Consider the following 72,089-nt stretch of genomic DNA (forward strand, 5'->3'; position numbering starts at 1 on the left):
TCAGACATATCATGCAATTTTTCACCACTCTTTCTGCACACTTACTAATTCCATCATTCTTCCAGAATGGAGCCAACATCTTACAAATCCCTTTAGAACTGATGTGCGCTGCTCCATGCGCCATCGTTACCACCGCAAGCACATACGCATCAGGCAACATCCAACGCTGCTGTTCCGACAAATCAATCCAACATCCACTCGAGTCCAATTTACCCATTTTCTCTTTCCATGTAAGCTTTTCCTCTTCAGTCGCTTCTTCCTGAATCGTACTCACACTTTCCACTGTGTCCTCACACATTCCCGAATCAGTAACCCATCTTGCAGACGTTGCAACATACATCCCACTCATCGTATTCCTAGCTGTCTGTTTAGCTGTCTCATCAGCAAAGGCATTTCCACGACCAACATCATCCGTGATTGCTCGATGAGCACTGCACTTCACAATCGCAACTTCCATTGGTAAGGTTAGAGATTCCAACAAGTCATTGACTAGCTGACCATGCTGGATCTTAGTCCCATGGGACGTAATAAAACCTCTTTCCTTCCACAATCGGCCAAAACTATGGGCTACGCCGAACGCGTACTGACTATCTGTGAACACATTCACTCTCTTTCACTTAGCTAAAACACATGCTCTAGTCAATGCAATTAATTCTGCAGCTTGGGCAGAATTCTGACTCACTCTTGCAGTCTCCACAATCGTACTAAAAGTCGTCACTGCATAAGCAGCTGTTACATCACCATTCTCCAATTTAAAACAAGACCCGTCAACATACAACATGCCATCTGGGTCTGATAACGGAGTGTCTTTAAGATCAATCCGTCCTTTTGTCTCCTCCTCAGTTCTGAAACAACAGTCATGTGGTTCAGAATCACTCGACTCCTGACTAGTCGGCAACAATGTTGCTGGATTTAATACATTGCATCTTTTAATCTGAATATGACTTGCTAGCAGTGTCAGCTCATAGCCTGATAATCTAGCACTGGTGAGGTGCTGCGTCTTTGTTCGGTTCATGAGTGTATCCACGGCATGTGGAACCATGACCACTAGCATGTTGTTCATGACCAAACCAGTAGATTGTCGGATTGACGCTGCAGCTGCTGCTGTAGCTCTCAAGCAACTAGGCAACGCTCTGGCTACCGGATCTAATGTTGATGAAAAATACGCACAAGGGCGTTGTTTATCACCAAATTGTTGCGTCAAGACACTCAACGCGCAACCTTCTCTTTCGTGAACATAGAGTGTAAATGGCTTACTGTAGTCAGGTGTACCTAACACCAGAGCTGAACATAGTGCGTTTCGTAACTCAGAAAAGCTCTGCTGACATTCGCCAGACCATGGCACCGGACTCGGAACACCTTTCCCAGTCAAAGCCACCAACGTTTTTGCCAAAAGTGAAAAATTTGGGATCCATTGCCTGCAGTATGAGGTAATGCCCAAAAACGCACGCACTTCTCTCTGTGTGCTAGGAACATTCATCTGTGTAATTGCTTTTATTCTCTCTGGGGTCAACCTTCTTCCCTCCTTTGACAAGAGATGACCTAGGTAGGTCACTTCTTGGCAACAATATTGCATTTTGGAAGGTGACACCTTGTGATTTAAGATTTGTGATTTAACCGAGCGGCGGACGGTAGACGTAGGCTACTTGCCTTCATCCTTCACGACTAACTAATACGTTGGCAAACGTGAAGTGCCTACCCCTAGCTCGATGAAGTCCTCCACGAGCTTTACAAAAGTTTTTTGTTCATCTCCTAAACAGGAGTGAATTCCCAGAGATATAGTTTTATCTTCTGGAAGACCAAGGAATTAGGACAGGGTGAGTCTTTTAGGGGACCCACACCTCCCACTTCCTTGTTTTCGGTCCTGAGGAATACCGGGGATTACCCCATAAGGTAGAAACATGTCGACCAACACATAGTAGAGATACACAGGCCGTAACTCCCCTGCTAGTATCTCACCATACGTTTTAAACCTTGTCCAGTTACCTTTTTATTAAAGTTAATACTGAAGTGTTAACCAGGACAATTTTAACATTCACACTGTTTTTTTTTGCACCCCACACTTCACTACCTGCTCCACTGTAAACCAGGTGTTGAAGCACACCCAAGTGACGCTAGGCCACTTGGGTGGGCCCCGATGATGAAGCAAGTCACCAATAGGTGGTGAGTGAGGGGTTTACTTACAAAGGAACAGTGTTTCCTTGTCAGGAAAAAAGCCTTCTCTTCTCTTCTCTCCTCGGGTGGTACTCCTCCATTTGTTTGTAACAATTCCTTGATCAGGGGATCAGGAGTATTCCCCGTCCAGCTACTTTGGACGAAATTCCTTACTCTCTACCTTTGTTATAGAGAGACCTTGTGATTTAAATCAGACAAATGATGCAATAGGGAAATTGTAGCTGCTTTGCAAGTTTCCTTGTCATCGGCAGCCACTAGAAGATCATCGACATATTGCACTAAGGCAGAACCAGGAGGAAGTACAAAAGAATCTAACTGACTTTTTAATGCCTGACTGTAAATGGACGGGCTCTCACAATAGCCTTGTGGAGCACGTTTAAACCTGAAGCTTCGTCCTCCTAGTGAGAAGCCGAAAATATCTCTGCTTTCTTCGGCTATCGGAATGCTGAAAAAGGCATTCTTCAAATCGATCACAGAGAACCATGTGGCTGTAGCAGGAATCAATGTTAACAATGCAGTAATATCTGGAACCACAGGAAACTGTGGGATCACAATTTTGTTAACCTCTCAAAGGTCAATTACAAATCTATAGACTGGAGGTTGTGATGGATCGGTACGTTTTAGAATTGGCAGTACAGGGCTGTTACAGACATTTCCTCTAGTTTCCTCTATTACGTCTTTCTTGATCAAATCTTGCACTATCAATAAGAGCGCACGCTAACCTTCACTAGAGATCTTGTATTGTGGGATTCGTGGAAGTTTGACATTTGCTTTCAACGTTACTACATAAGGTGGAATTTCCAAAAGACCTACATCGTTAGGACCAGTCGCCCAAAGAGTATCAGGGAGAGAACGCAGCTCCAGTGGGAGCGCATCCATTGACAAATACATCAGGGAGATGATTCTCTTACCTAATGTAAGCTGTACTCCTGACGGAGAACAGTACAAAGTCGCATATAGGCGTTTTAACAAGTCTAAACCAAGCAGATTTTCATTACAACCAGTTGTCAAAATCAGGGGTGCTTTCAATTGACGAGGCCCAACAGAAATAGACAAAGGACCAGAAACAGGGTTGTGAACAGGGGCGCCTGAAAAACCTACTGAAACATTTGTTAAGCCGGACAAAGGTGCGCCAGGGAGTTTTGCATGTATGATAGAACTTTTTGCTGCACCAGTATCCAACAGAAACGGTTCGACTACACCTGATGTGGCTACTGCGACATAAGGCCCACTCTGGTCTACTGGAACTGATACTACTCCCTCTCTTTGTCCATGGCTGTCCTAATACTCATTTTGCTGAAATTCCTCACCAACTTCACAATAATCCTCAACGTGATACTGTTGAGATCTAGCTGGCTGTGTAGATTGTCCATTCCGCTGATCAAAATAATTAGAAGGGCGAGTCCTCTGATATGGCCCTTGCTGTGTGTTCATTTGATTCGTGCGAGGCGGATATGCCTGTTGCAAAAGGACTTTAGTTTTTAAATCTTTTGTTTGCTTATCTGATTTTTCTTTCTCTTCTTTATCCCTATTTTCATAGTACTGAGCAGTTGCAAGTATCTGTGCAGTCGTAGAGACAGCCCACGCACTTTCAGAATTCTTTAATTTATTACTGAGCTCTGGTAACAGATTGTGCACAAATTTGTCAACAAATAATCTCTGACCTCCTTCCGTGCTCATATCCTGACCACTGTGATCTACGAAAGTTTCTTCGAATCTAGTGAAAAAGTCGGAGACGCTTTCGTCCTTCTTCTGCCTGCATGCGTACAATTTGTCCCAGTTAACAAGCAATGCTGGCATCAGGGTTTTCATTAAATCGATTATTCTACCGGGCAAAATAGCAATTAAAGGTTCGGGTTTAGAACCCCCAATTTGTTGACCATCTGACGCAATTATAGCTGCCCAATCACCACCTAGGGCAACTGGGTGATTTTCTCTACGAATTTTAGCCCAAATTGGTTGCGGTACTACATTGCCAAATAGCATATCAATGTCCGCTAGATTCATTACGCAAGCTTCAACTGTCTGAGCCAACTCTTTGTAATATCCAGCGGGATTTTTACGCGGATCTGGCAAGGCCTGTTTTACTGCTAACACTTCAGCTCGTTTCCACGGAATGTGTATCCACACTCTCTGGAATTGGGCCGGAGCGGCTGCAATACCATGGGCCGTATCAGCTTGTATATCTTCGCGCCATATTGGCGGAACTTCCCTCATAGGATATTGACGACCTTTATTTGCGCTACCTTTCTCTAAATCTCTTGGTGAACGGAGGGAAGGATCAACCCTAAAACCTAGAATCAGTTCCATTGCTTCTTTTATCTCCTGACCAACTATCATACCTGCAGCAAATTTTTGTTGAACATGAATTAATTCGTCTGGAATTTGTTCAGAATCATTCTCCTCCCACTCCTCACGTAAAAGGGAACACATAACATCAAACACATAGCGTTGTGTCGGTTCATTCCATTGCATAAATGTATCTAATATATCTCGTACATTATACCTTCCAACTTTCGAGATCCACCTAAGAGTAGTGGAATCTAATATTCCTCGTTCTTCAACACTAGGAAGCTGACTACGTCTCTGAACAGATTCAGAGGCAGGACTTCTAATCAGAGTTTTGTAAAAGGGAGATAGAATATTAGAGACAGATTCAGTAACTCTCCGACGAACAGAAAGCGGAGTCATATAGCTAGAGGAAGTTTGAAGTAGAGTGGTAGTTGGGACAGAAGAAACAGCAACAGTAGAGGTAGCAGGCAAAGTAATTTGCGAAACAACAGGTATCAGTGGTACAGGCATAGGCAGAGGAGCTGGCAACCCTGGAAGAGGGGGTGCCGGAGGAACATTGTTAACCACAGGGAATGCAGGAGCTTGATTCAGGGGAGCAGGGGCGGGTATACCAGGCTGTCCGGCAACCGGTAACACAACATTTGGCAGAGGTGGAGCTGTAGCACCTTGTGCATACGGTGGAGGTGACCTCAACAAGTAAGACAACAGAGGATCGTTTTCAGGGTCCTCCACTGTCTTAGCATTACTCGATGGCAAGGCAGGGTAGCACTTGTATCGCTAAATTACGCTCTCTATTGGCTACCTCTATCGCTTTTTCAGATTCATTGAGTTGCAGCTGCTTAGCAGACTGTTCTAAAGTCAACTCTTGTTCTTTCTGCTCTTTCTTCAACTTTTTAGTCTATCTCTGTTTGGATTCTTTTCGCCAACAACGGAAAGAATCAAACATTGCCGGCCCGGCTTTCTTTTTAAACAACTTTCTTTCTAGATTATCGAGAATTTCAGGTTCGAAACTACCATGTAGTGGCCAACTAAGGACACCATCTTTCTCCGTGTAGCTGATCCATACCTCGTTATAAGATATAGGACTCATACCGAACTTGCAATAAAGATCATAAAGAGGAGTTCCAATCGGAGGAACCGAACACGAGTCCTCCAACCAGGAATCCCTGTTGCAACTAAAACATGAAAACATACAACTTTTCCGACTTACCATTTTATAAACCGGAACACAGAACAAACACAAACAAAGGTGCGCACTCGAACTAAGAACTTAGGCCTACCAAAGTGAACAAATGTATCGATACCCATACCAAACCAAAAGATTATCGTAACTAGAACAACCAGTGATAATCTTACGAAACCAAACCAAACCAAGGAACTAAAAGGATTATCCAAACCCTTACGAAGTAACCAAACAACTAGCAGCCACTTAATACTTAACTGAGGCACTGAAGACGTCACCAAGGAGAAACCCGTCACGTCTCGCCGTACTAAGGTCTGCACCTCGGGTGCAAGACAGGGCGACGGTCAAGGCAACGGACCACTGCAGCCGTCCGAACGGGAACCCTCGTGGAAAAGAACGTCAGGCCACTTTTGCGATATGCCGGGATCGATGAAGTGGGGCGCCTCCCTCCGGAATCTTCACATGAAGCTTCTCGAACTCTTCAGGCTTTTGGACCGGTACCGAAGGACGTCGCCCCACGCTGGGCGCCAATTGGAGTTCTGGACTTTTATTAAGGTCCAGAGGTGTCAGGGACAACATCCGAAGACCCCTGAGTTCTACCTGTCTCGGTGCACAAATGAACAGAAACACGGGCTTCTCGATGGTGGCGTCAAAGACCAAAGGTTTATTACTGCAGGGACACAGAAGTCACAGAAACTACACACAGGCAGATTCTAGGAGCCTGTTCGATTTGCACTAAGTTGGTTGCTCCTTAAATACAAATTATTTAGCTGGGGGCAACATTCTCCACATACTAGTGTGTTTCTTAAACTTTATGTCCTAAACAATAAATATTTGGAGTTACACAGGAATCGTCAACAATATCTGATGTTGAAACATTACGAATGCAAGGTTCCCACTGTTCGATCATAATCCCATGTCATCTTTCCATTCAAGAGCCGGACCGCCTCATCGTAAATTTCGTTACCTCCCCCTAATAAAGGCCCAGAAGGAAAGGAGCAGAGCCAGGTGCAGAAGATAGAAAAACAGGATAAGAGATGTTTGTGGGTCGTAAATGGGCAAGGCTACCAGCTTCGGCCGCCTAATCATGATCAGGCCAACGAACACGAGAACCAGTATAGCAGGACTGGCCTCGGGCAGAGGAGGCAGCTTTTGCTGAGTCATGCAGCCACAGAGTTTCTGTCCTAAGGTGCACGTGTCACTAGCAAGGTGAATCGCCGGCTAAAGCCTACGTGTCCTTAAGTGAAATGAGGTGATCAGAGGTCACTGCGTGTCCATTGACTATGTGAGGGCAAGAATACAAGATGGATGCCATGATCTAAAATGGATGCCATCGGTGTATCGGAAATGTGTTTATAACAGGAGTGCTCTTGCTCGTAGCATAGCGAAAACACCAGGATATACTAAATGGACCATTTGCGGTTCACCTGTACCAAAATTATGGGTTTACGGCAATGTTGAAAACACGGGTTCAAATTGTCACGGAACCTCAGAATGTAGAACAATGTCATACATTCTACCCAGTACAAGGATCTGGGCCTAAATCCATCGTTTTTTTGCACTCCACACCACCCTGGGTTAGACACTGGCTATATGCAAATCAGCTCTGACCCTGTGCCTCATGGATTCAAGCAAGCCGGGGTGAAGACGGCTGGAATGCCAGAACTGGTCCTCAGAAGCTTGTTTCCGGTCCAGGGAGGACATGGCTTGGCAGTTCGGGCTGGACTGTTCCCATGAGGCACAGGGTCAGACTGATTTGCATATAGCCATGTCTGAACTGGGGTGGCAGAGTGGACTAAAGAATGGTGATGGATTAAACCCAGATCTTTTGACTGGGTGTGAGTGTTTGATTGATTCAGATGCTCCGTCCATCACCACCCCCTTTTGTACCACCATGTTATCCAATAGGCGGTTTGGGGGCGCAAGGAGAAAGTGTGTTTGGGATGTTCCAGTTGAGCTAGGGGAACGGGGCTTCTGTGACTGGTATGGAGGGGGAAATGGTGGTTGTGCAGGAAATTTGGGAGGAATCGATTAATGTAAAGGATGTGTTTAGGCTAAGTCGAGGAAGGGAAACCGCTGCCATAGGTGCCCATGTTAATTTTCGATTATTGCGTGTTTTAAGGGTGCGATTGGAGTGTGTTGTAGGTGGTTCTTAGTGGATTTTCTTAGCTGGGATGAGAGTTGGGAATGTCTAGCTTTGATTGCAAGTGGTTTGAAGAAAATCCATGGTGGAAAAGGGGTGTTTTGGGCCAAGTTTCAGAGTGCGTTTTTTGGCACTATTTTTACCTTAGGCCTCTGCAAGGGAGCAGTATTGCATGTTTTTGGGAGGGTACTGTGGGGTGTTCTAGATTTTTGGGAGTGGTTATAGGGGTCTGGGAGCACTGCTGGGAAGGTCTAATTTTGATTGCAAGTGTTTTGAAGAAAATCCATGGTAGAAAAGAGGTGTTTTGGGCCTAGTTTCAGGGTGCGTTTTGGCACGATTTTAACTTAGGCCTCTGAGAGGTAGCAGTATTGCATGTTTTTGGGGCGCTATTTGGGGGTGTTCTAGTATTTTTGGGAGTGGGTTTAGGGGTCTGGGAGCACTGCTGGGAAGGTCTAATTTTGTGTCAAAAGAGCAGTTTGGTGGTAAGTTGAGGGGAAAGGGGAATTAAGCCCTTTTTCTGAGGTGCATTTTTGCCATTGGCTTACATTGGCGGCCTGCAAGGTAGCAGAATTGCATGTTTTTGGGGGGCTATTTGGGGGTGTTCTAGATTTTTGGGAGTGGGTTTAGGTGTTTGGGAGGCACGGTGGGAAGGTCTCGTTTAGGGGAAAAATAGTAGTTTGTATGTAAGTTGAGGGGAGAGGTGATTTGGCCCTGTTTCTAAGGTGCATTTCGGCCCATAGGTTTACTGAAAAATCCGCGAATTTCCGTTTTTTTTTAGTTGCTGCACAAATTCGCGGACGGCAGATCTGCGCAGTTCGCCCATACCTACTAATTACTATCCTTGAAAAGGAGACTCAGAGTATGCACTTTAGAAATGATGCTTGTATGTCATACTGTCCCCTCTGTGTAACTGAAAGTGTTATTTTTGCACTACAAAGCGTACCTTTTATTTTTTTTGCCGTGGTGTTTTAATATCACTTCCTGTTTTTCCATCAACAATTAGAGGCCGGCTATTACCCTGTGCGATTGGAAAAACGATTAACTCAGTCTTACCATTAGCGATCCGCAATACCGCATCCACCAGGCAGGCAGTGGACAGTGTGTCTGGTCACTAAGATTGATCGATGGAGCGTCAGATGGAATGGAGGAGTACCGCGAATAAGAGGAATGGCTGGATGCACGCAACTTCCCAAATTCAACAGAACAACTACAACATACAGTTACAGTATCCTCTACATTTCTCCTTATCTTTTAAATAATGTTATTGTTGTAAACTGCTATGAGTGTGACTCTGTGCATTTGTTTGTATACATTTTTCTTTGCTATTTTTAAAACTAATTTCATGTACTAAGTGTTCTTTATTCTCTCTGAGGGCAGATAGGCAAGTGAAATTGCGTAATTACTGCAGCCCTGTACTGTCACATTGTTTCTTCATAGTTAGTAAGTTTTAGAAAGTACTACTTAGTTGAAGTAACCTAACCATCCATTTAGCAATCAACTTCATGCATGCAGTAGTGCATGCACTTCTTTTATGTCCCTTAAAAGATTTATGGATATCTTCGTATCCAAAGATGTGTTTATCTTCATTTGTTGTTTGTACATGCTGTATTTTTTTTCCTCTCTCCACAAAACTTTCCTAAAAAAAAACATTCCCATCCAATTTTCAAACCCTAACACAGACCCATGACTATTTGCAAATCAAAACTGATTTTCATGGGCGCCATCAATCGGATAGATCATCAAGAACATTCTCCTCCTACACGTGGCGAATGATTACGCTGCTGTGTCCTTCACCTTCAGTACTATTTCTTGTAGTAGCCACTCCACGCAACTAGTAGTTATACTTTGAATACTTTAGCATTTGTTTGGCTAAATTATGGCACTGTTCTTGTATATTGTGCTATCTATCGTACTGTTCTAATGCTCCGCTCTGGCCACTCAAGGTTTTATTTTCTTTTTTTCATATGCTGCTACTGCCACTGTGTACCACCACCACTACCACCACAACAATGCCATTTCATCTGCCCAGGATTGCCAACCTTAATCGCCATTTGCCATGCAGCCAGCCCTGTGCCTAGCCCTATTCTCAAACACGAATCACAGGTAAGATAAGCATTTGGGGGGAGGAAGAATAATGGAGTAGGAGGAGAGAGGAGAGACTGACGGTAGTACTAGTAAAGTAGTAGGACAATTGAATTCACTAACTCTGTGAGTGACACTTACTTTTGTAAACATTTGGGTGATTACTTACACAATTTGAATCAAGCAGCCCGTTAAGTTTCAGGAAAACAAACGTACAGTTAACCCCCGCAAAACAGTAAAAACGCGTAAGCTATGTTTAAGTTGAAAGTAAATAATTATTTTTATCCCTAACAAAAATAAACTATCCAGCAAGACCCGACCCACCCCTCCTCCCTTACCCCAAGGAATGTCTGTGAAATAAAAAGTTCCCAAAGTCCCAAAAACCCAACTCCCAATTCTCACCCCCCCAAAAGTCTTTAAAAAAGGGCCAAGGGACAGTCTCTCCTCCTCTACTGCCACCGGCGGTGTCCTTTGGCCAGGTGGGCCTGTTGTGTCACAGTAGCACTAGCAACTTGCAAGCACAGTACATAACATTTGTGGCCTGTATCTATCTAACCTTCCACTTCGTCGGCCTCTGTTCTAACATTAGTGGGAGTTTCAGGAATCAATTCTACTAGTACTATATGAACTCACTATATTAGACTCAGACAGTACATCAGTCTTCTTCTTCTCTCTTGATTAGCGAAATTGGTACGTAAACTTCTGGAAGCCGGCATAATGCCAGCGCAGTCAACTTGCACCCGAAAAAACAGACGCAAGCCATGATGACACAGACTTGCGTTACTGTACCACTCTAGTGCATGCAGGTGGCGAAGCTCTTACTTTTCTATTATGGGTGGCACTGGCTATACTCTGTTACAAGGCCTACTGCTTCATTAATTAAACTTTCACCCTGCAGTGCCAATGACAACTAGAAAAGAAAAATGAAGAAGATAAATACATTTATGATTATCTATCCCTTCACAGGATATTTGCTTACATATGGGATGACTTTAGGTGCTTTGCTTTTTTATTGAGTGAATACTGATAGGCCACACATGAATGACAGAGTTGTGATAAAATTATTAACAGAGGTAGTGAGTGGCCCCCATAATCGCAGGATATTTGCTGTGCTTGCAAACTACTGTTACTAGTCATGGTAATATTCTGAAAAAATTATAACTTCTTTTCCTCGCCTTTGCTACACTGGAACGGATGTGCAGGTGCGGTGTTACATGCTATTCAAAGTAACACTTACTTCATCCAGTGACCGTCTACTCTGTCTACATACACCTATCCTATCTATGAGTAAGATAGTACCATGATCCAGGCATCCATCCATTCAAAGTAAATGTCAATCATTCTTCTTAATGTCTCAACTGGACAAACCTTAGTTTTTCTCACGAAAAAACAACATTTTTATTTTATTTTGGAAAGCACCAGCCATGCATCCGTGCTTGACTTGCATTTGAATTTGAACCAAGGGATATATTGTGCACACATACAGTTTCTGTTTCACCCACCTAGGCATTCATCTTCCCTTTCTCTTTCCACCCACCCTTGCTTCAGCCTTCAACCGGCCATGCATCATATTCCCAGCTACCTCCGGCAGCATTCAAAAACATGTATCATTCTTTGCCAGTCCTTACTTTTAACTTGCTCGTCCTTCCTTACACCCTTCTTTCCCTTTTCGTTCATCCCATCCATCAAGTTCATCTCTGATCTGACTTGGCTTCTCGATAAAACTTTAACAGCTGAGTTGAAGTTAAAATTAAAGGAGGCCATTGGTTACTCGTCAACTACCGCTGCTAAGGCTATTGCTAATGCGAAGTCAAGGGTGAATGTCTTCTACCCTGTTGAAAAAAACTTAGTTCTACATTTCTAAGTCTTCTTAACAGTAAAGTGTACTTGTACTGTACAACATATACACCCGTGCAGAGAGCACACTCTGCAGTCTGCACTCTCAATAAGTAAGGAATATAGCTTCCCACTGCCCGCCACTCCCGTGGCATCCCCCACAGCAGTTCCCGATGGCTGTTGCACCGCTTCCGCCCCAGGAGTGCCCACCTCTGCGCTGGCCCCGGCACTGGTGGATGGCTGTGCCGATGTTCCGCCTAGAAAATACATTTCATATTCTTAGATGCCATATACACCACTCCCTATTTTGTCTAGGAATGAAAAAATGTTACTAGTACTACATAAACAAATTTAGTAATTTGTGACTCTCTAGTCTCTAAACTACAAATTTCCCTTTCTTCAGGGAAGGGTGTTTTTTTTATCCTTAGCCGTAACATGTCTTGCTACACTTTTTGGCAAAACTGATGAATGCTTGCTTTTTAACATGCACCCTTTTTCTCATAACAAACAGAAGCGTCCCTTCTAAGAACAAGTGCAAGATCAGATCATCATCACTTGGACGGAGTCAGCAACGATTCATCCCCACAAAGAAGACTTGAAATTCCAACCAGGTGAAGGCTCTCCCACAATTAATTTGTGAAATCAGCCACTTTTCAGTTTTGAATCCTTCACCGTTTATCTTATATGATGAAGTTGATTTTGATACATGTTTTTACTTTTAATAAAGTTTGCAAACTTATATAGACTCTGTCCCCTAATCTCCTTACTGACTAGTCAGTAAGGAGATTAGGGGTTCAACTTCTGTTATGACTGAGGTATGATGAAAGTCTAACAGCTCCTATTATAATTTTTAACCAATGCCCTATTTCTTGTCCATAGTTCTGTTTGTGCAGAATAATCCCTGCAAGAGTAGTAGTATGGATTGTCCTCCTATCCAATCAAAAAGTAAACTAGTATCTTATTCTTGGTGGCCATTGACATTTTATTGTTGGGAATTGTCAAAGCATAAACATTTAGAAGACTTCGATAGACATTATGGACAACCCAGATGACTGCACTCAGTGCGTAGAGCTATTGCTGAATAGAATAGGAGTTTTTTGTTTAAAAACTTTTTGCCAACTGTGCAAGCTTAGTTAGCTACACAGATAGACTAATAATAATCTAGTAGTACCACAGGGAGTCATACTAGAGGCAGGATAAGAATTTAGAAACAGTCTACAAGAAGACAACTTAGGAAAAAATAGAATGAGGAACATTTGGAAAAAATACAGGTGCTGTAAAAGATAGCGAAGTATAATTATTAATATAACAGGAAAACTTACTGGGGCCAGCAGAGGAGCCCTCGCCAGATCGATCCTGGCCTTCCTGCTCTTGTCCCTGCTCCGCCGGCACCGCTACCTCCTCCTGTGTCCCCTTGCCCCTGGGCAGAGCTGATGTACAACATAAAAGAAAGACACAAACATGGATGATTGTTGTCAACCACATCAAACATTTCAAAAAAACAATAACAAATTATTTCGGGAAAATAGACAACAATTGCAATTTATTGACCCATATCTGATGTGGTCTACTGGGATATAGTATTGCTGGATGCGCGGACCCTCTACTTGGAAAGTTATGTAACTCACTAAACCAACTACAAAAAGGATCTACTAGGACTGGCAGGCAGCACTACGCAGCACGCGAAGTGACAGACACAGTCCGTCATGATCACCACCACTATCTCTTCTTAGTGGCAGGAGTACAAAGGAAGGACTGGACTTGAGTCTCTAATGTCTAGCATTACGCATTTCTGTAAAGTACACTGATACATAATCGTCACCCACGCCAAATAAGCACAAAATTGAAAACAAGTAAGCATAGTAGCACCGCCAGCGAGCAGGCGAGCATCTGCAATGTCAGAAGCTTTTTGTAGGAAGGTGGCTACCTGACTATGGTTACCCCAGATTTTTTGCCCTGTGTTTAGCTGGTTTTCGACTTAGTTGGCCTGGTTCCCTGCTAATCAGGGCCCCAGGCTATCTGCTCTCTCTGTAAAATGGATTCCATGTACCCTAGGTGCATAACTAGATTGGCTTGGGTCACCTTATCAGCCCCTGTACAGAGCACTATAGGTGCCCAGGGCATAGGTGCATCCAAGGCCTACCAGGGGCTGCAGCATATCTTTTGCCACCCCTGGCTGGCTATCTAAATTGACACAACTGGCTGATCACTCAGCTGGGGCAAGTGGGTGTAATCACCCCTTGCTTAGATATAGTATACCTATATCTAAACCTATATCTGGACACATATATAGCCTGTAAGCCACTCCTATGGAAGGCCTCATCAATCCTGGAGGCAGAGTGCGTGGTTTTATGTGAGATGGTGCTCTGGCATGAGCTGAGCCTGTCTGCAGCTGTCGGGAACAACTCCCTAAGCTGATCCGGGATAATGCCATACCATATACTCTTAAGCGCATTATAATCCTCGCGGTTATATAGCAACTTTGGTTTGGCTTTATCAAAACATGTCGTGTAAGGTGTCATACGAATTGGAATACTATCCCCTCGCCAGTTCTGGCGACGGGGATAGCATTCCACCCTTCTAGAGGGAGAAGACATGTTACTTTACTGAAACGCGGTTGATTTAAAATGAGCCTCAGATCCACAAAATGGATGCCCCTGCCACAGACACGGGTCTGACCTCCTGCTGCTGACCGAAACCCGGCAGAGGAGGCCTGGACAAAGAGTTTCCTGTCACAGGGCGGTGTCAAACCACCCCAGACAGGAGATAGTGGATTGGAGTAGGGAGGTTTCAATGAAACCAGACACTGCCTGGGGAGCACAAGGCTGCCCCTTGCAGGATCCGGCCAAACCGGTTCTGGGGCCTCCCAGCCCCTGTCCCAGCGCGGCCAGGATCAAAGGAGAGGGGTGTAACCACCCCCTTCCTGGGTCCCACCCATAGGAGGGGACCTAGCAGGATGTCCAACCCCCGAGATTCGAATAAGAGGGGGAGCAGTCCCAACGGACCTCAGATCATCCTGAAGAAACATAAGAAACGAAATCTGGACCCTTCGACTTTCTACACGACGTGAGAAGACTGAAGAATCTCCCTTGTGGTCAAGGAGTGACCACCCTGTGCAAACAGGCACCATCCAGCCCTCGACCCTTGCTTTGTTGCAGTTCCCGCCGGAACTCGAGCGACAGAGATCGACGAGATCAAGCTTGCCTGCCTTCTACCTGCCCGATCCACAGTCCCTGCAGAGCTGAGACCCGTGGAGGCGACCGGAAGCGTGGGGCACGCCATCTTGAAAAGGCCACGAGACGCTGACCGTGCAGCCCACGAGTGACCCTCGAAGCTGTACACCGGGGTTTGAGAAGCCCCAGCCCCGAGCTCCACTTGCACCAAAGCTCACCCCTCCACACTCGCTGAGTGCTGCGTGGGGCCCTTCTGCTTGTGTGCGCTCGACGCGTTGGCCCGGTCACTTGCCAGCTGGCTTGTGGCCCCTGTGCCGACGAACTTTGAAATCCGACTTGCTTTTCTGGTTGCTCCAGATCTGCACCAGCTCCTGTGAAAAGGAGCACCCACTCTGACCCTCCTGGTTCGAGTGATAAGCAATCTCCCGGTTCCGCGTGGATTGCTTTTGCCAAGTGCTGTTTGCTACAATCTTCAAGCCGACGGTGCTGACGGCGAGAGCCTACGTGGGACAGATCGTGACCTGCTCCTGGACGTCGCAGATGCCCCAGAGCCCACGTGACAGCGGAGAGAAGCCTATCGACAACCGCCTGATTGCGCCCGACATTGCCTGGTTCCGTCCTGGTTCCACCCTGGTCACTGCTGAGTGACCCAGACTCTGTCCCCTCTGCTTTCAGGTACTTTTCTACATCGATCCACTCTTGGATCGCACCGGACACTTCTGCTTCACAGCGCCTGCAGCTGCAACAGCTCCAAGCACCCAGAACCTGCGTGACAGAACCCGACGCCACTTCGACCCTGTGCACCCACGGCCTGTGGGTGAGGTAACTTTGCAACGCCGGTGTCTTTACACTGGTACACACCTCTAGGGTCTGTGTCTAAAGTTTTGTGTTCCTAGGTTCAGCGGAAGTATCTTTTTATTCACTTTAACTGACTTTTACGCACCATTGACAGTGCATTGGTGCGCGCCGCACTTTCCGTGCTGCACCCGTCTCCTGTGGGCTACTCCCGACTTCTTCATTGCTTGTCCTGACTGCTCCCAGCGAATCTCTAGGCCCTAGGCCTAACCATTGTTCGTAAAGTGTTACTTATACCACTTTTTTGATATATGGTCTGAGTGGCCACCCGCCCTCATCCATAAACGTGCAACTTTATATGTGTAACAGTGCTTTTGATTTAACGCTTGTGCCCCTTTCCTCATAAAGAGTACTGGGGAGTAATTTAGAAATAAATACATATATTTTTATAATATATACTTGTGTGGTGTCCTTTCATTTGATTACAGGATTGTATGTGGTAAAACAGCTCGCTTAACACGACCTCTTAAGTTAAGCCTTTAAGGCTGCTTAGTCCATGCTACCACTAGGATAGCTTGTCTACAAGGTTGACTTACAACCTGACATCTTTGGGGTTTGTTTGGACTGATAACCAGTGGTTCCAGAATTGGAAACACTACCTATCAGGCCAACTTCTCACATTGGTGTGCAGCGGTGCGGATTTGAGCTTGCTGTTTGTTTTACCATTGCAATCTTTATCAAATTGAAAGATCACATCAAGTACCTCTAGGTACATATAAATCAAAAGCTTAGCATATTAAGTTCTACTGAACTTAGTAGTTGTAGATTAAAGGGATTAGCACACCCTGACTACAACTCACTAGCAAGGTACAGTAGGAAACCACTTAGTGTAGGTAAGTGCATCACTTACACCTCACTAGCAGTCATGTCTGATACAGGTAGAGCCTCAGGCTCTGCTCCTGTAATAGTTGATCCTATAGGGACAACATCCAGATATGACAACCTTAGCCACAAAGACCTGAGTGCCTTGTGCACAGCCAGGGGGCTAAAAAAGGGCAGAGGCCCTACCATTCCTTCCCTAATAGCTATCCTAGAAAAGGATGACTTAGATAAGGTGAGTCAGGCTCCCTTAGATTCAGGTGAAGGGATACACTCCCCTGAGAATGAGAATCTTCCAGAAGAAGAAGAGGAAGAAGAAGGCTCTGATTTAGAAGAGCCTGAAGATCAGGATCAGAGGGGAAACCAGGTACAGGTTGCCAGGCTTAACCAGGCCAACCTGGACCTACATGAGAATGGAGAGGGCCAGCACCACTCTAGATCTCATAACCACATTCTCCCAGGTAACAGGAGGGTGAGATCTCAATCAAGGGACTCTCATCTTTCTAGTGCCTCAAGAGAGTCTCAAAGAGGGATGACTCCCTCCCAGAGAAAAGAGCATAGGGCCAGGATGAGGGCTGTCCAACTCCAAATAGAAAGGGAAGAGGTAGCCTTGGCTCAAGCTAAACTTGCTTTAGCAAGAGAAAGAAAATTGTGTGGCTTAGATGCCACTGGTGGCAGCAAAATTCCTAAAGACAGGTCCTATGATAGTAGAAACCTGACAAAGATTGTGCCCCCCTACCAGGAAGGGGATGACATCCACAAATGGATGACTGCTCTGGAGAGAGCCTGCATGGTACAGCAGGTTCCTGAGGAACAGTGGGCAGCAATCTTATGGTACTCCTTTTCAGAGAAAGGGAGAGATAGGCTCCTCGCTGTCAGACAGGAGGATGCCAGCAATTACAAAGTCCTGAAGAGTGTTCTAATAGATGGGTTTGGCTTAACCACTGAACAGTACAGGTTAAAGTTCAGAGACACCCAGAAGGCACAGACTCAGGACTGGACTGATTTTGTTGATTGTGCAACGAAGGCTCTGGAGGGTTGGCTAAATGGCAGCAAAGTACATGACTTCACAGGATTGTATAATTTGATTATGAGGGAGCAGATCCTAAGTAATTGTCAGAACCAGCTCTTACACCAGCACCTGGTGGACTCAGATTTGACCTCTCCCCAAGAATTGGGAAAGAGGGCAGATAAGTGGGTCAGAACCAGGATTAGGCCTAAGAATCAGGACAATAACCAGAAGAAGGAGTCTACCAAGCCTCAAGATAAGGGTGGGGATAAAAGTAGAGAAAACACTTCCCCAGGGCCCCAAAACTCCAAGAAGGGGGGTGGGTCCCAAGACACTTCATCAACTGACAAAAAGCCTTATTGTCATGCCTGTAAACAGGTTGGGCATTACAAAACAGACAGCTGTTGTCCCAAGAATGGCATTAAAGAAAACATACCTCCAAAGCCAGCTCCAACACCTCCTGTTACTGTCAGCAGTAATCCCCCAGGAAGTGGGAGCACACCCAGGAATCTGGGTGGGTTTACTTTTGGAGCCCAAGGGGACCCTGGCCTATCCAGGTCCCCATCCCCAAATGCTCTTGTTTATGAGACTGGCATGGGGTTTGCCAACTTCTCTGTTTGCCCAAATACCTTGAGCAAATATAGACAAGAACCCATCATCAATGGTTTGAAAGTTGAAGCCTTTAGAGACACAGGGGCTAGCATCACCATGGTGGCTGACTGTATAGTCCCCTCTAAGCAACTTTTACCTGGTGCCACATATCAGGTAACAAACATTGATGGCATCCAAACAAATCATCCCATGGCAGTAGTAAGTCTCAGCTGGGGAGGTGTCATTGGCCCAAAGAGAGTGGCAGTGTCACCAAACTTGCCTGTAGACTGTCTACTGGGTAATGATTTGGAAATCTCAGCCTGGGCTGAGGTTGAACAGGAAATCCATTCTAGAATGGTAAATTCCAATGGAAAGGTTAGTGGGGCTATACTGGCTATAGCCCCAATTCAAGATGTCCTTCCTGAAAAGGTTGGTAGGGCTGAGCAACTCTCTGCCCCATCTTTACCAGAAGCTCTTCCAAACCAGAATAGCAAAGCTGTTATGATAACAGCAGAAACCCAAACTGAGTCTCCTCCTGAAAAGGTTGGTGGGGCTGTGATGGCCACAGCCCAAACTCAAACAGATATGTGTGTTGTGAAGCCTGAAATGATGGATCACTCCACCCAAACTGAGAGCATGGAGGAGGAAGAGAAATCTCCCCCTCACCAGACAGTAGGACAGGATCAGCCTCCTCAGGGAACTGATCTTACCCCTGATGAAGGAACTGCCCCAGAGGTTGTTAGGCCTGGCCTGACAGAGCCTCTGATGGCAGTGGACCCTTCTCAGGTGGGATCCAGTCTGGAGCAGGTAACCTGCCCCTCTCTACCTTGCCTCAGTCAGCCCAGGGCTGCAGAGGACAAGAAGGACAGTGAGACCCAGAGGGCCCCCTGTCAAATAAAGCACCCCCATCAACAGATTAGGGGCACCAAAACTAGTAGGCCTAGTAAGGTGAAAACTTTAAAAACTCCTGAGGGAGCCCCCTTAAAAACAGTTAGGGACCTCCCACAGATGGATTCTGTTGGGCACAGCCAAACCTGGGACCCAAAGGGCCCAAACCTGAACTGTCCCTCCAGCAAGCCAAACAGAGGGACCCAGCCTCCAGCTTTAGGTAGCCAGAGGTTGACCCTGAGAGCTCAGTGCAACTCAGTTGAAGAAAGAAAGGTACACATGGTGGAAGATAATTGGAGGAAGTTGAGCCCAAAACTAGTGGAGCCTCACTTCAATACTCCATATCCAAACCAGCCTTTAACTTTGCATAAACACACCCAAGGTAGTGATTCCCTATGGTGGAGACCCTCTAATACCCCTAGGGTGAGGGACTGCTTAGTGGACCATGAGACAGGGGGTACCCATGCTAGTGCAGGTACTTCCTTATATGGCCACTCAGGCAATAAAGGCTTACCTGGCCAAGGATAGCCTTATCTCCTTTCGTTTGGGGGGGGGGTTATGTAGGAAGGTGGCTACCTGACTATGGTTACCCCAGATTTTTTGCCCTGTGTTTAGCTGGTTTTCGACTTAGTTGGCCTGGTTCCCTGCTAATCAGGGCCCCAGGCTATCTGCTCTCTCTGTAAAATGGATTCCATGTACCCTAGGTGCATAACTAGATTGGCTTGGGTCACCTTATCAGCCCCTGTACAGAGCACTATAGGTGCCCAGGGCATAGGTGCATCCAAGGCCTACCAGGGGCTGCAGCATATCTTTTGCCACCCCTGGCTGGCTATCTAAATTGACACAACTGGCTGATCACTCAGCTGGGGCAAGTGCTTGCTTAGATATAGTATACCTATATCTAAACCTATATCTGGACACATATATAGCCTGTAAGCCACTCCTATGGAAGGCCTCATCAATCCTGGAGGCAGAGTGCGTGGTTTTATGTGAGATGGTGCTCTGGCATGAGCTGAGCCTGTCTGCAGCTGTCGGGAACAACTCCCTAAGCTGATCCGGGATAATGCCATACCATATACTCTTAAGCGCATTATAATCCTCGCGGTTATATAGCAACTTTGGTTTGGCTTTATCAAAACATGTCGTGTAAGGTGTCATACGAATTGGAATACTATCCCCTCGCCAGTTCTGGCGACGGGGATAGCATTCCACCCTTCTAGAGGGAGAAGACATGTTACTTTACTGAAACGCGGTTGATTTAAAATGAGCCTCAGATCCACAAAATGGATGCCCCTGCCACAGACACGGGTCTGACCTCCTGCTGCTGACCGAAACCCGGCAGAGGAGGCCTGGACAAAGAGTTTCCTGTCACAGGGCGGTGTCAAACCACCCCAGACAGGAGATAGTGGATTGGAGTAGGGAGGTTTCAATGAAACCAGACACTGCCTGGGGAGCACAAGGCTGCCCCTTGCAGGATCCGGCCAAACCGGTTCTGGGGCCTCCCAGCCCCTGTCCCAGCGCGGCCAGGATCAAAGGAGAGGGGTGTAACCACCCCCTTCCTGGGTCCCACCCATAGGAGGGGACCTAGCAGGATGTCCAACCCCCGAGATTCGAATAAGAGGGGGAGCAGTCCCAACGGACCTCAGATCATCCTGAAGAAACATAAGAAACGAAATCTGGACCCTTCGACTTTCTACACGACGTGAGAAGACTGAAGAATCTCCCTTGTGGTCAAGGAGTGACCACCCTGTGCAAACAGGCACCATCCAGCCCTCGACCCTTGCTTTGTTGCAGTTCCCGCCGGAACTCGAGCGACAGAGATCGACGAGATCAAGCTTGCCTGCCTTCTACCTGCCCGATCCACAGTCCCTGCAGAGCTGAGACCCGTGGAGGCGACCGGAAGCGTGGGGCACGCCATCTTGAAAAGGCCACGAGACGCTGACCGTGCAGCCCACGAGTGACCCTCGAAGCTGTACACCGGGGTTTGAGAAGCCCCAGCCCCGAGCTCCACTTGCACCAAAGCTCACCCCTCCACACTCGCTGAGTGCTGCGTGGGGCCCTTCTGCTTGTGTGCGCTCGACGCGTTGGCCCGGTCACTTGCCAGCTGGCTTGTGGCCCCTGTGCCGACGAACTTTGAAATCCGACTTGCTTTTCTGGTTGCTCCAGATCTGCACCAGCTCCTGTGAAAAGGAGCACCCACTCTGACCCTCCTGGTTCGAGTGATAAGCAATCTCCCGGTTCCGCGTGGATTGCTTTTGCCAAGTGCTGTTTGCTACAATCTTCAAGCCGACGGTGCTGACGGCGAGAGCCTACGTGGGACAGATCGTGACCTGCTCCTGGACGTCGCAGATGCCCCAGAGCCCACGTGACAGCGGAGAGAAGCCTATCGACAACCGCCTGATTGCGCCCGACATTGCCTGGTTCCGTCCTGGTTCCACCCTGGTCACTGCTGAGTGACCCAGACTCTGTCCCCTCTGCTTTCAGGTACTTTTCTACATCGATCCACTCTTGGATCGCACCGGACACTTCTGCTTCACAGCGCCTGCAGCTGCAACAGCTCCAAGCACCCAGAACCTGCGTGACAGAACCCGACGCCACTTCGACCCTGTGCACCCACGGCCTGTGGGTGAGGTAACTTTGCAACGCCGGTGTCTTTACACTGGTACACACCTCTAGGGTCTGTGTCTAAAGTTTTGTGTTCCTAGGTTCAGCGGAAGTATCTTTTTATTCACTTTAACTGACTTTTACGCACCATTGACAGTGCATTGGTGCGCGCCGCACTTTCCGTGCTGCACCCGTCTCCTGTGGGCTACTCCCGACTTCTTCATTGCTTGTCCTGACTGCTCCCAGCGAATCTCTAGGCCCTAGGCCTAACCATTGTTCGTAAAGTGTTACTTATACCACTTTTTTGATATATGGTCTGAGTGGCCACCCGCCCTCATCCATAAACGTGCAACTTTATATGTGTAACAGTGCTTTTGATTTAACGCTTGTGCCCCTTTCCTCATAAAGAGTACTGGGGAGTAATTTAGAAATAAATACATATATTTTTATAATATATACTTGTGTGGTGTCCTTTCATTTGATTACAGGATTGTATGTGGTAAAACAGCTCGCTTAACACGACCTCTTAAGTTAAGCCTTTAAGGCTGCTTAGTCCATGCTACCACTAGGATAGCTTGTCTACAAGGTTGACTTACAACCTGACATCTTTGGGGTTTGTTTGGACTGATAACCAGTGGTTCCAGAATTGGAAACACTACCTATCAGGCCAACTTCTCACACTTTTGTAACATAATTTACCTGCAATGTAATCGGCAGCATTCTTGCTCTTCGGAAAAAACAAATATTTACAATATCATAACACAGAGCAGGAGAAAACAAAGTAGTGATTAAATAAAATAGTTACTAGTACTCACGAAGCCCAGGGATCTCGATGCCAAGCAGTTCGAGCAGGTCTTGTTCCCGGTCCAGGATGTCGGACCACCGGTGCGTCGCCTGGTTGTAGGTGCGCTGGACCCCACACTCCCAATACATACACCTTCTCCCATAGGTTGCGATGCTCCCGGAGCCTGTACCTGGCACCGAGCCTGCCGCCTGCCGCTATGGTCTTCGGGAGGTGGCGCAGGATTAAAAAAAACAGTGGGGCCACCTCCACCGTGCTGAAAATCTCCTGGGCTATTGCTGCCTCCCCCCTTAAGCGCCCACATGGGAGCCGGGTACGGGGTGTGGGACCCTTCCCCTTGAGGTTCTTCCCGGCTCCCTTTGCCATGGTCCTGGACAGGAAAGTTAAATAAAAAATAGGAAATAATAGGGAAAAAGTAAACAAAAGTAGTTTAAAGTAACCAAAAGTAGAAAAAAACACAACATATAGATGTAGAAAAGAGAAGGATAGATAATCAGTAAAAAAGATCCCAAAAAAGTTCTAAGAAACAAAGGATTGCAAAGATTAGGGGAGGATTGAACAAGCATGCCCAGAACGATAGCAATGAGTGAAAAACAAGATGGCCGCGCCCATTGAGGACCGCATGGGTAAGTTTGCACAATATTTCCCCCGTGAGCACGCAAAAGCGCATGCGACCATGTAATCGTGCCCCGCGCACAACGCGAGCATGCAACTTTCGCCCGGAAACGGAAATACGCAATGCGAACAAGATGGCTGCGCCCATTTTGCGGTCGGTGCGCTGCAAGAGGCCCGTGAACACACAAAGCGCTCAACGAACACGCAAAAATAATGCACAAATTCACAGATTTTGCGTAAAAGAAATTCACGCATTTCGCCCATACCTAGTTTTAACCCTTTTCATGCCCTTGCTGCTGAAAATTAAAAACTTAAGCTGAAGTTTTAGCATGTTAAGGCCATCTCAAGTAATACCAGCCGGATCTTGGATAACAGCTCACACCTAGTTTGTAGCTTGTGTGTGAGGGACCCTAACTCAAGTTTTAAGACCAACTTTCATTCTAATCTAAACATATTGCAGATTATTTCTTAAATCCAACCATACAATTTTCAGCTAATGGGGGCTTCTAAATGATAAATGAACAACTTCAGACAAGGGATCCACACTAGTGCATAAAATTTCATGATGGTTTTGGTACATCCTGACCACTGGGTTCATAGCCTACTCTCCGTATTTGTAACTGAAGCTTCCTTTTTCATTATTTATATCCACCTGTGAGTTGAATGAATGAATGAATAGAGGATTTATAAAGTGCACGGCTAGTCTGAGAGTGTCGGGGGCTAGGCAGGTGGCACATATCTGGGGGTTTGACCTATTAGTCTTTGAACAGGTGGGTTTTCATTTGCTTGGGAATGCTTTCATGTGGGAAAGGTATCTGAGGGACAATGGAAGATCAATACAAAGTTTGGCCTCCAGTCATGAACAGGCTGAGCTGCCCCATCTTTTCTTGTTTATGCGTGGAACAGCTAGGAGGTGAGCATATCATATTGAGAGCCTTATGTTCTATGAGGGCAATAGTTGGTTAATCTTTCTAGCAGGAAACCCAGCCTTTTTTTGTAATTAGCTGAGTGTGCCACTGTAAGCACTTTAAAAATGGTCCTTTTCTTTCCCAGCAGCCAATGTAGCTGTTTAAAGTAGTGAGTGATCGAGGCATGCTTGGGGAGCTTTAACAGTAGGCAGATGGCCATATTCTGGATTTTTTGTAGTCTGTGTGTCGAGTACTCTAGTAGTCCTATGTAAAGCACATTCGCGTAGTCCAGTCTAGATAAAATCAGGGCGTGGACAACTGTTTTTTGGGCTTCCCAGGGAAGCAGTTCAATATATTTCATCAGCATTCGAAGGATGCAGCAAGAATATTTTACCACCACTGTGATCTGAGACTTGAGAGATAAATGATTATCACTTTGTTGTATGGGTAGGGAGCCAGGCAGGCAGTGTGGCAGTGTGAAGGCCAGGCCCCCAGCCAGCTGTGAATGGGCTCAGATACAAACAATAGGACCTCTGTCTTGCCAGGGTTGCATTGTAGAGTGTTGCATTTAATGCCAGCTTAGTACTGCCATCACACAGCCTGCACATTTTCCTTGGGGTTGTGATCATTTTTAATATATGTAAGCAGCAGTTAGATAGATGGTGTCCGGAACAGGTCCTAGTGGGCCACCGTCAATTCGCAATGCACTTTAGTGCATGTTACAAAGAACAATATTTGTGTGGTCATAATTAATCTCAATAGTATTTATACATGCATGCTCAAAGAGCTTCTCAAGATTCCTCTGAACTCTTGTTGGTTTTTAATCGGCAAGCAGAAGATCCTCTGGTTAGTACAATCCCTCGGGAAACTTGTCCAAGAGCGATGGAAGAGACTGCACCCTATATAAGCTGCCAATCAAAGTGCTCTTCTACATATTAAGCATGGTTGGAGCTGTGATGGCAGCTGTGATGGTAGGACAGTTCTTCAAACCACTCTTAAGCAAAATAGAATTTGATTTGGAGATCTGCAACCAAGCCTCTGAGTGAAGAGCTGCAGGACTAGTAAACAAGTCACTGGTAACCCCAGATCAAACACCATCCTCCAGCGCAGTGATCCAAATGAGGGAATGCTTTAGGGCAGTCAATGAATGTGTAGGACACCTGCCCTGCACCATTAACCCTAGACTGGCTTGCATATCTACCAGAGATGCTGTACTGTGCATCATTGGAATTCTCCTGAGAAACTAGGGTGGCTTCCTGGCAAAACCCTAGCACTTTCCATTCAAACACGAAGGTCAACCAGCATTATCCTAGAGAAGAGGAACAGAGCAGACAGAGCCACCTACAGTGACCTGGGTTCTTGGTTTTGTGCTTCTTACACAAAGGCACGAGGAAGCCCCTCTGAAATCTTCTGGGTTCAACTGAATCTGGTGAACTGAACATTTGGGGCACTTGGTTCGGGTTTTTACTGTCTACCCGACCAAGGTCTCTAGAATTTACACACTTACATTGCTTCATTATGTTACGATTTTATGGCTAAATATCTCAAGATTGTTTACTTCATCTGTAGATCATATTATGTTTGTTTTTTCTTCATACTGGTGAGAAGAATCCCATTTAGAATCCCCTTGACCAGTACTTCTCAAACCTTTTAGAACCACTACCCATTTTTTAGACTGTCAAATGTTTGCGACCCACCACGCTATAATGGCTATGAGGCGGGCAATTCTTTAATGTATTTCAAATATTGTGTAGTAGCACACTGTGATTCACAGGTAGCACATTTTCCATTGAAATGGCCACATAATTTGTAAGGACATACATTTTTGCTGATAAAACTATGTTGCACACAAATGATAATGTGTGGACATGGGGTTTTGGTGAATATATATCATTTGTGCATCACCAAGAAAGGTGTCTTGATTTTTTTGATCCTATTAAAATCTTTTCTTCCATCACATTTCAGAATTACAATGCTCTTGGTTTTTGCAATAATAACTGCTGAATGTGTACAGTTCATTTACAGGTATTTACAATTTGTTGTTGGTTACAGAAAATGACACCCTACAACCTTTCCTTTAACACTCTCTGTACCCCAGCAGGATTGTCACTTAGTTCACTTTACTTTTCTTTCTCAGACTGCAAAGTTAACAAGAGTTTGTAAACCCCAATACCCATGTTGAAAAAATAAGCAGCAATTTGTCAGAAGGCAGCATGACATTTGACCTCTGTCTTTAAAGGGCAGTGATTGTGACATGATAAAAACAGAGTTTAATAGCTTCCTTATTTATTGCTTGGACTTTCTCGACCCACCTAGTGGATCACAACTCCCAGTTTGGGAAACACTGACCTAGTCTACTTTTTGATTTTGAAACACGCACTTTGTTGTTTTTTTTATTAAAAAACATAGTGATTAGTACATATGATGAGGCATGGATTGCCTCATATGGTATCATGTGTCATGTGGTATCATGTGTCATGTGTCATGTGGTGTCATGTGTCATCATGTGTCATGTGACATCATGTGGTGTCATGTGTCATCATGTGATGCCATGTGATGTCATGTGATGTGATTTAGTGTCATGTGGTGTCGTGTGGTGTCATGTGGTATCATGTGGTGTCATGTGTCATGTGGTGTCACGTGGCATCATGTATCATCATGTGTCATAAGGTGTCATGTGTCATCATGTGGTGTCATGTGTCATGTGGTGTCACATGGCATCATGTATCATCATCTGTCATAAGGTGTCATGTGTCATCAAGTGTTGTCATGTGTCAAGTGACATCATGTGTCATGTGGTGTCATGTGTCATCATGTGTCATTTAGGGTCATGTGGTGTCATGTGTTGCCGTGTCGTCATGTGTCATCATGTGTCATGTGGTGTCATGTGGTGTCATGTGTCATTATGTGTCATGTGGTGTCATGTTGTGTCATGTGTCATGTGGTGTCATGTGTCATGTGGTGTCGTGTCAACATGTGTTGTCATGGTCATCATGCATCAAGTGGTGTCATGTGATGTCATGTGTCAAGTGTCATGTTTCATGTGTCATGAGGTGTCGTGTCATGTGGTGATGTATCATTTGGTGTCATGTGTTGTGTGTCATTTGTTGTCATGTGTTGCCATATGTCATGTGTGGTCATATGCCATGTGGTGTCATGTGGTGTCATGTGGTGTCATGTGTCATCATGTTCATGTGGTGTCATGTGTACTCATGTATCATGTGGTGTCACGTGGTGGCATGTATCATGTGGTGTCACGTGGTGTCATGTGTTATGTGCCACATGTTGTCATGTGTCATGTGTTGTCATGTGGTGTCATGTGTTGTCATGTAGTGGCATGGGTCATCTGTCATGTGGTGTCATGTGCCATGTGGTGTCATGTTATGTGGTGTCATGTGGTGTCATGTTGTGTCATATGTCAAGTGGTGTCATGCGTCATGTTTTGTCATGTGATGTCATGTTTCACGTCATGTAATGTGGTGTCTTGTGTCATGTTTTGACATGTGTCATGTGGTGTCATCATGTGTTATCAAGTGCCATGTGGTGTCATGTGTCATCATGTGTCATGTGGTGTCATGTGTCATGTTTTATGTGGTGTGATGTGTCATCATGTGTATTCATGTATCATGTGTTGTCAGTCATGTGTTATCTTGTGTCATGTGTCATGAGTAAGGTGGTGTCCTGTGGTGTCATGTGCTATCATGTGTTTTGTTGTATCATGTGTCATTATGTGTCATGGACTGCCATGTTGTGTCATGTGTCATGTGGTGTCATGTGTTGTCTTATGTTGTCATGTGTCATGTGGTGTCATGTGCCAGCATGTGGTGTCATGTGTCATGTGGTGTCATGTGGTAATTTGTGACATGTGGTGCCATGTGGTGTCATGTGTCAATTGGTGTCATGTGGTGTCATGTGTCATGAGGTGTCATGTGGTGTAATGTGGTGTCATGTGCCATGTGTCATCATGTGGCATATGTCATCATGTGTCATCATGTGTCGTCATGTGTCATGTGGTGTCATGTGTCATGTGGTGTCATGTGTCATGTGGTGTTGTGTGCCATGTGTCATCATGTGTCATGTGTCATCATGTGTTGTCATGTGAAGTCATGTGTGATGTGGTGTCATGTGGGGTCATGTGTCATCATATGTCATGTGTCATGTGGTGTCATGTGCCATGTGGTATCATGTCGTGTCATGTCATGTGGTGTCATGTGGTGTCACATGCCATGTGTCTTGTGGTTTCATGTCTCATGTGTCATGTGGTGTCATGTGTCATGTGTCATGTGGTGTCATGTGGTGTCATGTCAGGTGGTGTCATGTGGTGTCACGTGTCATGTGTCTTGTGGTGTCATGTCTCATGTGTCAAGTGGTGTCATGTGGTGTCATGTGGTGCCATGTGTCATGTGGTGTCATGTGTTGTCATGTTTCATGTGGTGTCATGTGTCATCATGTTTCATGTGGTGCCTTGTGTTGTCATGTTTCTATATGTGTCATCTTGTGTCATGTGTTGTCAGTCATGTGGTATCATCTGTCATCATGTGTCATGTGTCATCATTTTGTGTCACGTGTCATGTATTGTCATGTGGTGTCATGTATGATCATGTGTCATGTGGCACGTGGTGTCATGTTGTGTCATGTGTCTATTGGTGTAATGTGGTGTCATTTGGTGTCATGTGGAGTTATGTGTTGTCATGTCTCATCATGTGTCATGTGTTGTCATGTGGTGTCATGTATCATCATGTGTCATGTGTTGTCATGTCGTAATTGGTGTCATGTGGTGTCATGTGTCATGTGTTGTCATGTGGTGTCAAGTGTCATGTGCCCTGTGGTGTCATTTGTCATGTGGGGTCTTGTGTCATGTGTCATGTGGTGTCATGTCTTGTTTCCTGTTTCATGTGGTGTCATGTGGTGTCATGTGTCATGTGTTGTCATGTGGTGTCATGAGTCATCCTGTTTCATATGTTGTCATGTGGTGTCTTGTGTCATGTGTTTTTATGTCGTAATTTGGTGTCATGTGTCAGAATGTGGTGCCATTCTCATCATGTGTAGACATGGGGTGTCCTGTGTCATGTGGTGTCATGTGTCAATTGATGTCATATGGTGTCATGTGTCATGTGGTGTCTTGTGTCATGTGTCATGTGGTGTCATGTGTCATGTGTCATGTGGTGTCATGTGGTTTCATGTTGTGTCATGTGGTGTCAAGTGTCTTTGTGGTGTCATTTGTCATGTGGAGTCTTGTGTCATGTGTCATGTGTTGTCATGTGTCATGTGTCATGTGGTGTCATGTGGTTTCATGTTGTGTCATGTGGTGTCATGTGTCATGTAGTGTCATGTGGTGTCATGTGGTATCATGTGTTGTCATGTGTTGTCATGTGTTATGTGGTGTCATGTGCCATCATTTGTCATGTGGTGTCATGTGTCATGTGGTGTCATGTGGTAACTTGTGACATGTTTTGCCATGTGGTGTCATGTGTCAATTGGTGTCATGTGTCATGTGTCAAGTGGTGTCATGTGGTGTCATGTGGTGCCATGTGGTGTCATGTGCCATGTGTCATGATGTGGCATATGTCATCATAGGTCATCATGTTTCGTCATGTGTCATGTGGTGTCATGTGGTGTCATGTGGTGTCATGTGTCATGTGGTGTTGTGTGCTATGTGTCATTTTAAGAAAACAAGGAAACCCGGAAGGGGCCTTCGGACCATGAGTCATATACTTATTAAAAGGAATAAGGGTCCTAAGGAGTTGCAATATAAAAGGAAATGGCAATATAGACCACAATAAGTACTATATTTTTCTCCAAACCCAGCCGGGCTAGGAGTATTTTATTTTCAGAAATATCAAAAGATTATTTGACCTGGAGGGGGTCAAATACGGACATTTAGATAGGGCACAATCCTGTACCTATCCCAGGAACATAGAAAAACCATAGATTAAGAGAAGGGGTAAGTGGAAAGGAAAAGGTTTTACAGGCAAGAAGAAGTTTCTTTGGAGCCAAAGAGTGGCTTGCTAATTAATTGAACAATTCCGCAAATCCCAATCAACAGTGTATACAAATTAATATGTACAATGAGTTACATGTCACACTGTTTTTAAAGCGTCAACGTTTCGATCCCTATTGCTCCTAAAAAAACGGGATCATGATCAGGACTGTTTTAAATCACTGCCTGTTTACAATACGAATGCCTGTGAGAGTAAAAAGGGGGAAAAAATAGAGAGACAACATAAGGCATCCGCCTGAAATCATAAAGTTAAAAAGCATTCCGCAAGGTTCATGTCTAAGATATACTATACAGGCCACTTTTAGCTGTATCTCATGGTGAATCATCTGAGATAGCGGTGAATCGTGATATCATATCGTGGTTTTTTATATACACGCGTGCATTTTCATTTAACACAGTAAAAAACGGCGCAGTGACTTGGTGATTAGGTGGTCATTTATTTCTTGGTTTTGGTCACTGGTGCGTAATAAAGTGGGTGGTGACAACTCTGGTTCGAGGTACGCAAAGACTTAACTTTGGAGTGCTCGTGACGGTGATAAAACAGTAATAATAATAATAATAATACTGGATTTTGTAAAGCGCGAACAGCTACCTCGCTAGGAGGTGTCCCGGCGCTAGTAGAACACAGATGACCTGGGGCTAAAGATAGGAAAGCTAACGGGGTTGGGTGAAAAGCCAAGTTTTCAGCAGTTTCTTGAAGCAGGGTTCAGAAGGAGCCTGTTGAATTTCTTGTGGCAGGGTGTTCCACAGAGCGGAGACGTTTGCCGAAAAAGTCCGACCGCCTAGTCGAGCCTTTTTCGTGCGTGGGACTGCCAATTGAACACAGCAATTGGACCGCAATGCGCGGGTTTGGGAGTATCTCGGGAGGCGGTTTTTCAGGTATTCTGGACAGGAGCCATACAGAGATCTAAACGCCAGCGTCAGTGCTTTAAATTTTATTCTGCTGGCAACTGGCAGCCAGTGCAGGGATCGAAGATGCAGAGAGACTGACTGCTTGAGTGGGATTCGCAGTAACAGTCTTTCAGCCGCATTTTGAACTACCTGAAGCTTTTGTGTCAGGTATTTTGGTAGGCCTAGGTAGAGTCCGTTGGCATAATCCAGCCGTGAGGTAACAGTAGCATGGATAACCGTTTTTCGGCAGCTCTCCAAGAGGAGTCTCAGGATTTTTCGGAGATTTCTCAGCTTGCTCAGGCAGCAGCCGGCAACTTGTTGGATATGGGAGGTAAAGGACATGCTATCATCCCATCTCACTCCAAGATTTTTTGCCGTGTGACTGGGTGAAGGGGCAGGGCCCATCTCCGTCGGCCACCAAAGTTCTGCGGCGGGGGTGGGACCCTTGCCAAAAAAGATAACTTTGGTCTTATTGGCATTTAGTTTTAATTTATTTGTGTTCATCCAATGTGCTATATCTTGGAGACAGCCTTTGAAGTTTGAAAGGGACTCTTGCGTCATCTCAGAGTACGGAAATACCAACTGGGTGTAGTCGGCATACGAGATTGCCTTGACACCCCAGTTGGCAATTAGTGTAAAGAGAGGAGCAAGGTAGATGTTGAAAAAAAGGGGGCTGAGGGCCGACCCTTGCGGAACTCCACAGCTGAGGGTCTTGGGTGCCGAAGAGATCGTCCCAAGTGCCACCTTCTGAGTTCTCTGGGATAGATAGGAGTGTATCCAACCCAGCGCCCTATCCTGAATACCTATCTCAGCCAGCCGACTGAGTAGTCTGGCGTGGTCCACCGTATCGAAGGCGGCCCACAGATCCAGGAGTACCAGCATTGCTGAGTTACCTGCATCCATCGACCACCTTACTGACTCAGCTACCTCTTTTTTTTTTTTTAATATTTTTTATTGAAGTCTTGGACACAGAAAAGCATAACGTTATTTAACCCGAATGTACCCAGAACATCAACAATTAGAAAGCACACATATCACCATGACAGTAAATTTGAACAATGAAGATAAATACTGAAGGGAGATAGGGGAACACAAAGTAGAAAGGACTCGGCTACCTCAATAAGCACTGTTTCCGTGCTAAAGCCAGGTCGGAAGCCAGACTGTGTTTCATGTAGGATTTTGTTTACTTCTACAAATTTGCTCAGTTGGCGCTGTATGACTTTCTCCAACATTTTTCCCAGGGCAGCTAATAGAGATATTGGGCGGAGATTAGTGAGGTTTTCTGGATCCCCATTTGGTTTTTTCTTTAGGGGTAGGAGAGTAGCATGTTTCCAGACGTCCGGAAATGTGCCCGAAGCAATGGAAGAGTTCCAGATATGTTGAAGTGTGGGAGCTACAGAGTCAGCTATAGAGCTCCATAATTTTGGGCAAGGGTCATCAGGGGAACCAGATTTGCATCGGATGAGTTCTTGCCTTACTTCATTCAGGGGAATGTTCATGAACTGGGTGAAGGTCTCACCTGGCTCGCCATTACTCGCGAGGTCCTGTTTCACTGTTTTTATTACTGGTCCAAAAGAGTCGTACACCTTTTTAAATTTTTGGTCAAAGAACTCGGAAATTTGCTCGCATAGCGTAACTGTTGGTGCAACCTCCCTCTCAATGCACTTTGGTTTAAAAAACGACTGTACCACTTTGAAGATCTGTTTACTTGACTGTTCTGCCTGTAGAATCGAATCCGCATAAAAGCATTTTTTACTTTTTCTGATAGCTTTCCGTAGTTTTTTGGAGGCTTCCTGTGAGAAGTTGGCCTGATAGGTAGTGTTTCCAATTCTGGAACCACTGGGTATCAGTCCAAACAAACCCCAAAGATGTCTGGTTGTAAGTCAACCTTGTTAGACAAGCTATCCTAGTGGTAGCATGGACTAAGCAGCCTTAAAGGCTAAACTTAAGAGGTCGTGTTAAGCGAGCTGTTTTACCACATACAATCCTGTAATCAAATGAAAGGACACCACACAAGTATATATTGTAAAAATATATGTATTTATTTCTAAATTACTCCCCAGTACTCTTTATGAGGAAAGGGGCACAAGCGTTAAATCAAAAGCACAGTAAAACATATAAAGTTGCACAATTATGGATGAGGGCGGGTGGCCACTCAAACCATATACTAAAAAAATGGTATAAGGAACACTTATCGAACAATGGTTAGGCCTAGGGCCTAGAGATTCGCTGGGAGCAGTCAGGACTAGCAATGCTGAAGTCGGGAGTAGCCCACAGGAGACGGGTGAAGCACGGAAAGTGCGGCTCGCACCAATGCAAAGTCAATGGTGCGTAAAAGTTGGATAAAGTGAATTAAATGATACTTCCGCTGAACCTAGAGGAACAAAACTTTAGACACAGACCCTAGAGGTGTGTACCAGTGTAAGAACACCGGCGTTGCAAAGTTACCTCACCCACAGGCCGTGGGTGCACAGGGTCGAAGTGGCGTCGGGTTCTGTCACGCAGGTTCTTGGTGCTTGAAGCTGTTGCAGCTGCAGGCGCTGTGAAGCAGAAGTGTCCGGTGCGATCCAAGGGTGGATCGAAGTGGTGAAGACCTGAAAGCAGAGGGGACAATGTTCAAAGTCACTGACCAGTGACCACCATGGAACCAGATTGGAACCAGGCAAAGTCGGGTGCAAACAGGTGATCAGGGGTTGCTTCTCTCTGCAGCTGCGTGGACACGAAGAGGTCAAAGACGTCCAGGAGTCGATCACGAGCTGTCCCTCGAAGGCTCTAGCTGATGGCGGTGACGGCAACTCGATTGAAGCAAACAAGCCTTGGCTAATGCAAGCCACGGGGAAAGTAAAAAAGGCTTATTACTCGGACCAGCAAGGTCAGAGCGGGTACTCCTTTCTACAGGAGCGAGGGCAGGTCTCGAGCAACCAGACCCACAGTGTAAATCGTAGGATTCGTTGCCAAGATGGCCGCTGACCACGTGACAAGCGGCCGGGATGGCGAGTCGAGTGGCACAAAACAAAAGGGCCCCACGCAGATCGTCGAGATGCTGGAGGGCTGATCTTTGGTGCCAATGCTGCTCGGTTGTGGGGCTTCTCAAACCCTAAAGCACAGAGTCGAGGGTGCCTTGGGTGCTGCGCAGTCAGCGTCTCAGGGGTCTTTCAAGATGGCCGCTCCCACGTCTCTCGATGCCTCCACGGGTCCCTTCTTTGCAGGGACTGTGGATCGAGCTGGGAGAAGTCTGGGAAGCTGGGTCTTGTCAGGCTCTGCACTCGGGCCCTGGCGGGAGGCGGCGGCAAAGCAGACGTCGAGGTGCTGGGTGATGCCTGTGTTCACAGGGTGGCCCCTCCTAGGCCACAAGGGAGATGCTCTTCAGTCTTCTATTCATCAGGATGTCGAAGTCCAGTCGTCTTCTTAGTTTAAAGTTGATTTCAGGATGATCTGAGTTGCATTGGCACTGCTCCCCCTCTTATTCCAATCTGAGGGGTGGATCTCCTGCTAGGTCCCTCCCCTATGGGTGGGACCAGGAAGGGGGGTGGTTACACCCCCTTTCCTTTGTCCAGGTCTCACTGGAGCTGGGGCTGGGCTGCCCCAGAACCGGTTTGACCGGATTATGCAAGGGGAAGCCTTGTGCTCCCCAGGCACTGTCTGGTTTCATTCAAACCTCCCTGCTACAATCCACTATCTCCTGTCTGTGGTGGTGTTACACCTCCCTGTGACAGGAAATCCTTTGTCCAGGCCTCCTCTGCTGAGTTTCGGTCAGCAGCAGGAGGTCAGACATGTGTCTGTGGCAGAAGCATCCATTTTGTGGATCTGAGGCTCTTTTAAAAATCAACCGCGTTTTAGCAAAAGTAACATGTCGTCCCCTCTAGAGGGGTGGAATGCTACCCCCGTCGCCAGGACTGGCGAGGGGGTAGTATTCCAAATCGTATGACACCTTACACGACATGTTTTGATAAAGCCAAACCAAAGTTGACATATAACCGCAAGGATTATAATGCACTTAATAGTATATGGTTTGGCATTATCCCGGAACAGCTAAGGGAATTGGTCCCAACAGCTGCAGACAGGCTCAGCTCATGCTAGAGCACCATCTCACATTAAACCACGCACTCTGCCTTCAGGATTGTTAAGGCCTGCCATAGGAGTGGCTCACAGGTTTATATGTGTCCAGATAAGTTTAGATATAGGCATACTATATCTAAGCAAGGGGTGATTACACCACCTTGCCCCAGCTGAGTGATCATCCAGTTGTGTCAATTTTAGATAGCCAGCCAGGGGTGGCAAAAGATATGCTGCAGCCCCTGGTAGGCCTTGGATGCACCTATGCCCTGGGCACCTATAGTGCTCTGTACAGGGGCTGATAAGGTGACCCAAGCCAATCTAGTTATGCACCTAGGGTACATGGAATCCATTTTACCGAGAGAGCAGATAGCCTGGGGCCCTGATTAGCAGGGAACCAGGCCAACTAAGTCGAAAACCAGCTAAACACAAGGCAAAAAATCTGGGGTAACCATAGTCAGGTAGCCACCTTCCTACACAACCCCCCCCCAAACGAAAGGAGATAAGGCTATCCTTGTCCAGGTAAGCCTTTATTGCCTGAGTGGCCATATAAGGAAGTACCTGCACTAGCATGGGTACCCCCTGTCTCATGGTCCACTAAGCAGTCCCTCACCCTAGGGGTATTAGAGGGTCTCCACCATAGGGAATCACTACCTTGGGTGTGTTTATGCAAAGTTAAAGGCTGGTTTGGATATGGAGTATTGGAGTGAGACTCCACTAATTTTGGGCTCAGCTTCCTCCAATTATCTTCCACCATGTGTGCCTTTCTTTCTTCAACTGAGTTGCACTGAGCTCTCAGGGTCAACCTCTGGCTACCTAAAGCTGGAGGATGGGTCCCTCTGTTTGGCTTGCTGGAGGGACAGTTCAGGTTTGGGCCCTTTGGGTCCCAGGTTTGGCTGTGCCCAACAGAATCCATCTGTGGGAGGTCCCTAACTGTTTTTAAGGGGGCTCCCTCAGGAGTTTTTAAAGTTTTCACCTTACTAGGCCTACTAGTTTTGGTGCCCCTAATCTGTTGATGGGGGTGCTTTATTTGACATGGGGCCCTCTGGGTCTCACTGTCCTTCCTGTCCTCTGCAGCCCTGGGCTGACTGAGGCAAGGTAGAGAGGGGCAGGTTACCTGCTCCAGACTGGATCCCACCTGAGAAGGGTCCACTGCCATCAGAGGCTCTGTCAGGCCAGGCCTAACAACCTCTGGGGCAGTTCCTTCATCAGGGGTAAGATCAGTTCCCTGAGGAGGCTGATCCTGTCCTACTGTCTGGTGAGGGGGAGATTTCTCTTCCTCCTCCATGCTCTCAGTTTGGGTGGAGTGATCCATCATTTCAGGCTTCACAACACACATATCTGTTTGAGTTTGGGCTGTGGCCATCACAGCCCCACCAACCTTTTCAGGAGGAGACTCAGTTTGGGTTTCTGCTGTTATCATAACAGCTTTGCTATTCTGTCTTGGAAGAGCTTCTGGTAAAGATGGGGCAGAGAGTTGCTCAGCCCTACCAACCTTTTCAGGAAGGACATCTTGAATTGGGGCTATAGCCAGTACAGCCCCACTAACCTTTCCATTGGAATTTACCATTCTAGAATGGATTTCCTGTTCAACCTCAGCCCAGGCTGAGATTTCCAAATCATTACCCAGTAGACAGTCTACAGGCAAGTTTGGTGACACTGCCACTCTCTTTGGGCCAATGACACCTCCCCAGCTGAGACTTACTACTGCCATGGGATGATTTGTTTGGATGCCATCAATGTTTGTTACCTGGTATGTGGCACCTGGTAAAAGTTGCTTAGAGGGGACTATACAGTCAGCCACCATGGTGATGCTAGCCCCTGTGTCTCTAAAAGCTTCAACTTTCAAACCATTGATGATGGGTTCTTGTCTATATTTGCTCAAGGTATTTGGGCAAACTGAGAAGTTGGCAAACCCCATGCCAGTCTCATAAACAAGATCATTTGGGGATGGGGACCTGGATAGGCCAGGGTCCCCTTGGGCTCCAAAAGTAAACCCACCCAGATTCCTGGGTGTGCTCCCACTTCCTGGGGGATTACTGCTGACAGTAACAGGAGGTGTTGGAGCTGGCTTTGGAGGTATGTTTTCTTTATTGCCATTCTTGGGACAACAGCTGTCTGTTTTGTAATGCCCAACCTGTTTACAGGCATGACAATAAGGCTTTTTGTCAGTTGATGAAGTGTCTTGGGACCCACCCCCCTTCTTGGAGTTTTGGGGCCCTGGGGAAGTGTTTTCTTTACTTTTATCCCCACCCTTATCTTGAGGCTTGGTAGACTCCTTCTTCTGGTTATTGTCCTGATTCTTAGGCCTAATCCTGGTTCTGACCCACTTATCTGCCCTCTTTCCCAATTCTTGGGGAGAGGTCAAATCTGAGTCCACCAGGTGCTGGTGTAAGAGCTGGTTCTGACAATTACTTAGGATCTGCTCCCTCATAATCAAATTATACAATCCTGTGAAGTCATGTACTTTGCTGCCATTTAGCCAACCCTTCAGAGCCTTAGTTGCACAATCAACAAAATCAGTCCAGTCCTGAGTCTGTGTCTTCTGGGTGTCTCTGAACTTTAACCTGTACTGTTCAGTGGTTAAGCCAAACCCATCTATTAGGACACTCTTCAGGACTTTGTAATTGCTGGCATCCTCATGTCTGACAGTGAGGAGCCTATCTCTCCCTTTCTCTGAAAAGGAGTACCATAAGATTGCTGCCCACTGTTCCTCAGGAACCTGCTGTACCATGCAGGCTCTCTCCAGAGCAGTCATCCATTTGTGGATGTCATCCCCTTCCTGGTAGGGGGGCACAATCTTTGTCAGGTTTCTACTATCATAGGACCTGGGTTTCTCTTTAGGAATTTTGCTGCCACCAGTGGCATCTAAGCCACTTAATTTCTGTTCCCTTGCCAAGGTAAGTTTAGCTTGAGCCAAGGTAAGTTTAGCTTGAGCCAGAGCTACCTCCTCCCTCTCTATCTGGAGTTGGACAGCCCTCATTCTGGCCCTATGCTCTTTCCTCTGGGAGGGAGTCATCCCTCTCTGAGATTCTCTTGAGGCACTAGAAAGGTGAGAGTCCCTTGATAGAGATCTCTCCCTTCTGTTACCTGGGAGAATTTGGTTATGAGATCTGGGGAGGTGCTGGCCCTCTCCATTCCCATGTAGGTCTAGGTTGGCCTGGTTAAGCCTGGCAACCTGTACCTGGTTTCCCCTCTGATCCTGATCTTCAGGCTCTTCTAAATCAGAGCCTTCCTCTTCCTCTTCTTCCTCCTCCTCTACTTCATCTTCAGGAAGATCCTCATTCTCAGGGGAGTGTATCCCTTCACCTGATTCTAAGGGAGCCTGACTCACCTTATCTAGGTCATCCTTTTCTAGGAGAGCTACTAGGGAAGGAATGGTAGGGCCTCTGCCCTTTTTTAGCCCCCTGGCTGTGCACAAGGCACTCAGGTCTTTGTGGCTAAGGTTGTCATATCTGGATGTTGTCCCTATAGGATCAACTTCTACAGGAGCAGAGCCTGAAGCTCTATCTGTATCAGACATGACTGCTAGTGAGGTGTAAGTGATGCACTTACCTACACTAAGTGTTTTCCTACTGTACCTTGCTAGTGAGTTGTAGTCAGGGTGTGCTAATCCCTTTAATCTACAACTACTAAGTTCAGTAGAACTTAATATGCTAAGCTTTTGATTTATATGTACCTAGAGGTACTTGATGTGATCTTTCAATTTGATAAAGATTGCAATGGTAAAACAAACAGCAAGCTCAAATCCGCACCGCTGCACACCAATGTGAGAAGTTGGCCTGATAGGTAGTGCTTCCAATTCTGGAACCACTGGGTATCAGTCCAAACAAACCCCAAAGATGTCTGGTTGTAAGTCAACCTTGTTAGACAAGCTATCCTAGTGGTAGCATGGACTAAGCAGCCTTAAAGGCTAAACTTAAGAGGTCGTGTTAAGCGAGCTGTTTTACCACATACAATCCTGTAATCAAATGAAAGGACACCACACAAGTATATATTGTAAAAATATATGTATTTATTTCTAAATTACTCCCCAGTACTCTTTATGAGGAAAGGGGCACAAGCGTTAAATCAAAAGCACAGTAAAACATATAAAGTTGCACAATTATGGATGAGGGCGGGTGGCCACTCAAACCATATACTAAAAAAATGGTATAAGGAACACTTATCGAACAATGGTTAGGCCTAGGGCCTAGAGATTCGCTGGGAGCAGTCAGGACTAGCAATGCTGAAGTCGGGAGTAGCCCACAGGAGACGGGTGCAGCACGGAAAGTGCGGCTCGCACCAATGCAAATTCAATGGTGCGTAAAAGTTGGATAAAGTGAATTAAATGATACTTCCGCTGAACCTAGAGGAACAAAACTTTAGACACAGACCCTAGAGGTGTGTACCAGTGTAAGAACACCGGCGTTGCAAAGTTACCTCACCCACAGGCCGTGGGTGCACAGGGTCGAAGTGGCGTCGGGTTCTGTCACGCAGGTTCTTGGTGCTTGAAGCTGTTGCAGCTGCAGGCGCTGTGAAGCAGAAGTGTCCGGTGCGATCCAAGGGTGGATCGAAGTGGTGAAGACCTGAAAGCAGAGGGCACAATGTTCAAAGTCACTGACCAGTGACCACCATGGAACCAGATTGGAACCAGGCAAAGTCGGGTGCAAACAGGTGATCAGGGGTTGCTTCTCTCTGCAGCTGCGTGGACACGAAGAGGTCAAGGACGTCCAGGAGTCGATCACGAGCTATCCCTCGAAGGCTCTAGCTGATGGCGGTGTCGGCAACTCAATTGAAGCAAACAAGCCTTGGCTAATGCAAGCCACGGGGAAAGTAAAAAAAGCTTATTACTCGGACCAGCAAGGTTAGAGCGGGTACTCCTTTCTACAGGAGGGAGGGCAGGTCTCGAGCAACCAGACCCACAGTGTAAATTGTAGGATTCGTTGCCAAGATGGCCGCTGACCACGTGACAAGCGGCCAGGATGGCGAGTCGAGTGGCACAAAACAAAAGGGCCCCACGCAGATCGGCGAGATGCTGGAGGGCTGATCTTTGGTGCCAATGCTGCTCGGTTGTGGGGCTTCTCAAACCCCAAAGCACAGAGTCGAGGGTGCCTCGGGTGCTGCGCAGTCAGCGTCTCGGGGGTCTTTCAAGATGGCCGCTCCCACGCAGGGCCGGCGCTGGCCATGGGCAGCATGGGCGACCGCACAGGGCCCCGCGCTCAGCTCATCGACAGGGGGCCTCACAAAAGTGTTTCCCCGAACCAACCACATCTTAAGCCTCGTGCCTGTGGTGAGCACTGCGTGGCCCAGGGAAGTGCTGCCTCCCCCCTGGGCTTCGCAGGTATGTGTAGGAATAGCGGAAGAGGCCCCCTCCCGTGTGCCTCGCAGCACTGGGCAATCATGGCTGTTAACCCCCAGGAGGGGGCCCCTTTCGCCTTGCAGCCCCACATGTCGCGCGAGGCCCGTCTGCATTTGCAGGTTCGACCTGTGATTGGGGATGCCACCCACTTCCCACTCCAGTGCCAATTAGCACGCATTTTGGGGCCTGATAGTTTTAACGATCTATGAAGACAAGCAACGCTCACTCTTTCAGATGCTGATGAGCTGTGAAAGAGAAGCTTGTCAGTGGCAGGCAGGGAGGCGTTGAGGCACACGAGGGGGGCATGCACCACAGAGGGTCAGGAGCACCTTCCATAATTTAGATGCAAATAGCTTTCAATGTGTAAATGAAACAAGTTTTCTTCTGCACTTTTTATATAGCGCAAACTTGACCGAAAAGTACTGGAGTGCTTTACGTGAGCACCAGTTACGTTAAACATGGACATATTCCTTTTTTAGGCACAGTGTGATTAAGTGATTTGCGAGAATCACAGGATAAGACAAGGTCAAAACTCGAGTCTGATTCCTCAGTTCCAAAGGCAGCAGCTCTAAAGGAACACCACGTTTCCCCCCCACCTCTACCTCTCAAGGGAGTAATCTTTTAATGTCTATTTCTTAAATGAAAGCTGTTTCAAAGTGCTGCCCTGCTGTCAAATCAGTGGAGGGGACACAGGAAGAAAATTATTTACCCAGAATCAAACAGTTGGTTAACTCAGTAGAGCCAGGACTGCAGTCCACTCCTACTTGGAGCAAAGCCTATATATTTTCCACTGTACTGCATTTAGGTGACATACCATGTAAGCGGGAACCTCACTGCTCCAAGGTAATATTCAGTCAATTTATTAAATCACACTGACTAGTAGTTTTTACACAGACTCAAAATACTCCCAATCTTCCCATAAAGGGAGCAGCAGAGCAATAAATTCAGGAAAGTGATTGATTGCCCAAGAGCATGCAATTTGGGGCCGGGATAAAAAACTTCTCCTGCTGGTTCCACATTTCCAACTAGTCAACCAGGCCACAACTGGGGTGTCAGTGATTCTGAAGGCAAGGTGAAGGGGCTGCCCCTCCCAGGGAATTGTTACTTTGTTGTGGGCCCTGCCCAGCTTTAGAACACAGTGTTGTCAAATATCCATGTCTAACATCCTGGTCCAGTGTAACCACTGGACCAGGTCCTGTGGCAGAGGGTACTTACTGGACTTCGTGGTAGCTATTTACCACTGCTGTTTCAAACCTAGAGACTATTTTATTCTAATTGGATACCAGAGTTTATTTTCTAAACTCAAAATTTGCAACAGCGAGCAGTCAAGGCTCATTCCAAGAGGTGGTAAAGGGATACAATCACAAGTATAGAATAAAAATAATCAAGCTTGATAAACTCAATCTCCTGCTGTGTTATCTTTTAACAGGGCCTGCTTTAAACGGAGGGATTTAGAATAATACAAAAAACACTGTTACTCATAGTGCCCCTATTTCCCAATGCACATCTTCTGATGCCTCTACACACCCAATATGCCTCCATACATGCAATGTGTCTCCAAAAGAAAATACTGACCTGTGAAGTGATAATGGAAAATTGACCACCTTACTTGGCCCTCACAGCGATGGCTTGGGACTAAGACTGTGAGGCCCCGGGAAAGGGATTCTCCTCTTCTGGACTTTGCAGCACCAAACCATAGATTGGATGTCCGGGACAGTAGACCAAATCCCATCCCATTGCAGCACTAGACAATAGCTAAAAGGCCAAGGGGATGGAACCACCCTCCCCTGGGCCTTGCAGCTCGGGCTCATGGTGGGGAGGTCCACATCTTGAAGCCATGGTGTAGCACTGAAAGGCCTTGCAGCCTCTCCCCTGGGCCTCATAGCCATGGTTCAGTGCTGATAGGCCTATGGGTCTATCCTAAGCCTCTCATTGCTAAACCCTGGCTGAGAGGCACAGGAGAGGGGCGCGCATTGTGTGGGCCCCCACCCCTGGGTCCATTTTTCTCACAGTGCTGGACCCTGGCCTTGTGCATGTGTCTCTAACAGAGGAATAGCAATCAGTAGTGCAGCAGGTGGCGTGGCACCAGGCTCAGGCATATTAAAAGCTCAATGTTCCCATATTATGCCTTACTGTAATGTGCAGTCAGTGGACGAGGGTGAGAGATGCTTTCACTTTGCACCATTGCACCACGGATGTGCTACAGCCCTCTCTTTCATGGGCCTCACAGCCATTTTACAGAACGGTGAGGCCTGCGAGAGGCCCTGCCTCCCATGGGCATCACAGCCATGGTTGGACACTCACAAGAGGAGGCACCCTCCTATGAGATAAGCAGCACTGGAAAATGGCTATGAGGCCCATGGGTCCTCTCTCGGGGGGTGTAGTTAACAATAGTGCAGCAGGTGCAGTGGCACCAGGGCTCTTTCTTGCATCATGGTCCATGGCAACATTACTATATCACTGGTTCCTTCTCCCATGCACCTCACTGACATGATCCAGAACTGCTGTGCAGCTCACGCAAGGTCCACCCCCCGCCCCCCTAGGCCTCACTGTCATCGTCCAATGCTGAAAGGCAGCACAGATTCATGAATTTCATGCTTAGGGCAAGAGGCGACATCTGAAGGGCATAGCTATCAATAGTGTAGAAAGTGCAATGGGACCATGGTCTTGTGGGGTTATGTGTTAAATTCACCCAAATTATGGCTGTATTTTACTGCTCAGTCAGTGACCAGAGGGTAGTGGGAGTCACAATTTGCCTTGCTTGCACGACGGCTGGCCTGCTCTCCTACACCTTGTATCCACGATCCTGTTCTGTGATGTCCAAATGTCATTCTCTCCCTTGGGCCTTATGTTTTTTACTATATGTGTTGTGTTTTACACTTAACATAGTTCTGGCGAGTAAAGAGCCTACACACAAAAAAGATTGTCCTACGTCTCTTAGCATGTGCCTGTGGGATACTGGTGAGAGGATTTATGTTAAAACAAATTACGAAGTATTAATGTCATCCTAAGGTAGCACAATAATGGCACAGAAAGATAAGGGAGCCTTTTGAAATTTGCAATTATATCCATGGTGTGAGAGGTTTTCTCTTGTGTCATATTATATTTTGAATGATCCCGCCCCTCATTACCTCACAGGATCTCCCCCCTTTATGAGGCAGAACTGGAAATTGTATCATGCACTCTTCTGGAAACAATCAGTTAACGAGGAGTAAATAATATACATCTATGTGGACCTGCACCTAGCTTTTCCATCCAATGTGACAAATGTAATCCACTTAATACAGTTTTAAAATATATGGACTTATTTCATTTGTATATTTATCTTTTTGTCCATGTTACTGATATCTATGTTAGGTCTCTTTAGGGATGCTAAAAAAGATCAATAGTCCTGCGATGTCACTTTCTGTGATGTCACTTCTTGTGATGTTACCAAGGGCGGCTCATCCACTAGGGCGGAGGAGCGTTTCCCCACTGCTTTCTGCAGTGCGAGAAGCAAAAACACAAAATGCTTAAAAACTACCATTTTATGTTTCTGCTACTCTCACTGCGAGAAAGCAGAAATGTTTGGTTGGGGGCGGGCGGAAGAGTGCCTTGCCGACTGCTAAGGACCACTCATGCACACTCTGGCCTTTCTCCATGTAGGCACCAATGCACCCTACATGGAGAAAATGGCATCCCCATAGGCGCCTGGCTGGTCGGCCTCCCAACCAATCAAAATGGCCTAGGGGAGGGAGGCTGCCTGCTTCCTGTTCCTGCCGGAGGCGAACCCCCGCAAGACCTCCCACCCGCGAGTCATGCTGGCCGCGACTGGATTTTACATGCAAATTAGAGGGGCCTCACATCTTCCCTTTCGCCCGGGGCCCCAGAAGTTCTAGGACCGGCCCTGCTCCCACGTCTCTCAATGCCTCCACGGGTCCCTTCTTTGCAGGGACTGTGGATCGGGCTGGGAGAAGTCTGGGAAGCTGGGTCTTGTCAGGCTCTGCACTCGGGCCCTGGCGGGAGGCGGCGGCAAAGCAGACGTCGAGGTGCTGGGTGATGCCTGTGTTCACAGGGTGGCCCCTCCTAGGCCACAAGGGAGATGCTCTTCAGTCTTCTATTCATCAGAATGTCGAAGTCCAGTCGTCTTTTTAGTTTAAAGTTGATTTCAGGATGATCTGAGTTGCATTGGCACTGCTCCCCCTCTTATTCCAATCTGAGGGGTGGATCTCCTGCTAGGTCCCTCCCCTATGGGTGGGACCAGGAAGGGGGGTGGTTACACCCCCTTTCCTTTGTCCAGGTCTCACTGGAGCTGGGGCTGGGCTGCCCCAGAACCGGTTTGACCAGATTATGCAAGGGGAAGCCTTGTGCTCTCCAGGCACTGTCTGGTTTCATTCAAACCTCCCTGCTACAATCCACTATCTCCTGTCTGTGGTGGTGTCACACCTCCCTGTGACAGGAAATCCTTTGTCCAGGCCTCCTCTGCTGAGTTTCGGTCAGCAGCAGGAGGTCAGACATGTGTCTGTGGCAGAAGCATCCATTTTGTGGATCTGAGGCTCTTTTAAAAATCAACCGCGTTTTAGCAAAAGTAACATGTCGTCCCCTCTAGAGGGGTGGAATGCTACCCCCGTCGCCAGGACTGGCGAGGGGGTAGTATTCCAAATCGTATGACACCTTACACGACATGTTTTGATAAAGCCAAACCAAAGTTGACATATAACCGCAAGGATTATAATGCACTTAATAGTATATGGTTTGGCATTATCCCGGAACAGCTAAGGGAATTGGTCCCAACAGCTGCAGACAGGCTCAGCTCATGCTAGAGCACCATCTCACATTAAACCACGCACTCTGCCTTCAGGATTGTTAAGGCCTGCCATAGGAGTGGCTCACAGGTTTATATGTGTCCAGATAAGTTTAGATATAGGCATACTATATCTAAGCAAGGGGTGATTACACCACCTTGCCCCAGCTGAGTGATCAGCCAGTTGTGTCAATTTTAGATAGCCAGCCAGGGGTGGCAAAAGATATGCTGCAGCCCCTGGTAGGCCTTGGATGCACCTATGCCCTGGGCACCTATAGTGCTCTGTACAGGGGCTGATAAGGTGACCCAAGCCAATCTAGTTATGCACCTAGGGTACATGGAATCCATTTTACCGAGAGAGCAGATAGCCTGGGGCCCTGATTAGCAGGGAACCAGGCCAACTAAGTCGAAAACCAGCTAAACACAAGGCAAAAAATCTGGGGTAACCATAGTCAGGTAGCCACCTTCCTACACTTCCTTATACCTAGTTCTTTCCTCCAGGCCGTAATTTGCTCTCCAGAGTCTCTCTAGCTTTTTACAAGCTGCTTTCTCTTTCCTTAGTTCCTGCGAGAACCAGGGAGCTGAGGGAGAGTCTCTTTTTGATAGTGCTCGGGAGGCTGGCGCAATGGAGGAGACCATCTTTCCAACCCACTCATTGAGGCGTTGAGCATCAATATTGGCATTGTTTGTCAAAGATGGGGTGGTTTGTGCCAAGACAGGGCCCATAGTATCGGGGGTCAGCTTTTTCCATTGCCTTTTTAGGAAGTAACATTTGCTCGAAGCAGGAATGTCATACACCATGTTCAGTGTAAATGGGACAAGTGAGTGGTCTGACCATGTCAGAGGGAGTGGTACCTCAGACAGCACATTCTTGATGTTAGAGAAGATGAGATCAATAGTATGGACCCCTGTATGTGTAGGGCCCTCATTGATCAGTCTAAGACTGGCCGTGTTTAATGTTGCTCTGAGCAGCTCTGCCATGGCACAGTCGGGTTTATCCATGTGGATGTTGAAGTCACCTATCACAATGAAATGGGGGTGGAGGAGCGAGCTCTGAACAATCGTATCTAGTAGGGTGATTAGGTTGGGATCTACACCGCCCGGAGGGCGATATATCACTAATCCTGCTAGTGATAGCTGAGGGCTCGCCTGAAAACAGAAGTGAAGGCCTTCTATTCCTTGAATAGTAGTGGGGGCTGAAGATGTTAGTATTAGGTGCTCTTTAAAAATAATGGCTGCGCAACCGCCTCTTTTTGTCCCAGAGCGGTTGGCGAGGCATATTTTAAATCCCAGAGGGACTGCAAATTTGGATCTCCTAATATGGTGTCATGTGTCATGTGTTGTCATGTGGTGTCAAGTGTCTTTGTGGTGTCATTTGTCATGTGGTGTCTTGTGTCATGTGTCATGTGTCATGTGGTGTCATGTGGTTTCATGTTGTGTCATGAGGTGTCATGTGTCATGTAGTGTCATGTGGTGTCATGTGGTATCATGTGTTGTCATGTGTTGTCATGTGTTATGTGGTGTCATGTGCCATCATTTGTCATGTGGTGTCATGTGTCATGTGGTGTCATGTGGTAACTTGTGACATGTGGTGCCATGTGGTGTCATGTGTCAATTGGTGTCATGTGGTGTCATGTGGTGTCATGTGCCATGTGTCATCATGTGGCATATGTCATCATAGGTCATCATGTTTCGTCATGTGTCATGTGGTGTCATGTGTCATGTGGTGTCATGTGTCGTGTGGTGTTGTGTGCTATGTGTCATCATGTGTCATCATATGTCATGTGGTGTCATGTGTCATGCGGTGTCATGTGTCATGTTGTATCATGTAGTGTCATGTCATGTGGTGTCATGTGGTGTCACGTGTCATGTGTCTTGTGGTGTCATGTCTCATGTGCCATGTGGTGTAATGTGGTGTCAAGTGTTGTCATGTGTCATATGGTGTCATGTGCCATGTGGTGTCATGTGTCATCATGTTTCATGTGGTGCCTTGTGTTGTCATGTTTCTATATGTGTCATTATGTGTCATGTGTTGTCAGTCATGTGGTATCATGTGTCATCATGTGTCATGTGTCATCATGTGGTGTCATGTATTGTCATGTGTTGTCATGTGGTGTCATGTGGTGTCATGTGTCATGTATTGTCATTTGATGTCATGTGTCATCATGTGTCATGTGTTGTCATGTGGTAACTCGTGTCATGTGGTGTCATGTGCCAATTGGTGTCATGTGGTGGCATGTGTCATGTGGTGTCATTACGTGTCATGTGGAGTTATGTGTTGTCATGTCTCATCATGTGTCATGTGTTGTCATTTGGTGTCATATATCATCATGTGTCATGTGTTGTCATGTCATAATTGGTGTCATGTGTCATTTGTTGTCATGTAGTGTCAAGTGTCATGTGTCCTGTGGTGTCATTTTTCACGTGAGGTCTTGTGTCATGTGGTGTCATGTGTCCTGTTTCATGTGGTGTCATGTGGAGTCATGTATTGTCATGTAGTGTCATGAGTCATCATGTTTCATGAGTTGTCATGTGGTGTCTTGTGTCATGTGTTTTCATGTCGTAATTTGGTGTCATGTGTCAGAATGTGGTGCCATTTTCATCATGTGTAGACATGGGGTGTCCTTTGTCATGTGGTGTCATGTGTCAATTGGTGTCATATGGTGTCATGTGTTGTCATGTGGTATCATGTGTCATTTGGTGTGGTGTCATGTGGTGTCATGTTGTGTCATGTGTCAGGTGGTGTCATGTGTCAATTGGTTTCATGTGGTGTCATGTGTCGTCATGTGTCATGTGTTTTTTTGTAAAACAACAACAGTCCCATGCATAGGAAATATATGTGAGACAATGAATATATACGAAATCAATTCTATATTTGGAGCGACATGTCCAGCCGGACAGAGGCCTTCAATTTTTTACTCAATTGAAAGTTTTATACAAAAGGAATACCATCACTAAATCACCAGTGTGGGGCACAAGCCTGTACCCAAACACCGATCAGTACAGAAGGTTGACAGAAGACAAAACAGGGCTTGTTAAGGCAAAAGCAGCAGTTTCTGTAAAAATTGTAGTGTACAGAAATATCAGGCACGCACCATTACATATACATAACATAAGGATCAAGTTTTTGTATAAGGTGCACAACAGGTCGACGGTGTTTCGGTCCCACTACATAATCATGGAGACCATCATCAGGACATTTAATAAATGCCTTATGGTTGTAAGACTCTAGTGCCTAAGGAAGGGAGGAGAGAGAAGGCATACATACATTTAGTGGTGGACATGTACATAACAAATGTTCATATTGTAATGGTGACTGAGTGAAGGTGAACCTATCTATGATTTAAAATGCACAACGAGGTGTGTGTGGCATCAGGTGGATCAATGTGGAGGTGATCAGTGGGTTTCTGTAGGAGTAGAGTTAGCTACTCAATTCCAGCTCTGTATAGGGGGTCGTGATAATGAATAGTCATTTCAGAGTGAACAGAAAACATCCGAAGGAAGTGGAGAAATGTACTCGGTTCTACATAGGTACAACGAGGCCTGCCCGGGAAGTGATTACCTATGTAAAGAATCCTAGACTAAGGAAGAACCTGTTGTGCGGGCGGCGCATTTAGATGAGACCGGAGTGTACTAAGTATACTAAATGAGCATGCTGTGACATAGGACTCAAAAACTCAATATTCGGCGAAAGTGTCAATTTTCACGGCTGTGAGAAGTTGGCCTGATATATGGTGTTTCCAATTCTGGAACCACCTTTTATCAGTCAAAACAATCCCTTATGGTGTCTGGTTGTAAGTCAACCTTGCAGACAAGCTATCCTAGGGGTAGCATGGACTAAGCAGCCTTAAAGGCTTAACTAAAGAGGTCGTGTTAAGCGAGCTGTTTTACCACATACAATCCTGTAATACCAAATGAAAGGACACCACACAAGTATATATTATAAAAATATATGTGTTTATTTCTAAAATAATCCCCAGTACTCTTTATGAGCAAAGGGGCACAAGCGTTAAATCAAAAGCACAGTATAACATACAAAGCACAATTATGGATGAGGGAGGGTGGCCACTCAGACCATATACTAAAAAATGGTATAAGAGATACCAATCGAACAGTGGTTAGGTCTAGGGCCTAGAGAATTGCTGGGAGCAGTCAGGACTAGCAATGCTGAAGTCGGGAGAAGCCCGCGGGATTCGGGTGCAGCACGTAAAGTGCGGCTTGCACCAATGCAATGTCAATGGTGCGTAAAAGTTACACAAAGTTAGTTTAAAGATACTTCCGCTGAACCTAGAGGAACAAAACTTAAGACACAGACCCTAGAGGTGTGTACCAGTGTAGGAACACCGGCGTTGCAATGTTACCTCACCCACAGGAAGGGGGTGCACAGGGTCAAAGTGGCGTCGGGTTTTGACACGCAGGTTCTTGGTGCTTGAAGCTGGAGAAGCTGCAGGCGATGGGAAGCAGAAGTGTCCGGTGTGATCCAAGGGTGGATCGAAGTCGAGATGAATCTGAAAGCAGAGGGAACAGAGTCTGGGTCATTCAGCAGTGACCAGGGTGGAACCAGGACGGAACCAGGCAATGTCGGGTGCAATCAGATGGTTTTTGAGAGGCTTCTCTCCGCTGTCACGTTGGCTCTGGGGCATCTGCGATGCCCAGGAGCAGGTCACGATCTGTCCCACGCAGGCTCTTGCCGTCAGCACTGTCGGCTTTAAGAAGATTGCAGCAAACAGCACTTGGCAAAAGCAATCCACACGGAACCGGGAGAATGCTTCTCACTCGGACCAGGAGGGTCAGAGTGGGGGCTCCTTTTCACAGGAGCTGGTGCAGATATGGAGCAACCAGAAAAGCAAGTCGTTTTCAAGTTTTCGTTGGCACAAGGGGCCACAAGCCAGCTGGCAAGTGACCGGGCCAACGCATCGAGCCAACACAAGCAGAAGGGCCCCACGCAGCACTCGTCGAGTGTGGAGCAGGTATCTTTGGTGCAAGTATAGCTCAGGGTTAGGGCTTCTTAAACCCCGGTGTAGAGCTTTGAGGGTCACTCGTGGGCTGCACGGTCAGCGTCTTGTGGCCTTTTCAAGATAGCGTGCCCCACGCTTCTGGTTGCCTCCACTGGTCTCAGCTCTGCAGGGACTGTGGATCGGGCTGGGAGAAGGCAGGCAAGCTTCATCTCGTTGATCTCTGTCGCTCGAGTTCCGGCGGGAACTGCAACAAAGCAAGGGTCGAGGGCTGGATGGTGCCTGTTTGCACAGGGTGGTCACTCCTTGACCACAAGGGAGATTCTTCCGTCATGTGTGGTGTCATGTGTCATCATGTGTCATCATGTGTCATCATGTGTCATCATGTGTCAAGTGGTGTCATGTGTCATCATGTGTCATGTGTCATCATGTGTCAAGTGGTGTCATGTGTCATCATGTGTCATGTGGTGTCATGTGTCATGTGTTGTCATGTGTCGTCATGTGTCATAAGGTGTCATCATGTGTCATGTGGTGTCATGTGGTGTCATGTGGTGTCTTGTGTCATCATGTGTCAAGTGGTGTCATGTGTTGTCATGTATCATGTGGAGTCATGTGGTGTCGTGTTGTCATGTGTCATCATGTGTCATGTGGGTCATGTGGTGTCATGTGTCATCATGTGTCATCATGTGTCATGTGGTGTCATGTGGTGTCATGTGTCATCATGTGTCATGTGGTGTCATGTGGTGTCATGTGGTGTCATGTGCCATGTGGTGTCATGTGTCATAAGGTGTCAAGTGTCATGTGGTGTCATGTGGTATCATGTGGTGTCATATGGTGTCATGTGGTGTCATGTGTCATGTGGTGTCATGTGTCATGTAGTGTCATGTGTCATGTGGTGTCATGTGGTGTCATGTGGTGTCATGTGTCATGTGGTGTCATGTGGTTTCATGTGTCATGTGTCGTCATGTGGTGTCATGTGTCATGTGGTGTCATGTATCATGTGGTGTCATGTGTCATGTGGTGTCATGTGCCATGCATCATCATGTGTCATCATATGTTGCCATGTGTTGTCATGTATCATGTGTCATCATGTGTCATCATGTGTCACCATGTGTCGCCATGTGGTGTCATGTGGTGTGTGTCATAATGTGCAATGTGTTATGTGTCATCATGTGGCATCATGTGTCATTATGTGTCATTGTAGGAAGGTGGCTACCTGACTATGGTTACCCCAGATTTTTTGCCTTGTGTTTAGCTGGTTTTCGACTTAGTTGGCCTGGTTCCCTGCTAATCAGGGCCCCAGGCTATCTGCTCTCTCTGTAAAATGGATTCCATGTACCCTAGGTGCATAACTAGATTGGCTTGGGTCACCTTATCAGCCCCTGTACAGAGCACTATAGGTGCCCAGGGCATAGGTGCATCCAAGGCCTACCAGGGGCTGCAGCATATCTTTTGCCACCCCTGGCTGGCTATCTAAATTGACACAACTGGCTGATCACTCAGCTGGGGCAAGTGGGTGTAATCACCCCTTGCTTAGATATAGTATACCTATATCTAAACCTATATCTGGACACATATATAGCCTGTAAGCCACTCCTATGGAAGGCCTCATCAATCCTGGAGGCAGAGTGCGTGGTTTTATGTGAGATGGTGCTCTGGCATGAGCTGAGCCTGTCTGCAGCTGTCGGGAACAACTCCCTAAGCTGATCCGGGATAATGCCATACCATATACTCTTAAGCGCCTTATAATCCTCGCGGTTATATAGCAACTTTGGTTTGGCTTTATCAAAACATGTCGTGTAAGGTGTCATAGGAATTGGAATACTACCCCCTCGCCAGTTCTGGCGACGGGGGTAGCATTCCACCCTTCTAGAGGGAGAAGACATGTTACTTTACTGAAACGCGGTTGATTTAAAATGAGCCTCAGATCCACAAAATGGATGCCCCTGCCACAGACACGGGTCTGGCCTCCTGCTGCTGACCGAAACCCGGCAGAGGAGGCCTGGACAAAGAGTTTCCTGTCACAGGGCGGTGTCAAACCACCCCAGACAGGAGATAGTGGATTGGAGTAGGGAGGTTTCAATGAAACCAGACACTGCCTGGGGAGCACAAGGCTGCCCCTGGCAGGATCCGGCCAAACCGGTTCTGGGGCCTCCCAGCCCCTGTCCCAGCGCGGCCAGGATCAAAGGAGAGGGGTGTAACCACCCCCTTCCTGGGTCCCACCCATAGGAGGGGACCTAGCAGGATGTCCAACCCCCTAGATTCGAATAAGAGGGGGAGCAGTCCCAACGGACCTCAGATCATCCTGAAGAAACATAAGAAACGAAATCTGGACCCTTCGACTTTCTACACGACGTGAGAAGACTGAAGAATCTCCCTTGTGGTCAAGGAGTGACCACCCTGTGCAAACAGGTACCATCCAGCCCTCGACCCTTGTTTTGTTGCAGTTCCCGCCGGAACTCGAGCGACAGAGATCGACGAGATCAAGCTTGCCTGCCTTCTACCTGCCCGATCCACAGTCCCTGCAGAGCCGAGACCCGTGGAGGCGACCGGAAGCGTGGGGCACGCCATCTTGAAAAGGCCACGAGACGCTGACCGTGCAGCCCACGAGTGACCCTCGAAGCTGTGCACCGGGGTTTGAGAAGCCCCAGCCCCGAGCTCCACTTGCACCAAAGCTCACCCCTCCACACTCGACGAGTGCTGCGTGGGGCCCTTCTGCTTGTGTGGTCTCGACGCGTTGGCCCGGTCACTTGCCAGCTGGCTTGTGGCCCCTGTGCCATTGAAACTTGAAATACGACTCGCTTTTCTGGTTGCTCCAGATCTGCACCAGCTCCTGTAAAAAGGAGCCCCCACTCTGACCCTCCTGGTTCGAGTGATAAGCAATCTCCCGGTTCCGCGTGGATTGCTTTTGTCAAGTGCTGTTTGCTGCAATCTTGAAGCCGACGGTGCTGACGGCGAGAGCCTACGTGGGACAGATCGTGACCCGCTCCTGGACGTCGCAGATGCCCCAGAGCCCACGTGACAGCGGAGAGAAGCCTATCGACAACCACCTGACTGCGCCCGACATTGCCTGGTTCCGTCCTGGTTCCACCCTGGTCACTGCTGAGTGACCCAGACTCTGTCCCCTCTGCTTTCAGGTACTTTTCTACTTCGATCCACCCTTGGATCGCACCGGACACTTCTGCTTCACAGCGCCTGCAGCTGCAACAGCTCCAAGCACCAAGAATCTGCGTGACAGAACCCAACGCCACTTCGACCCTGTGCACCCACGGCCTGTGGGTGAGGTAACTTTGCAACGCCGGTGTCCTTACACTGGTACACACCTCTAGGGTCTGTGTCTAAAGTTTTGTGTTTCTAGGTTCAGCGGAAGTATCTTTTAATTCACTTTAACTGACTTTTACGCACCATTGACAGTGCATTGGTGCGCGCCGCACTTTCCGTGCTGCACCCGTCTCCTGTGGGCTACTCCCGACTTCATCATTGCTAGTCCTGACTGCTCCCAGCGAATCTCTAGGCCCTAGGCCTAACCATTGTTCGATAAGTGTTACTTATACCACTTTTTTTAGTATATGGTTTGAGTGGCCCCCCCGCCCTCATCCATAATTGTGCCAACTTTATATGTTTAACAGTGCTTTTGATTTAACGCTTGTGCCCCTTTCCTCATAAAGAGTACTGGGGAGTAATTTAGAAATAAATACATATATTTTTATAATATATACTTGTGTGGTGTCCTTTCATTTGATTACAGGATTGTATGTGGTAAAACAGCTCGCTTAACACGACCTCTTAAGTTAAGCCTTTAAGGCTGCTTAGTCCATGCTACCACTAGGATAGCTTGTCTAACAAGGTTGACTTACAACCTGACATCTTTGGGGTTTGTTTGGACTGATACCAAGTGGTTCCAGAATTGGAAACACTGCATATCAGGCCAACTTCTCACATTGGTGTGCAGCGGTACGGATTTGAGCTTGCTGTTTGTTTTACCATTGCAATCTTTATATCAAATTGAAAGATCACATCAAGTACCTCTAGGTACATATAAATCAAAAGCTTAGCATATTAAGTTCTACTGAACTTAGTAGTTGTAGATTAAAGGGATTAGCACACCCTGACTACAACTCACTAGCAAGGTACAGTAGGAAACCACTTAGTGTAGGTAAGTGCACCACTTACACCTCACTAGCAGTCATGTCTGATACAGGTAGAGCCTCAGGCTCTGCTCCTGTAGAAGTTGATCCTATAGGGACAACATCCAGATATGACAACTTTAGCCACAAAGACCTGGGTGCCTTGTGCACAGCCAGGGGGCTAAAAAAGGGCAGAGGCCCTACCATTCCTTCCCTAATAGCTCTCCTAGAAAAGGATGACCTAGATAAGGTGAGTCAGGCTCCCTTAGAATCAGGTGAAGGGATAAACTCCCCTGAGAATGAGAATCTCCCAGAAGAAGAAGAGGAGGAGGAAGAGGAAGAGGAAGGCTCTGATGTAGAAGAGCCTGAAGATCAGGATCAGAGGGTGAACCAGGTACAGGTTGCCAGGCTTAACCAGGCCAACTTGGACCTACATGGGAATGGAGAGGGCCAGCACCTCCCCAGATCTCATAACCAAATTCTCCCAGGTAACAGAAGGGAGAGATCTCTATCAAGGGACTCTCACCTTTCTAGTGCCTCAAGAGAATCTCAGAGAGGGATGACTCCCTCCCAGAGGAAAGAGCATAGGGCCAGAATGAGGGCTGTCCAACTCCAGATAGAGAGGGAGGAGGTAGCTCTGGCTCAAGCTAAACTTACCTTAGCTCAAGCTAAACTTACCTTGGCTAGGGAACAGAAATTAAGTGGCTTAGATGCCACTGGTGGCAGCAAAGTTCCTAAAGAGAAACCCAGGTCCTATGATAGTAGAAACCTGACAAAGATTGTGCCCCCCTATCAGGAAGGGGATGACATCCACAAATGGATGACTGCTCTGGAGAGAGCCTGCATGGTACAGCAGGTTCCTGAGGAACAGTGGGCAGCAATCTTATGGTACTCCTTTTCAGAGAAAGGGAGGGATAGGCTCCTCACTGTCAGACATGAGGATGCCAGCAATTACAAAATCCTGAAGAGTGTCCTAATAGATGGGTTTGGCTTAACCACTGAACAGTACAGGTTAAAGTTCAGAGATACCCAGAAGACACAGACTCAGGACTGGACTGATTTTGTTGATTGTGCAACTAAGGCTCTGGAGGGTTGGCTAAATGGCAGCAAAGTACATGACTTCACAGGATTGTATAATTTGATTATGAGGGAGCAGATCCTAAATAATTGTCAGAACCAGCTCTTACACCAGCACCTGGTGGACTCAGATTTGACCTCTCCCCAAGAATTGGGAAAGAGGGCAGATAAGTGGGTCAGAACCAGGATTAGGCCTAAGAATCAGGACAATAACCAGAAGAAGGAGTCTACCAAGCCTCAAGATAAGGGTGGGGATAAAAGTAAAGAAAAGACTTCCCCAGGGCCCCAAAACTCCAAGAATGGGGGTGGGTCCCAAGACACTTCATCAACTGACAAAAAGCCTTATTGTCATGCCTGTAAACAGGTTGGGCATTACAAAACAGACAGCTGTTGTCCCAAGAATGGCAATAAAGAAAACATACCTCCAAAGCCAGCTCCAACACCTCCTGTTACTGTCAGCAGTAATCCCCCAGGAAGTGGGAGCACACCCAGGAATCTGGGTGGGTTTACTTTTGGAGCCCAAGGGGACCCTGGCCTATCCAGGTCCCCATCCCCAAATGATCTTGTCTATGAGACTGGCATGGGGTTTGCCAACTTCTCTGTTTGCCCAAATACCTTGAGCAAATATAGACAAGAACCCATCATCAATGGTTTGAAAGTTGAAGCTTTTAGAGACACAGGGGCTAGCATCACCATGGTGGCTGACTGTATAGTCCCCTCTAAGCAACTTTTACCAGGTGCCACATACCAGGTAACAAACATTGATGGCATCCAAACAAATCATCCCATGGCAGTAGTAAGTCTCAGCTGGGGAGGTGTCATTGGCCCAAAGAGAGTGGCAGTGTCACCAAACTTGCCTGTAGACTGTCTACTGGGTAATGATTTGGAAATCTCAGCCTGGGCTGAGGTTGAACAGGAAATCCATTCTAGAATGGTAAATTCCAATGGAAAGGTTAGTGGGGCTGTACTGGCTATAGCCCCAATTCAAGATGTCCTTCCTGAAAGGGTTGGTAGGGCTGAGCAACTCTCTGCCCCATCTTTACCAGAAGCTCTTCCCAAACAGAATAGCAAAGCTGTTATGATAACAGCAGAAACCCAAACTGAGTCTCCTCCTGAAAAGGTTGGTGGGGCTGTGATGGCCACAGCCCAAACTCAAACAGATATGTGTGTTGTGAAGCCTGAAATGATGGATCACTCCACCCAAACTGAGAGCATGGAGGAGGAAGAGAAATCTCCCCCTCACCAGACATTAGGACAGGATCAGCCTCCTCAGGGAACTGATCTTACCCCTGATGAAGGAACTGCCCCAGAGGTTGTTAGGCCTAGCCTGACAGAGCCTCTGATGGCAGTGGACCCTTCTCAGGTGGGACCCAGTCTGGAGCAGGTAACCTGCCCCTCTCTACCTTGCCTCAGTCAGCCCAGGGCTGCAGAGGACAAGAAGGACAGTGAGACCCAGAGGGCCCCCTGTCAAATAAAGCACCCCCATCAACCGATTAGGGGCACCAAAACTAGTAGGCCTAGTAAGGTGAAAACTTTAAAAACTCCTGAGGGAGCCCCCTTAAAAACAGTTAGGGACCTCCCACAGATGGATTCTGTTGGGCACAGCCAAACCTGGGACCCAAAGGGCCCAAACCTGAACTGTCCCTCCAGCAAGCCAAACAGAGGGACCCAGCCTCCAGCTTTAGGTAGCCAGAGGTTGACCCTGAGAGCTCAGTGCAACTCAGTTGAAGAAAGAAAGGCACACATGGTGGAAGATAATTGGAGGAAGTTGAGCCCAAAAATAGTGGAGCCTCACTTCAATACTCCATATCCAAACCAGCCTTTAACTTTGCATAAACACACCCAAGGTAGTGATTCCCTATGGTGGAGACCCTCTAATACCCCTAGGGTGAGGGACTGCTTAGTGGACCATGAGACAGGGGGTACCCATGCTAGTGCAGGTACTTCCTTATATGGCCACTCAGGCAATAAAGGCTTACCTGGCCAAGGATAGCCTTATCTCCTTTCGTTTGGGGGGGGGGGGGGGGGGTTGTGTAGGAAGGTGGCTACCTGACTATGGTTACCCCAGATTTTTTGCCTTGTGTTTAGCTGGTTTTCGACTTAGTTGGCCTGGTTCCCTGCTAATCAGGGCCCCAGGCTATCTGCTCTCTCTGTAAAATGGATTCCATGTACCCTAGGTGCATAACTAGATTGGCTTGGGTCACCTTATCAGCCCCTGTACAGAGCACTATAGGTGCCCAGGGCATAGGTGCATCCAAGGCCTACCAGGGGCTGCAGCATATCTTTTGCCACCCCTGGCTGGCTATCTAAATTGACACAACTGGCTGATCACTCAGCTGGGGCAAGTGGGTGTAATCACCCCTTGCTTAGATATAGTATACCTATATCTAAACAGATATCTGGACACATATATAGCCTGTAAGCCACTCCTATGGAAGGCCTCATCAATCCTGGAGGCAGAGTGCGTGGTTTTATGTGAGATGGTGCTCTGGCATGAGCTGAGCCTGTCTGCAGCTGTCGGGAACAACTCCCTAAGCTGATCCGGGATAATGCCATACCATATACTCTTAAGCGCCTTATAATCCTCGCGGTTATATAGCAACTTTGGTTTGGCTTTATCAAAACATGTTGTGTAAGGTGTCATACGAATTGGAATACTACCCCCTCGCCAGTTCTGGCGACGGGGGTAGCATTCCACCCTTCTAGAGGGAGAAGACATGTTACTTTACTGAAACGCGGTTGATTTAAAATGAGCCTCAGATCCACAAAATGGATGCCCCTGCCACAGACACGGGTCTGGCCTCCTGCTGCTGACCGAAACCCGGCAGAGGAGGCCTGGACAAAGAGTTTCCTGTCACAGGGCGGTGTCAAACCACCCCAGACAGGAGATAGTGGATTGGAGTAGGGAGGTTTCAATGAAACCAGACACTGCCTGGGGAGCACAAGGCTGCCCCTGGCAGGATCCGGCCAAACCGGTTCTGGGGCCTCCCAGCCCCTGTCCCAGCGCGGCCAGGATCAAAGGAGAGGGGTGTAACCACCCCCTTCCTGGGTCCCACCCATAGGAGGGGACCTAGCAGGATGTCCAACCCCCTAGATTCGAATAAGAGGGGGAGCAGTCCCAACGGACCTCAGATCATCCTGAAGAAACATAAGAAACGAAATCTGGACCCTTCGACTTTCTACACGACGTGAGAAGACTGAAGAATCTCCCTTGTGGTCAAGGAGTGACCACCCTGTGCAAACAGGTACCATCCAGCCCTCGACCCTTGCTTTGTTGCAGTTCCCGCCGGAACTCGAGCGACAGAGATCGACGAGATTAAGCTTGCCTGCCTTCTACCTGCCCGATCCACAGTCCCTGCAGAGCTGAGACCCGTGGAGGCGACCGGAAGCGTGGGGCACGCCATCTTGAAAAGGCCACGAGACGCTGACCGTGCAGCCCACGAGTGACCCTTGAAGTTGTGCACCGGGGTTTGAGAAGCCCCAGCCCCGAGCTCTACTTGCACCAAAGCTCACCCCTCCAAACTCGACGAGTGCTGCGTGGGGCCCTTCTGCTTGTGTGGTCTTGACGCGTTGGCCCAGTCACTTGCCAGCTGGCTTGTGGCCCCTGTGCCGACGAAACTTGAAATACGACTCGCTTTTCTGGTTGCTCCAGATCTGCACCAGCTCCTGTGAAAAGGAGCCCCCACTCTGACCCTCCTGGTTCGAGTGATAAGCAATCTCCCGGTTCCGCGTGGATTGCTTTTGCCAAGTGCTGTTTGCTGCAATCTTGAAGCCGGTGGTGCTGACGGCGAGAGCCTACGTGGGACAGATCGTGACCTGCTCCTGGACGTCGCAGATGCCCCAGAGCCCACGTGACAGCGGAGAGAAGCCTATCGACAACCGCCTGATTGCGCCCGACATTGCCTGGTTCCGTCCTGGTTCCACCCTGGTCACTGCTGAGTGACCCAGACTCTGTCCCCTCTGCTTTCAGGTACTTTTCTACTTCGATCCACCCTTGGATCGCACCGGACACTTCTGCTTCACAGCGCCTGCAGCTGCAACAGCTCCAAGCACCAAGAATCTGCGTGACAGAACCCGACGCCACTTCGACCCTGTGCACCCACGGCCTGTGGGTGAGGTAACTTTGCAACACCGGTGTCCTTACACTGGTACACACCTCTAGGGTCTGTGTCTAAAGTTTTGTGTTTCTAGGTTCAGCGGAAGTATCTTTTAATTCACTTTAACTGACTTTTACGCACCATTGACAGTGCATTGGTGCGCGCCGCACTTTCCGTGCTGCACCCGTCTCCTGTGGGCTACTCCCGACTTCATCATTGCTAGTCCTGACTGCTCCCAGCGAATCTCTAGGCCCTAGGCCTAACCATTGTTCGATAAGTGTTACTTATACCATTTTTTTAGTATATGGTTTGAGTGGCCCCCCCGCCCTCATCCATAATTGTGCCAACTTTATATGTTTAACAGTGCTTTTGATTTAACGCTTGTGCCCCTTTCCTCATAAAGAGTACTGGGGAGTAATTTAGAAATAAATACATATATTTTTATAATATATACTTGTGTGGTGTCCTTTCATTTGATTACAGGATTGTATGTGGTAAAACAGCTCGCTTAACACGACCTCTTAAGTTAAGCCTTTAAGGCTGCTTAGTCCATGCTACCACTAGGATAGCTTGTCTAACAAGGTTGACTTACAACCTGACATCTTTGGGGTTTGTTTGGACTGATACCAAGTGGTTCCAGAATTGGAAACACTACATATCAGGCCAACTTCTCACAGTCATCATGTGTCATCATGTGTCAAGTGTCATGTGGTGTCATGTGTCATGTTGTGTCATGTGTCATCATGTGTCGCAATGTGTCATCATGTGTCATCTTGTGTCAAGTGGTGTCATGTGTCATCATGTGTCATGTGTCATCATGTGTCAAGTGGTGTCATGTGTTATCATGTGTCATGTGGTGTCATGTGTCATCATGTGTTGTCATGTGTCGTCATGTGTCATAAGGTGTCATCATGTGTCATGTGGTGTCTTGTGTCATCGTGTGTCAAGTGGTGTCATGTGTTGTCATGTATCATGTGGAGTCATGTGGTGTCATGTGTCATCATGTGTCATGTGGTGTCATGTGGTGTCATGTGTCTTCATGTGTCATGTGGGTCATGTGGTGTCATGTGTCATCATGTGTCATCATGTGTCATGTGGTGTCATGTGTGAGAAGTTGGCCTGATATGTAGTGTTTCCAATTCTGGAACCACTGGGTATCAGTCCAAACAAACCCCAAAGATGTCTGGTTGTAAGTCAACCTTGTTAGACAAGCTATCCTAGTGGTAGCATGGACTAAGCAGCCTAAAGGCTAAACTTAAGAGGTCGTGTTAAGCGAGCTGTTTTACCACATACAATCCTGTAATCAAATGAAAGGACACCACACAAGTATATATTGTAAAAATATATGTATTTATTTCTAAATTACTCCCCAGTACTCTTTATGAGGAAAGGGGCACAAGCGTTAAATCAAAAGCACTGCTAAACATATAAAGTTGGCACAATTATGGCTGAGGGCGGGGGGCCACTCAGACCATATACTAAAAAAATGGTATAAGTAACACTTATCGAATATTGGTTAGGCCTAGGGCCTAGAGATTCGCTGGGAGCAGTCAGGACAAGCAATGAAGAAGTCGGGAGTAGCCCACAGGATACGGGTGCAGCACGGAAAGTGCGGCGCGCACCAATGTAAAGTCAATGGTGCGTAAAAGTTAGTTAAAGTGAATTAAATGATACTTCCGCTGAACCTAGGAACACAAAACTTCAGACACAGACCCTAGAGGTGTGTACCAGTGTAAGGACACCGGCGTTGCAAAGTTACCTCACCCACAGGCCGTGGGTGCACAGGGTCGAAGTGGCGTCGGGTTCTGTCACGCAGGTTCTTGGTGCTTGGAGCTGTTGCAGCTGCAGGCGCTGTGAAGCAGAAGTGTCCGGTGCGATCCAAGGGTGGATCGAAGTAGAAAAGTACCTGAAAGCAGAGGGGACAGAGTCTGGGTCACTCAGCAGTGACCAGGGCGGAACCAGGACGGAACCAGGCAATGTCGGGCGCAATCAGGCGGTTGTCGATAGGCTTCTCTCCGCTGTCACGTGGGCTCTGGGGCATCTGCGACGTCCAGGAGCAGGTCACGATCTGTCCCACGTAGGCTCTCGCCGTCAGCACCGTCGGCTTGAAGATTGTAGCAAACAGCACTTGGCAAAAGCAATCCACGCGGAACCGGGAGATTGCTTATCACTCGAACCAGGAGGGTCAGAGTGGGTGCTCCTTTTCACAGGAGCTGGTGCAGATCTGGAGCAACCAGAAAAGCAAGTCGGTTTTCAAGTTTCGTCGGCACAGGGGCCACAAGCCAGCTGGCAAGTGACCGGGCCAACGCGTCGAGCACACACAGGCAGAAGGGCCCCACGCAGCACTCGTCGAGTGTGGAGGGGTGAGCTTTGGTGCAAGTGGAGCTCGGGGCTGGGGCTTCTCAAACCCCGGTGTACAGCTTCGAGGGTCACTCGTGGGCTGCACGGTCAGCGTCTCGTGGCCTTTTCAAGATGGCGTGCCCCACGCTTCCGGTCGCCTCCACGGGTCTCAGCTCTGCAGGGACTGTGGATCGGGCAGGTAGAAGGCAGGCAAGCTTGATCTCGTCGATCTCTGTCGCTCGAGTTCCGGCGGGAACTGCAACAAAGCAAGGGTCGAGGGCTGGATGGTGCCTGTTTGCACAGGGTGGTCACTCCTTGACCACAAGGGAGATTCTTCAGTCTTCTCACGTCGTGTAGAAAGTCGAAGGGTCCAGATTTCGTTTCTTATGTTTCTTCAGGATGATCTGAGGTCCGTTGGGACTGCTCCCCCTCTTATTCGAATCTAGGGGGTTGGACATCCTGCTAGGTCCCCTCCTATGGGTGGGACCCAGGAAGGGGGTGGTTACACCCCTCTCCTTTGATCCTGGCCGCGCTGGGACAGGGGCTGGGAGGCCCCAGAACCGGTTTGGCCGGATCCTGCAAGGGGCAGCCTTGTGCTCCCCAGGCAGTGTCTGGTTTCTTTGAAACCTCCCTACTCCAATCCACTATCTCCTGTCTGGGGTGGTTTGACACCGCCCTGTGACAGGAAACTCTTTGTCCAGGCCTCCTCTGCCGGGTTTCGGTCAGCAGCAGGAGGCCAGACCCGTGTCTGTGGCAGGGGCATCCATTTTGTGGATCTGAGGCTCATTTTAAATCAACCGCGTTTCAGTAAAGTAACATGTCTTCTCCCTCTAGAAGGGTGGAATGCTATCCCCGTCGCCAGAACTGGCGAGGGGATAGTATTCCAATTCGTATGACACCTTACACGACATGTTTTGATAAAGCCAAACCAAAGTTGCTATATAACCGCGAGGATTATAATGCGCTTAAGAGTATATGGTATGGCATTATCCCGGATCAGCTTAGGGAGTTGTTCCCGACAGCTGCAGACAGGCTCAGCTCATGCCAGAGCACCATCTCACATAAAACCACGCACTCTGCCTCCAGGATTGATGAGGCCTTCCATAGGAGTGGCTCACAGGTTATATATGTGTCCAGATATAGGTTTAGATATAGGTATACTATATCTAAGCAAGGGGTGATTACACCCACTTGCCCCAGCTGAGTGATCAGCCAGTTGTGTCAATTTAAGAACCAGCCAGGGGTGGCAAAAGCTATGCTTCAGCCCCTGGTAGGCCTTGGTGGCACCTATGCCCTGAGCACCTATAGTGCATGGTACAGGGGCTGACAAGGAGTCCATTTCCAATTGTGGTATGTACCTATAGCACATGTATCATAAATTTAGAGAGAGAACAGCAGGCTGGGGGTCTGATTAGCAGGCCCACAGCCTCAGTAAGTCGAAAAACCAGTGAAGCAAAAAGCAAAAATTGGGGTGACCATAGGATAGCAGACCCTACTCTCCTACATAACCCCCCCCCAAACGCAGGGACATTAAACTTAACCTTGACCAGATAAGTCTTCATGTTCTAAGTGGAAGTACCTGGAGAGACCATCTGCATTACCATGGTCAGTCCCTGGGCGGTGCTCCACTGTAAAGTCCATCCCCTGTAGGGAAATGGACCACCTGAGCAGTTTGGGATTTTCACCCTTCATCTGATTTAGCCACAAGAGGGGCTTATGGTCTGTCTGAATTAGGAAGTGAGTACCAAACAAGTATGGCCTCAACTTCTTCAGGGCCCAAACCACAGCAAAGGCCTCCCTCTCAATAGCTGACCAACGTTTCTCCCTGGGGGTCAGCCTTCTGCTAATAAAAGCAATGGGCTGGTCTTGACCATCTTGATTAAGTTGTGAAAGCACAGCTCCCACCCCCAACTCAGAAGCATCTGTCTGTACAATGAACTGTTTGGAGTAGTCAGGACTCTTCAGGATAGGTGCAGAGCACATGGCCTTCTTCAGGTCATCAAATGCCTTTTGACAGCTAACTGTCCACTGAACCTTTTTGGGCATCTTCTTGGATGTCAAGTCATTCAATGGTGTCACAATGGACCCATAGTTCTTTACAAATTTTCTGTAATACCCAGTCAGGCCCAAGAAGGCTCTGACTTGTGTCTGGGTAGTTGGAGGAGCCCAGTCCTGTATGGTCTGGATCTTGCTCTCCAGTGGTTGAACTTGACCCCCACCTACCAGGTGGCCCAAGTACACAACCTTGCTCTGCCCTATCTGGCACTTAGTAGCCTTGATAGTCAGGCCTGCCTTTTGCAGGGCCTCCAGAACCTTCTTCAGGTGGATCAGGTGATCCTCCCAGGTGGAGCTAAAGACAGCAATATCATCTAGATATGCTGCACAAAAGTCATCCAACCCAGCAAGGACTTGGTTCACCAACCTTTGGAAAGTGGCAGGTGCATTCTTCAAGCCAAAGGGCATTACCACAAATTGATAATGTCCACTAGGGGTCGAAAATGCTGTTTTGGCTTTTGACTCCTCAGCTAGTCTGATTTGCCAGTAGCCAGCTGTCAAATCAAATGTGCTCAGAAACTTGGCAGAAGCCAATTTATCAATGAGCTCATCTGCTCTTGGAATGGGATGAGCATCTGTCCTAGTGACAGCATTGAGACCTCTGTAGTCCACACAAAACCTCATTTCTCTCTTCCCATCTTTGGTATGAGGTTTTGGCACAAGGACCACTGGGCTAGCCCATGGGCTCTCTGATGGCTCAATCACTCCAAGCTCCAACATCTTTTGCACCTCAGCCTTTATACAATCCCTGACATGGTCAGGTTGCCTGTAGATCTTATTCTTCACAGGCAGATTGTCACCAGTGTCCACCTCATGGGTGCACCAGTTAGTCTGACTGGGTGTGAGTGAAAACAATTGTCTGTGGGCCTGCAACACCTGTCTGCAGTCCACCTGTTGCTGCTCAGTGAGGCTGCCTGCCAAGGCTACTCCATCAACTGAACCATCATCAGGGTTTTGGGAAAGCAGGTCTGGGAGAGGGTCACTCTCTTCCTCCTGTTCCCCATCTGTGGCCATGAGGAGACTCATGTCCTCCCTGTCAACAAATGCTTTCAATCTGTTCACATGGAGCACCCTGTGGGGGCTCCTAGGGGTACCAAAGTCAACCAAGTAGGTGACTTCTCCCTTCTTTTCAATGATAGGGTAGGGTCCAGTCCATTTGTCCTGGAGAGCTGCTGGCCCCACTGGGTCCAACACCCACACCTTCTGTCCTGGCTGGAACTCAACCATAACAGCCTTTTGGTCATGCCAGGCTTTCTGTAATTCCTGACTTGCCTCAAGGTTTTTGGATGCTCTCTCCATGTATTCAGCCATCCTGGAGCGGAGACCAAGTACATAGTCCACAATGTCTAGTTTAGGCTTTTTGAGAGGTAACTCCCATCCTTCCTTCACCAAACTCAATGGACCTCTTACAGGGTGGCCAAACAAAAGTTCAAAAGGGCTGTAGCCAACCCCCTTCTGTGGGACCTCTCTGTAAGCAAAGAGCAAGCAGGGTAAAAGGATGTCCCATTTCCGCCTAAGCTTCTCTGGTAAACCTTTTATCATTCCCTTTAGGGTCTTGTTGAACCTTTCCACAAGCCCATTGCACTGGGGATGGTAGGGTGTGGTAAACTTATAGTTTACTCCACACTCTTTCCACATTGCTTTTAAGTATCCAGACATAAAGTTGGTACCTCTGTCTGAAAGAACCTCCTTTGGAAAGCCCACTCTTGAGAAAACTGCAATGAGGGCTTTTGCCACCACAGGAGCTGTGGTGGTCCTCAGGGGAATTGCCTCTGGGTACCTGGTGGCATGATCCACTACCACCAGTATAAATCTGTGCCCAGATGCTGTTTGAGGATCCATGGGACCCACAATGTCTATTCCAACTCTTTCAAAGGGTACCCCCACCACAGGTAGTGGTATCAGGGGGGCCTTTGTTGTGCCACCTGACTTACCACTGGCTTGGCAAGTGACACAGGAGCGACAAAACTCCTTGACATTTTCTGACATGTGAGGCCAGTGAAAGTGTGGAACAAGCCTGTCCCAAGTCTTATTCTGGCCTAAGTGTCCTGCAAGGGGAATATCATGGGCCAAGGTAAGAAGGAAGCCCCTAAACTTCAAAGGTATAACCAACCTCCTGGTGGTGCCAGGCTTGGGGTCTCTAGCCTCTGAATAAAGGAGCCCTTCATCCCAATACACCTTATGGGTACCTTGAGCATTCCCTGCAGCCTCAGCAGCAGCTTGCTGTCTGAGGGGTTCAAGTGAAGGGCAATCTAATTGGGCCTGCCCCAGGTCTGCCCTTGAGGGTCCCCCTGTCCCCAGAAACTCAACCTGTTCAGGTTCAAGCTCATCTGAGACAGTCTCCTCTTGGACTGCAGAATCAGTTTCCTGTGAAACTTGATCCTCAACCTGGGGCAAGTGGGAAGGCACAGCCTTAACCCTCTTGCTCCTCCTCTTGGGTTGTGGTTGGTCTATTGTTTCAAGATCCACCACTGGTTCAGGAAGGCACTTCTTAGCCTGAGACCTTGTCACTGCAAGGACATGAGCTGAAATCCCTAGCATTTCTGCATGAGTCCTGTACTCCACTTCTGACCAAACTGAGCTTTCAAGATCATTGCCTAACAGACAGTCTACTGGGAGGTCTGCACTCACAACAACTTTCTTTAGGCCATCTACCCCTCCCCAGGAGAAGTTCACAACAGCCACACTATGGGAAGTAGTGGAGTTGCTTGCATTGGTCACTAGGTAACTTTCACCTAGTACAATCTGTCCAGGGTCCACAAAGCCAGGTGCCACCATTGTGACACTGGCACAAGTGTCCCTGTAGGCCTGAGCCAGTTTCTCATTAATTAAGGGAGTCTGCCTATATTTGCCCAGGTTACTGGGGCTTACTGCAGTGGGCAAAGATATGTCCACATCATATAGGAGAACTGCCTGTGTGGGGATTCTGACTAGGCCAGATTCCACCTCAGTACCCAGGGTCAACCCTACTAAACCCTTCGGCTGTGTACCACCACTGCTGACTGTACTAGGGGGTGCAGTTGCTTTAGGAGCTGCAGTGGTGGGGACTGGATTTTTCTTAGTGCATTCACTGCCCCAGTGTGAAACTGATTTGCAGGTATTACACCAAGGTTTCTTTGGGCCATCATTCTTCTTTTTCTTGTTTCCATTTTGGGAACCCCCCTCCTTATTGCTAGTTTGGGGGCCTGAAGACTTCTGGTCCTTTTCTTTATCTTTCTGATTCCCACCCTTCTGGTCTGTTTTCTTCTGGTCACCTTGGTTCTGGTTTTTCTGCTTAATCCTTGTTCTGACCCATTTGTCTGCCTTCTTTCCCAATTCTTGGGGAGAGGTCAAATCAGAGTCAACAAGGTATTGATGCAACAGCTGGTTCTGACAGTTATTAAGGATCTGTTCTCTCATCATAAGATTGTACAATCCTGTATAGTCTGAAACTTTACTTCCCTGCAGCCAACCCTCCAGAGCCTTAGTGGCACAATCTACAAAATCAGTCCAGTCCTGAGTCTGTGCTTTTTGGGTGTCTCTGAACAACAACCTGTATTGCTCAGTGGTTAGGCCAAACCCTTCAATAAGAGCACTCTTCAGAACAGAGTAGTTTTTGGCATCCTCAGGTCTAACAGTGAGGAGCCTGTCCCTCCCTTTCTCAGAAAAGGAGTACCATAAAATTGCTGCCCACTGATCCTCAGGGACCTGCTGTACCATGCAGGCCCTCTCAAGAGCAGTCATCCATTTGTGGATATCATCCCCTTCCTTGTAGGGGGGCACAATTTTTGTCAGGTTTCTATTGTCATAGGCCCTGTCTTTTTCTTTAGGAATTTTGCTGCCACCAGTGGCATCTAAGCCACTTATTTTTTTCTCCCTTGCCAAGGTAAGTTTAGCTTGTTCCAAAGTAAGCTTAGCTTGAGCCAGGGCTACCTCTTCCCTCTCTATCTGGAGTTGGACAGCCCTCATTCTGGCCCTATGCTCTTTTCTCTGGGAGGAAGTCATCCCTCTTTGAGATTCTCTTGAGGCACTAGAAAGGTGAGAGTCCTCTGATGGAGATCTCTCCCTTCTATTGCCTGGGAGAATTTGGTTATGAGATCTGGGGTGGTGCTGGCCCCCCCCATTCCCATGTAGGTCCAAGTTGGCCTGGTTAAGGCTGGCAACCTGTACCTGGTTTCCCTGCTGATCCTGATCTTCAGGCTCTTCTACATCAGAGCCTTCCTCTTCCTCTTCCTCCTCCACTACATCATCATCTGGAAGATCCTCATTCTCAGGGGAGTTTATCCCTTCCTCTGTTTCTAAGGGAGTCTGACTCACCTTATCTAGGTCATCCTTTTCTAGGAGAGCTATTAGGGAAGGAATGGTAGGGCCTCTGCCCTTTTTTTAGCCCCCTGGCTGTGCACAAGGCACTCAGGTCTTTGTGGCTAAGGTTGTCATATCTGGATGTTGTCCCTATAGGATCAACTTCTACAGGAGCAGAACCTGAGGGTCTACCTGTATCAGACATGACTGCTAGTGAGGTGTAAGTGGTGCACTTACCTACACTAAGTGGTTTCCTACTGTACCTTGCTAGTGAGTTGTAGTCAGGGTGTGCTACTCCCTTTTATCTACAACTACTAAGTTCAGTAGAACTTAATATGCTAAGCTTTTGATTTATATGTACCTAGAGGTACTTGATGTGATCTTTCAATTTGATAAAGATTGCAATGGTAAAACAAACAGCAAGCTCAAATCCGCACCGCTGCACACCAATGTGAGAAGTTGGCCTGATATGTAGTGTTTCCAATTCTGGAACCACTGGGTATCAGTCCAAACAAACCCCAAAGATGTCTGGTTGTAAGTCAACCTTGTTAGACAAGCTATCCTAGTGGTAGCATGGACTAAGCAGCCTAAAGGCTAAACTTAAGAGGTCGTGTTAAGCGAGCTGTTTTACCACATACAATCCTGTAATCAAATGAAAGGACACCACACAAGTATATATTGTAAAAATATATGTATTTATTTCTAAATTACTCCCCAGTACCCTTTATGAGGAAAGGGGCACAAGCGTTAAATCAAAAGCACTGCTAAACATATAAAGTTGGCACAATTATGGCTGAGGGCGGGGGGCCACTCAGACCATATACTAAAAAAATGGTATAAGTAACACTTATCGAATATTGGTTAGGCCTAGGGCCTAGAGATTCGCTGGGAGCAGTCAGGACAAGCAATGAAGAAGTCGGGAGTAGCCCACAGGATACGGGTGCAGCACGGAAAGTGCGGCGCGCACCAATGTAAAGTCAATGGTGCGTAAAAGTTAGTTAAAGTGAATTAAATGATACTTCCGCTGAACCTAGGAACACAAAACTTCAGACACAGACCCTAGAGGTGTGTACCAGTGTAAGGACACCGGCGTTGCAAAGTTACCTCACCCACAGGCCGTGGGTGCACAGGGTCGAAGTGGCGTCGGGTTCTGTCACGCAGGTTCTTGGTGCTTGGAGCTGTTGCAGCTGCAGGCGCTGTGAAGCAGAAGTGTCCGGTGCGATCCAAGGGTGGATCGAAGTAGAAAAGTACCTGAAAGCAGAGGGGACAGAGTCTGGGTCACTCAGCAGTGACCAGGGCGGAACCAGGACGGAACCAGGCAATGTCGGGCGCAATCAGGCGGTTGTCGATAGGCTTCTCTCCGCTGTCACGTGGGCTCTGGGGCATCTGCGACGTCCAGGAGCAGGTCACGATCTGTCCCACGTAGGCTCTCGCCGTCAGCACCGTCGGCTTGAAGATTGTAGCAAACAGCACTTGGCAAAAGCAATCCACGCGGAACCGGGAGATTGCTTATCACTCGAACCAGGAGGGTCAGAGTGGGTGCTCCTTTTCACAGGAGCTGGTGCAGATCTGGAGCAACCAGAAAAGCAAGTCGGTTTTCAAGTTTCGTCGGCACAGGGGCCACAAGCCAGCTGGCAAGTGACCGGGCCAACGCGTCGAGCACACACAGGCAGAAGGGCCCCACGCAGCACTCGTCGAGTGTGGAGGGGTGAGCTTTGGTGCAAGTGGAGCTCGGGGCTGGGGCTTCTCAAACCCCGGTGTACAGCTTCGAGGGTCACTCGTGGGCTGCACGGTCAGCGTCTCGTGGCCTTTTCAAGATGGCGTGCCCCACGCTTCCGGTCGCCTCCACGGGTCTCAGCTCTGCAGGGACTGTGGATCGGGCAGGTAGAAGGCAGGCAAGCTTGATCTCGTCGATCTCTGTCGCTCGAGTTCCGGCGGGAACTGCAACAAAGCAAGGGTCGAGGGCTGGATGGTGCCTGTTTGCACAGGGTGGTCACTCCTTGACCACAAGGGAGATTCTTCAGTCTTCTCACGTCGTGTAGAAAGTCGAAGGGTCCAGATTTCGTTTCTTATGTTTCTTCAGGATGATCTGAGGTCCGTTGGGACTGCTCCCCCTCTTATTCGAATCTAGGGGGTTGGACATCCTGCTAGGTCCCCTCCTATGGGTGGGACCCAGGAAGGGGGTGGTTACACCCCTCTCCTTTGATCCTGGCCGCGCTGGGACAGGGGCTGGGAGGCCCCAGAACCGGTTTGGCCGGATCCTGCAAGGGGCAGCCTTGTGCTCCCCAGGCAGTGTCTGGTTTCTTTGAAACCTCCCTACTCCAATCCACTATCTCCTGTCTGGGGTGGTTTGACACCGCCCTGTGACAGGAAACTCTTTGTCCAGGCCTCCTCTGCCGGGTTTCGGTCAGCAGCAGGAGGCCAGACCCGTGTCTGTGGCAGGGGCATCCATTTTGTGGATCTGAGGCTCATTTTAAATCAACCGCGTTTCAGTAAAGTAACATGTCTTCTCCCTCTAGAAGGGTGGAATGCTATCCCCGTCGCCAGAACTGGCGAGGGGATAGTATTCCAATTCGTATGACACCTTACACGACATGTTTTGATAAAGCCAAACCAAAGTTGCTATATAACCGCGAGGATTATAATGCGCTTAAGAGTATATGGTATGGCATTATCCCGGATCAGCTTAGGGAGTTGTTCCCGACAGCTGCAGACAGGCTCAGCTCATGCCAGAGCACCATCTCACATAAAACCACGCACTCTGCCTCCAGGATTGATGAGGCCTTCCATAGGAGTGGCTCACAGGTTATATATGTGTCCAGATATAGGTTTAGATATAGGTATACTATATCTAAGCAAGGGGTGATTACACCCACTTGCCCCAGCTGAGTGATCAGCCAGTTGTGTCAATTTAAGAACCAGCCAGGGGTGGCAAAAGCTATGCTTCAGCCCCTGGTAGGCCTTGGTGGCACCTATGCCCTGAGCACCTATAGTGCATGGTACAGGGGCTGACAAGGAGTCCATTTCCAATTGTGGTATGTACCTATAGCACATGTATCATAAATTTAGAGAGAGAACAGCAGGCTGGGGGTCTGATTAGCAGGCCCACAGCCTCAGTAAGTCGAAAAACCAGTGAAGCAAAAAGCAAAAATTGGGGTGACCATAGGATAGCAGACCCTACTCTCCTACATCATGTGTCATGTGGTGTCATGTGGTGTCATGTGGTGTCATGTGCCATGTGGTGTCATGTGTCATAAGGTGTCAAGTGTCATGTGGTATCATGTGGTGTCATGTGGTGTCATGTGGTGTCAAGTGTCATGTGGTGTCATGTATCATATGGTGTCATGTGGTGTCATGTGTCATGTGTCATGTGGTGTCATGTGTCATGTAGTGTCATGTGTCATGTGGTGTCATGTGGTGTCATGTGGTGTCATGTGTCATGTGGTGTCATGTGGTTTCATGTGTCATGTGGCGTCATGTGTCATCATGTGGTGTCATGTGTCATGTAGTGTCATGTATCATGTGGTGTCATGTGTCATGTGGTGTCATGTGCCATGCATCATGTGTCATCATATGTTGCCATGTGTTGTCATGTATCATGTGTCATCATGTGTCATCATGTGTCGCCATGTGTCGCCATGTGGTGTCATGTGGTGTCATGTGGTGTGTGTCATAATGTGCCATGTGTTATGTGTCATCATGTGTCATCATGTCTCAAGTAGTGTCATGTGTCATCATGTGTCATCATGTGTCAAGTGTCATGTGGTGTCATGTGTCATCATGTGTCAAGTGTCATGTGTCGTCATGTGTCATCATGTGTCAAGTGGTGTCATGTGTCATCATGTGTCATGTGTCATCATGTGTCAAGTGGTGTCATGTGTCATCATGTTTTATGTGGTGTCATGTGTCGTCATTTGTTGTCATGTGTCGTCATGTGTCATAAGGTGTCATCCTGTGTCATGTGGTGTCATGTGGTGTCTTGTGTCATCATGTGTCAAGTGGTGTCATGTGTTGTCATGTATCACGTGGAGTCATGTGGTGTCATGTGTCATCATGTGTCAAGTGTCATGTGGTGTCATGTGTCATCATGTGTCATCATGTGTCATGTGG

This window comes from Lissotriton vulgaris, chromosome 2_2 (assembly GCF_964263255.1).
Source record: "Lissotriton vulgaris chromosome 2_2, aLisVul1.2, whole genome shotgun sequence".
NCBI lineage: Eukaryota > Metazoa > Chordata > Amphibia > Caudata > Salamandridae > Lissotriton > Lissotriton vulgaris.